Source organism: Triturus cristatus, chromosome 10 (genome assembly GCF_964204655.1).
Source record: "Triturus cristatus chromosome 10, aTriCri1.1, whole genome shotgun sequence".
Lineage (NCBI taxonomy): Eukaryota > Metazoa > Chordata > Amphibia > Caudata > Salamandridae > Triturus > Triturus cristatus.
Genome location: NC_140593.1, coordinates 849039505 through 849111593, shown reverse-complemented (window position 1 = coordinate 849111593; position 72089 = coordinate 849039505).

Here is a 72089-nt window from a genome sequence, read left to right as displayed (position 1 = left end):
GGGGGAGGCAGGCGCATACTGACCCAGAAGAGAACTGAGAACAACTGAGTGGGAGGCAGGCGCAAATTCACCCAGAAGCGAGCAGTGCCTAACCTATGGGAAGGCAGGCGCAGACTCACCCAGAAACGAGCAGACCCCAATCTAGAGGGAGGCAGGTACAGACAGACCCAGTAGCAAGAAGCGCCAAACCCAGGGGGAGGCAGGAGCCGACTCACCCAGTAGCGGGGAGAGCCCAACCCAGGGGGAGGCAGGCGCAGACTCACCCAGCAGCGAGCAAAGCTCAACCCAGGGAGAGGCAGGCGCTGACTCCAGTAGAGGGCACAGCCCAACCCATAGGGAGGCAGGCGTGGAATGACCCAGAAGCGAAAGGAGCCCAACCCACGGGAGAGGCAGGAGCGCACTGACCCAGAAGCAAACAGACCAACCGAGGGAGAGGGAGAGGGAGGCGCAAATTCACCCAGAAGCGAGCAGAGCCCAACCCAGGGGGAGGCAGGCACTGACTCACCCAGTAGCAAGCAGACCTGAACCCAGGGGGAGGCAGGCACTGACTCACCCAGTAGCAGGCAGAGCCCAACCCAGGGGGAGACAGGTGCAGACTCACCCAGCAGCGAGCAAAGCTCAACCAAGGGGGAGGCAGGCGCATACTGACCCAGAAGAGAACTGAGAACAACTGAGTGGGAGGCAGGCGCAAATTCACCCAGAAGCGAGCAGTGCCTAACCTATGGGAAGGCAGGCGCAGACTCACCCAGAAACGAGCAGACCCCAATCTAGAGGGAGGCAGGTACAGACAGACCCAGTAGCAAGAAGCGCCAAACCCAGGGGGAGGCAGGAGCCGACTCACCCAGTAGCGGGGAGAGCCCAACCCAGGGGGAGGCAGGCGCAGACTCACCCAGCAGCGAGCAAAGCTCAACCCAGGGAGAGGCAGGCGCTGACTCCAGTAGAGGGCACAGCCCAACCCATAGGGAGGCAGGCGTGGAATGACCCAGAAGCGAAAGGAGCCCAACCCACGGGAGAGGCAGGAGCGCACTGACCCAGAAGCAAACAGACCAACCGAGGGAGAGGGAGAGGGAGGCGCAAATTCACCCAGAAGCGAGCAGAGCCCAACCCAGGGGGAGTTTGGCAGGGACTCACCCAGTAGCAAGAACAGCCCAACCAAGGGGAAGGCAGGTGCACACTCACCCAACAGCTAGCAAAGCTCAATCCAGGAGGCAGGCGCGAACTGACCCAGAAGCAAAAAGAGCCGAACCCAGGGAGGAGGCCAGCACGTACTGACCCTCAAGGGAATAGAGCTCAACCCAGGGGGAGGAGGGCGCAGACTCACCCACAAGCGAGCAGCGCCAAACCTAGGGGGAGGCAGGCGCAAACTCACAAAGAAGCGAGCAGAGCTCAACCCAGGTGAAGGCAAGCACAGACTGACCCAGAAGCGAAAAGAGCCCAACGCAGGGGGGAGGCAGGCGCATGCTGACCCTGGAGCAGACAAATCCCATCCGAGGGGAAGGCAGGCACGGATTCCTCCAGAAGCAAACAAAGCCCAACCCAGGGGGAGGAAGGAGCGGACTCACCCAGAAGCAAGCATCGCCTAACCTAGTGGTAGGGAGGCGCAGGCTCACCTAGTAGCGAGTAAAGCTCAACCCAGGGGTAGGCATGCGCAGACTCACCCAGTAGCAGGCAGACCCGAACCCAGGGGGAGGCAGGCACTGACTCACCCAGTAGCAGGCAGAGCCCAACCCAGGGGAGAAAGGTGCATACTCATCCAGCAGCGAGCAAAGCTCAACCAAGGAGGAGGAGGCGCATACTGACCCAGAAGCGAACTGAGACCAACAGAGAGGGAGGCAGGCGCAAATTCACCCAGAAGCGAGCAGTGACTAACCTGGGGGGGGCAGGCGCAGACTCAACCAGAAGCAGAGAGTCCAACCCAGAGGGAGGCAAGCACAGGCTCACCCATCAGCGAGCAAAGCTCAACCCAGGGAGAGGCAGGCGCAGACTCACCCAGCAGCGAGCAAAGCTCAACCCAGGGAGAGGCAGGCGCTGACTCCAGTAGAGGGCACAGTCCAACCCCCAAGGGAGGCAGGTACGGACTAACCCAAAAGGAAACAGACCCCAACCCAGGGGAGGGAAGCTCAGGGTAACCTAGAAGCAAACAGAACCCAACACAGAGGAAGGCAGGAGCGAATTCCCCAGGAAGTGAACCGAGCCCAACCCAGAGGGAGAAAGTCGCAGACTCACCCCTACAATGAGCAAAGCTTAACCCAGGGGGAGGCATGCGCAGACTCACCCAGTAGATGGCAGAGCCCAACCCAGGGGGAAACGGGCGCAGACAGACCCAGAAGCGAAAAGAGACCAAACAAGGGGGGAGGCAGGCACATGCTGACCCTGAAGCAGACAGATCCCATCCGAGGGGAAGGCAGGCACGGATTCCCCTAGAAGCAAACAGAGCCCAACCCAGGGGGAGGAAGGAGCAGACTCACCCAGAAGCAAGCAGCGCCTAACCTAGGGGGAGGCAGGCACGGACTCACCCAGTAGCAGGCAGAGCCGAACCCAGGGGGAGGCAGGCACGGACTCACCCAGTAGCAGGCAGAGCCCAACCCAGGGGGAGGCAGGCACTGACTCACCCAGTAGCAGGCAGAGCCCAACCCAGGGGGAGGCAGGCACTGACTCACCCAGTAGCAGGCAGAGCCCAACCCAGGGGGAGGCAGGCGCAGACTCACCCAGAAACGAGCAGACCCCAATCTAGAGGGAGGCAGGTACAGACTGACCCAGTAGCAAGAAGCGCCAAACCCAGGGGGAGGCAGGAGCCGACTCACCCAGTAGCGGGGAGAGCCCAACCCAGGGGGAGGCAGGCGCAGACTCACCCAGCAGCGAGCAAAGCTCAACCCAGGGAGAGGCAGGCGCTGACTCCAGTAGAGGGCACAGCCCAACCCATAGGGAGGCAGGCGTGGAATGACCCAGAAGCGAAAGGAGCCCAACCCACGGGAGAGGCAGGAGCGCACTGACCCAGAAGCAAACTGAGACCAACCGAGGGAGAGGGAGAGGGAGGCGCAAATTCACCCAGAATCGAGCAGACCCCAACCCAGGGGGAGTTTGGCAGGGACTCACCCAGTAGCAAGAACAGCCCAACCAAGGGGAAGGCAGGTGCACACTCACCCAGCAGCCAGCAAAGCTCAATCCAGGAGGCAGGCGCGAACTGACCCAGAAGCAAAAAGAGCCGAACCCAGGGAGGAGGCAAGCACATGCTGACCCTGAAGCAGACAGATCCCATCCGAGGGGAAGGCAGGCATGGATTCCCCTAGAAGCAAACAGAGCCCAACCCAGGGGGAGGAAGGAGCAGACTCACCCAGAAGCAAGCAGCGCCTAACCTAGGGGGAGGGAGGCGCAGACTCACCCAGTAGCGAGTAAAGCTCAACCCAGGGGTAGGCATGCGCAGACTCACCCAGTAGCCAGCAGAGCCAAACCCAGGGGGAGGTTGGCGGGGACACACCCAGAAGCGAACAGCGCCTAACTTAGGGGGAGGCAGGCGCAGACTCAACCAGAAGCAGAGAGCCCAACCCAGAGGGAGGAAAGCACAGACTCACCCAGCAGCGAAAAGAGCCCAACCCAGGGGAGAGGCAGAAGCGTACTGACCCAGAAGCAAACAGACCAACCGAGGGAGAGGGAGGCGCAAATTCACCCAGAAGCGAGCAGAGCCTAACCTAGAGGGAGGCAGGCACAGACTTACCCATTAGCAATAACAGCCCAACCAACGGGGAGGCAGGAGCAGACTCACCCAGCAGCGAGCAAAGCTCAACCCAAGGGGAGGCAGGCACAGACTGACCCAGAAGCAAAAAGAGCCAAACTCAGGGATGAGGGAAGCACGTACTGTCCCTGAAGGGAATAGAGCCCAACCCAGTTGGAGACAGGCGCAGAATCACCCAGCAGCGATCAAAGCTCAACCAAGCGGGAGGCATGCGCAGACTGACCCAGAAGCAAAAAGAGCCGAACCCAGGGAGAAGGCAAGCACGTACTGACCCTGAAGGGAATAGAGCGCAACCCAGGGGGAAACAGGTGCAGACTCACCCAGCAGCGAGCAAAGCTCAACCAAGGGGGAGGCAGGCGCATACTGACCCAGAAGAGAACTGAGACCAACTGAGAAGGAGGCAGGTGCAAATTCACCCAGAAGAGAGTAGTGCCTAACCTATGGGAAGGCAGGCGCAGACTCACCCAGTAGCAAGAACAGCCCAACCAAGGGGAAGGCAGGTGCACACTCACCCAGCAGCTAGCAAAGCTCAATCTAGGAGGCAGGCGCAGACTGACCCAGAAGCAAAAAGAGCCCAATGCAGGGGGGAGGCAGGCGCATGCTGACCCTGAAGCAGACGGATCCCATCCGAGGGGAAGGCAGGCACGGATTCCCCCAGAAGCAAACAGAGCCCAACCCAGGGGGAGGAAGGAGCGGACTCACCCAGAAGCAAGCAGCGCCTAACCTAGGGATAGGGAGGTGCAGGCTCACCCAGTAGCGAGTAAAGCTCAACCCAGGGGTAGGCATGCGCAGACTCACCCAGTAGCCAGCAGAGCCAAACCCAGGGGGAGACAGGCACGGACTCACCCAGTAGCAAGCAGAGCCGAACCCAGGGGTAGACAGGCACAGACTCACCCAGTAGCAAGCAAAGCCGAACCCAGGGGGGAGGCAGGCACTGACTCACCCAGTAGCAGGCAGACCTGAACCCAGGGGGAGGCAGGCACTGACTCATCCAGCAGCGAGCAAAGCTCAACCAAGCGGGAGGCAGGCGCAGACTGACCCAGAAGCGAAAAGAGCCCAACCCACGGGAGAGGCAGGAGCGTACTGACCCAGAAGCAAAAAAAACAACCGAGGGAGAGGGAGGCGCAAATTCACCCAGAAGCGAGCAGAGCCTAACCCAGGGGGAGGTTGGCGGGGACACACCCAGAAGTGAGCAGCACCTAACCCAGGGGTAGGCATACGCAGACTCACCCAGTAGCCGGTAGAGCCCAACCCAGGGGGAGGAAGTGAGGTGTTCAAGTTGATATGGTATGATTAGCGCAGTATATCTAATGATAGTATGATTAGTTATAGTGTATTCAAGGGTCCGAAATTCCCGTTATGCTTAATACGACAGAAAGGGCCGAGAACAGAACAGCCTCCATTTTGGATTGTGACTCTCTCGTTTAGGAATCACATGGTCTCTTCCGCCCACCATCTGCTCCCCCTTTCATGCATTTGTTAGGAGACAGGCTGAATTGCTGAGAAGCAAGGTCACATCTGCTAAAAGGGAGTATCAAGCAAATTCCTCCAGACCTGGGACGAGAAGGGAGTCACCCCGTCGACCTTCTCTGTAAAGATAGTAACCCCTTTGTATGTGTAACCGAAACTGGATATAGGCATGAGCTCATTAGGAGCGCCAGGACTAACTGGTACTTTTCCACGTATAAGGTTTTGTATGCTGAACTGATAATGTATAAAAGTGTGTTACTGTCAAGGAGCCAGCAGTCTTCCTCGGCGCACCTGATGGGTGAGGATCGACGAGGCTCCTCTATATAGAGTTCTGTGGTGGCCAATAAACGCTTGAACCTTCCACGTTGCCAACTGCTCCTTATTTGACTTAAGATTGCGGGCCAGTGGTAAGTGTGGCCCTTGGAATAATTATTTGGATACATCAGAAGGCACAGACTCACCCAGTAGCAGGCAGAGCCCAACCCAGGGTGAGGCAGGCGCTGACTCACCCAGTAGCAGGCAGAGCCCAACCCTGGGGAGACAGGCGCAGACTCACCCAGTAGCAGGCAGAGCCCAACCAAGGGGGAGGCAGGCGCATACTGATCCAGAAGCGAACTGAGACCAACACAGGGGGAGGCGCAAATTCACCCAGAAGTGAGCTGCACCTATCCTGGGGGGGGGCAGGCGCAGGCTCACCCAAAAGCGAGCAGCACCCAACCCAAGGGGAGGTTCTGCAGACTCACCCAGAAGCGGGCAGAGCCCAACCCAGGGGGAGACAGGCGCAGATTCACCCAGCAGCGATCAAAGCTCAACCAAGCGGGAGGCATGCGCAGACTGACCCAGAAGCAAAAAGAGCCGAACCCAGGGAGAAGGCAAGCACGTACTGACCCTGAAGGGAATAGAGCCCAACCCTGGGAGAGACAGGTGCAGACTCACCCAGCAGTGAGCAAAGCTCAACCAAGGGGGAGACAGGGGCATACTGACCCAGAAGAGAACTGAGACCAACTGAGGGGGAGGCAGGCGCAAATTCAGCCAGAAGCCAGCAGTGCCTAACCTATGGGAAGGCAGGCGCAGAATCACCCAGAAACGAGCAGACCCCAATCTAGAGGGAGGCAGGTACAGACTGACCCAGTAGCAAGAAGCACCAAACCCCGGGGGAGGCAGGTGCAGACTCACCGAGAAGCGGGCAGAGCTCAACCCAGGGGGAGACAGGCGCAGACTCACCCAGCAGCGAGCAAAGCTCAACCCAGGGAGAGGCAGGCGCTGACTCCAGTAGAGGGCACAGCCCAACCCATAGGGAGGCAGGCGTGGAATGACCCAGAAGCGAAAAGAGCCCAACCCACTGGAGAGGCAGGCACTGACTCACCCAGTAGCAGGCAGACCTGAACCCAGGGGGAGGCAGGCGCATACTCATCCAGCAGCGAGCCAAGCTCCACCAAGCGGGGACAGGAGCAGACTGACCCAGAAGCGAAAAGAGACCAACCCAGGGGAGAGGCAGGCACGAACTGACCCTGAAGCGAACTGAGACCAACACAGGGAAGTGCTCGATAAATCTTAAAAATCTTACTTGACCTGCAGATCTAGTGACTAGAAATTTCTACTCGACCGAACATCAATGCATTTGACCCACAAGTTGGTTGCATACAAATTTTCTTTAAAACATTTGCAGCGCCGTTGATCTATGACCATTAAGACATGATCGAATTTTTTAGCCTCATTACTATTCTCACTGAAATGTTTTTAAAGTTACGAGCACGGCCTTGGATAAACACTCTCAGCAGTACTCGGGTACACCGCTGTACCTTAAACATATTAGAGTACGGCCCCAGATAAACACATGCTCAATGGTCCTGTGACCTCAGTGACAGTCACTGTCACTCTATGGTGTGCTGCTTCATAGGCCTGCCTTCAAGACTGGAGGTGAACTTCAGAATTCATTGTGGTGGACAGGCCTTCAAGGTTAACCTACACTTGCCACTGCCAGGGTCCACCTGCTTGTGCTAAGACACCAGGGCTTTTAAGATCTTGTGGGGCCTTCTAAGGTTTAGCATGGGAATGTGCTCCCTCAGGGAGAGTGGTCTGGTGGACTGGTCATGAATGGTGAACCTGGATCCCCAGTTCCAAATAAAGCAGCTCTGACCATACTGCCACATCCTCTCCTCCACTGAACACCATACAGCCCCATTGAGAGAAACTTGCACTGCACTGACCCGCTATGAACACCTGGATGCGACTCAATTCAAATTACACACTAATTAGGAGCAATATGTTGCCTAAAAAAAATATTAACAGCCTAGAAAAAGCAAACACTCAGAGAATGCAATATTAAGTAAAGCATGTGAAATGTAACAAGGAACAACATGGTTACCTTTTTCTTTTTACACTCATTATTCAGAAATTAGTGAGTGCTTTTGCCTGAAAAGTTAAGTCAATGACTACAGGGTCCAGAAGGGGCCCGTTTCAATGCCCATTGCTTATATCCTTACAAAACGTAATCAGTGTGGTTTAAAAAGACCACGTTTGTGAATACAGAGCCACAGTATGCATTTGGTTTTCCAATTCACCCATCAAGCAAGTATTTCAGTACCTCCAGGAATAGTGCACTTTCCCACCCAGGAAAAACAATGTTGTTTAAAGAGCTAGGAGAAAACAAAAGTAGCGCTTCACTGGCAAACATCGTAAAGTGGCGCTAATGTGTTTAGGGGTGAATAACTCAATCTGGATTATCTGGCCACCTTGCAACCACTCTGTCTTGCGTTAGTTTTTGTTTCATATTTTGAATGTTTTATTTCTCTCCACTCCGAGGCTGCACTTGAAATTGAAAAATGACGGAAAGAGAATACGTATCCAGTAAGTGTTTCTTTTTTGGATCCATTTCACAAGGGAGCAAATAAACGAAAGGAGGAAAGAGAAGGTAATACGAGTTTCTTGAAGTCTCGGTTTTACTAAATGAGCGCGACAGTAAGAGAGGGAAGAGAGAGAGGGAACAAAAAGGGGGTGGGGGTGGGGGGCACCTGGCAGCGGCAGGGGAACTAGACAATGTATTTGTCTTCTTTGGGCACGAAGGAAAAGACAGAGTCCTTTTCCTTCTCTGCCCGTTTCGTCCGTATTGATATCGCTTAGCAGGTTAATTAGTGTAGGTATTCGGCCGGCTGGCTGGGAATGAAGAGCTCACTCGCCAGGCCGGTCAAGTAGGCCTGAAAACTGTCTCGCCCTGAAAGAAATTGACTCGCATTTGCGAGTGGGCGAGTACATTTTTCGAGCCCTGCAGGGGGAGGCGGAAATTCACCCAGAAGTGAGCTGCACCTATCCTGTGGGGGGCAGGCGCAGGCTCACCCAGAAGCGAGCAGCACTCAACCCAAGGGGAGGTTGGCGGGACTCACTGAGAAGCAAACAGAGCCCAACCCAGGGAGAGCCAGGCACGGACTCACCCAGTAACGAGCAGCACCTAACCTAGGGGGAGGCAGGTGCAGACTCATCCAGCAGCGAGCAAAGCTCAACCAAGCGGGAGGCAGGCGCAGACTGACACAGAAGCGAAAAGAGCCCAACCAACAGGAGAGGCAGGAGCATACTGACCCAGAAGCAAACAGACCAACCAAGGGAGAGGGAGGCGCAAATTCACCCAGAAGCGAGCAGAGCCCAACCCAGGGGGAGGTTGGCGGGGACACACCCAGAAGTGAGCAGAGCCTACCCTAGATGGAGGCAGGCACAGACTTACCCCGAAGCAAGAACAGCCCAACCCACGGGGAGGCAGGAGCAGACTCACCCAGCAGCGAGCAAAGCTCAACCCAAGGGGAGGCAGGCACAGACTGTCCCAGAAGCAAAAAGAGCACGTACTGACCCTGAAGGGAATAGAGCCCAACCCAGTTGGAGACACTCGCAGACTAAGCCGGCATCGAGCAAAGCTCAACCCAGTGGGAGGCATGCGCAGACTCACCCAGTAGCGGGCAGAGCCCAACCCAGGGGGAGGCAGGCATAGACAGACCCAGAAGCAAGCAGCGCCTAACCTAGGGGGAGGGAGGCGCAGGCTCACCCAACAGCGAGTAAAGCTCAACCCAGGGGTAGGCATGCGCAGACTCACCCAGTAGCCAGCAAAGCTGAACCCAGGTGAAGGCAAGCACAGACTGACCCAGAAGCGAAAACAGTCCAACGCAGGGGGGAGGCAGGCACATGCTGACCCTGAAGCAGACAGATCCCATCCGAGGGGAAGGCAGGCACGGATTCCCCTAGAAGCAAACAGAGCCCAAACCAGGGGGAGGAAGGAACGGACTCACCCAGAAGCAAGCAGCGCCTAACCTAGGGGGAGGGAGGCACAGGCTCACTTAGCAGCGAGTAAAGCTCAACCCAGGGGTAGGCATGTGCAGACTCACCCAGTAGCCAGCAGAGCCGAACCCAGGGGGAGGCAGACACGGACTCACCCAGTAGCAGGCAGAGCCGAACCCAGGGGGAGCAGGCACTGACTCACACAATAGCAGGCAGAGCCCAATCCAAGGGAGAAAGGTGCTGACTAAGCCTGGACGAAGCACTACGCTACGCTCGCGTAGTTTGCGAAGTTCGCGTTACTTCGCACTACGCGAACTGCACGTAGCACAGTGCGGACATGCGTAGCGTAGTGTTGCGTAGTGCTGCGGTCATTTTTTGCTTGCTCGCGGTCCTCAACGTCAAGTTGGCGACCGCGAGCAAGCAAAATGACATCCCGGCGCGACTTTTTCCTTGTTCGCGATCAGCAACATCAAGTTGGCGATCGCGAGCATGGAAAATAAACCTCCCGGCGAGATTCCCAACGCGAGGAGGTCAGGTTTCTCATTGCGAGGGGTCGCGTATGCTCGCGACCGCTCGCGATGAGAAACTACCAGTTTGCACTGTGCAAGATGCCATTTTCAATGATTGCACAGTGCCGGTTGCTTGTCCGCACTGTGCAATCATTGAAAACAACATCTTGCACAGTGCGAACATGTTACTACGCAGTTCGCGAAGTGCTACGCGTAGCGCGAACTTCACTTTGCGTAGCTTCGCGAAGTGCTACTTCGCGAACTACGCCCACCCTTAGTGCTGACTCACCCAGCAGCGAGCAAAGCTCAACCAAGGGGGAGGCAGGCACATACAGACCCTGAAGCTAACTGAACCCAACAGAGAGGGAGGCAGGTGCAAATTCACCCAGAAGCGAGCAAGAAGCGCCAAACCCAAGGGGAGGCAGGTACAGACTCACCTAGAAGCGGGCAGAGCCCAACCCAGGGGGAGGCAGGCGCAGACTCACCCAGAAGCAAAAAGAGCCTAACCCAAGGGGGAGGAAGGAGCGGACTCACCCAGAAGCAAGCAGCGCCTAACCTAGGGGGAGGGAGGCGCAGACTCACCCAGTAGCCAGCAGAGCCGAACCCAGGGGGAGGCAGGCACAGACTCACCCAGAAACTAGCAGCACCTAACCTAGGGGGAGGCAGTCACAGACTGACCCAGAAGCGTAAAGAGCCCATCCCAGGCGGGGAGGTAGGCACGTACTGACCCTGAAGCGAACAGAGCCCAACCGAGGGGAAGGCAGGCACGGATTCCCCCTGAAGCGAACAGAGCCCAACCTAGTGGGAGGCAGGAGCAGACTCACCCAGAAGCAAGCTGAGCCCAACTCAGGGGGAGGCTGGAGGGGACTCACCCAACATTGAGCAGAGCTTAACCTAGAGGGAGGCAGGCACAGACACACCCAGTAGCAAGAACTGCCTAACCAAGGGGGAGGCAGGCGCAGACTCACCCAGCAACGAGCAAAGCTCAACCCAGGGGGAGGCATGCGCAGACTCACCCAGTAGCGGGCAGAGCCCAACCCAGGGGGAGACAGGCGAGGACAGACCCAGAAGCGAAAAGAGCCCATCCCAGGAGGGAGGCAGGCACGTACTGATCATGAAGCGAACAGAGCCCATCCGAGGTGGAGGCAGTCACTGATTCCCCCATAAGTGAACAGAGCCCAACCGAGGGGGAGGAAGCCGCGGACTCAACCAGCAGCTAGCAAAGCTCAAACCAGGGGGAGGCAGGTGCAGACTGACCCAGAAGCAAAAAGAGCCGAATCCAGGAGGGAGGCAGGCACGGACTCACCCAGTAGCAGGCAGAGCCGAACCCAGGGGGAGGCAGGCACTGACTCACCAAGTAGCAGGCAGAGCCCAACCCAGGGGGAGGCAGGCACTGACTCACCCAGTAGCAGGCAGAGCCGAACCCAGGGGGAGGCAGGCACGGATTCACCCAGTAGCAGGCAGAGCTGAACCCAGGGGGATGCAGGCACGGACTCACCCAGTAGCAGGCAGAGCCGAACCCAGGGGGAGGCAGGCATTGACTCACCCAGTAGCAGGCAGAGCCCAACCCAGGGGGAGGCAGGCACTGACTCACCCAGTAGCAGGCAGAGCCCAACCCAGGGGGTGACAGGCGCAGACTCTCCCAGCAACGAGCAAAGCTCAACCAAGGGGGAGGCAGGCACGTACTGACCCTGAAGGGAATAGAGCCCATCCGAGGGTGAGGCAGGTGCTCATTCCCCCATAAGTGAACAGAGCCCAGCCGAGGGGGAGGAAGGCGCGGACTCACCCAGAAGCGAGCAGCGCCTAACCTAGGGGGAGGCAGGAGCAGGCTCACTCAGCAGCGAACAAAGCTCAAGCCAGGGGGGAGTCATTCGCAGACTCCCCCAGTAGCTGGCAGAGCCCAACCCAGGGGAGGTGGGCATGGACTTACCCAGTAGCAGGTAGAGCCCAACCCAGTGGGAGGCAGGTGCGTACTGACCCTGAAGCCAACAGACCAACCGAGGGGAAGGCAGGAGCAAATGCCCCCAGATGCGAGCATCGCCTAACCTTTGGAGAGGCAGGCGAGCAGAGCCGAACTCTGGGGGAGGTTGGCGGGGACACACCCAGAAGTGAGCAGAGCCTAACCCATGGGGAGGCAGGAGCAGACTCACCCAGCAGCAAGCAAACCTCAACCCAGGGGGAGACAGGCGCAGACTGACCCAGAAGCAAAAAGAGCCAAACCCAGGGATGAGGGAAGCACGTACTGTCCCTGAAGGGAATAGAGCCCAACCCAGTTGGAGACAGGCGCAGACTAAGCCGGCATCGAGCAAATTTCAACCCAGTGGGAGGCATGCGCAGACTCACCCAGTAGCGGGCAGAGCCCAACCCAGGGGGAGACAGGCGCAGATTCACCCAGCAGCGAGCAAAGACTGTTTAGTTGAACATTGTCTTTGTCATACATCAATGCATTAAACCCCCTACTACTATGTGGTGATTGCTTGATTTCAGAATGTATTATGATTTTACTTTTCACCGGAGATAGAGCTGGAATTGGCTGGAGTTAGCTGCACTTAAGGTTTAATGTAAAGTGTGATAGAAGACATTAGCCTTTTATACCAACAAAGCCACTGTTAGCATTTTAGAGGCTCAGTGGGCAGGACTGAAGCTATATTTTCCTAGGCTAGCAGATTGATTTCTCTATACTCTGCCATCAACTGACACCTAAGTAATGGGCAGTGAAAAGCGTCACCATATTAGTAGGAAGAAGAAATTCTGTATTTTTAGATTCACTTACAGAGAATGCAGTGGCTTTCATTTCTCCATATATAAAATAGGCTCTATTTGAGGTTTATGATGTTATCTACTAATAAAATTTAGCAGCACCTGGGTAACCTCAGCACATTAGTGTGTATGAATGTGCAGAAACCAGGAGACCCAGTGGTTGGTGTACAAAGAAAAGGCCATTGAGGATACTCAACATACAATTAACAACTGCAGCTTTCTACAGGGCATAAAGAGGAACATGAGCAGGGTAACAGTCTGCACTGCTGTCTATGTGAGAGGTGCTGGGGTGGACTGGCCTACAGCGAAATCTGGCAGTGCCTGAAGGGCTGGTCTCACTGATCTTTGAATGGGCTGTTTTTGTATCGGTGTATGGGCCAGTTTTATGGTTTGGTGGGCAGTTTTTACACAAACACTGCTTGCAGCAAGCACAAATGGATGCATGCTTGCATACCTTGCAAAACACTTATATGGCATGTCTGTACACATTCCTAACTGCCCTAATGTGCTAATGTGGGTCATTTTTAATTTGGTGCCTACCAGGGCCTATTTTATATTCCATCCCAGCTCTGAGGAGGTGGCAGTGGAGCAGCAGGAGTTAGGAGAGCTAGCAATAGATTCAACCACCAAAATATATTCAGGTACAAATGCATTCTGGGGTAGAACTTGAAGGACTTTTCAATAGCCCTCAGAAGCTAATGAATAGTGAAGCGTATTTGAGAGTATTTATTGCACTAATTCTCTTTCTCATCTGGCACTTGACCAAAAATTACCTTATATGGAAATCGCAACATCTCCTGAGAGGTCAGTACTCTGAGAGGTGACAATGCAGTAGATGCGACAGGCTCATGAACATGTCGAGCTGAGCCTGACTTTGTGGGCCTCTTTTCTGTGCTGCGGTATGTGCCTTTTTAAGGCATAATTCTGTCAGGTAACTTCCTGATTTTCTTGTCGGCTAGTCAATTTCCCCATGTCTGTAAGTGAACAATCATTTTAAGGTAAACCATTCCGAGTTGAGATATTTTTCCTTGCCTGCTTCCACCGAAATACACACACACCTTCACCCTTTGGGAGGTCCAGGCACAAATCTCCTCTTTTGACAAACTAGACTTTTTATAGGATTTTTGGCCTGGCTTGACAGTGCTGTTATTTGCAAACATATTCTTCTAGTTCTTTAAAATATGCATTCAATGGGGTTTTGTTACGCCCAGATGAGAATTTCTCTCATACCTCTTTCATTTGCCTGCTTGGCGTATGATTCCACTTCCTATAGAGTGCTTGGATTGCCAAGCGTGAGGGATTATTTTTCATCTGAAAACACACTGTCATCACCCACTCAGTTATTTAGCTCACACATGCAGTCTATAGAAAAAGGGATTATTTTCAGTATTTCTTTTATTTTAATAGGCTTTTTAAATGATTGCGTCACAATTTCAGTAAGCCAGTCACTACCACCATCGCCATGATCACCATGCCTCCTCCATTACCACCATCACCACCAACCTCCCTACCACCCTTATCACTACTATTACTATTGTCATCATTACCACCACTAGCATTTGGACATGCCTGTGTTCGCTCTACTCTATGAAAGCCAGATTATTGGCTTTGACTTTATTTTAAGAAGAGCCAAAAACACAATGTCAAGCTCTGTGATGCCAATTGTTTCTTGAAATATTTTGCACCCTCATGCCAAAGCCACCCATCATTGCCGGTCTACTAATAAATGTTCCTGGGTTCAAGACAAGCCTAACAAATAAATCAGACAACAATTTGGCAATTGGGATCTTCCTTTGAGGATTTGCAGAGGACTCAATCTTGTGGCCAATATTGCATGTGTCAGTCTGAATTGGCATGTGGCATGTAGAAAGTTGGACTTGGTTTTTTTTGTTTGTTTTTCTTGTCAGCAGGGAGGTGAGATCCATGCAGTACCAGGTGTATCCAGTTTAATGTTGTTACCACACTTATTTCTTGTTGTGATATCTGTACAATGACATTCTGTGGATGCCTCCGTTTGTGCTTCCATAATCTTTGCCAGACGTGGTTGACAGACTTCAACCCCTTGATTGCAGTACACTCTAGAGGCACAGACCAGTTTGACTATATTGAATGGCCATTATGTGTTAATGTTGCACTCACTTCTGTTTGTTCCCTGGCAACAGAGACTACCTGAATAACCAGTCATCTTTAACAGATTCTTACATGTGCACAATGATCTTAAAGAATTTCAGATATTGCTCAGATATTTCATAGTCCCAGTTTTGGGGCTAGAATCTCATTACCCTGAACACGTTATTTCTGTGCCACTGATCTAATAGCAGAAATACCTTGAGTTGCAAAGGCATGATGCTTGGGTAGGTCTGGCAGTCTGGTTCTTGTGCAAACTCACAGATGGTGAACATGTGCTGTGTAGAATTGACTGAGTGGCCAGCATTTGTTTTTAGGGAACACTAGGAGTCATGATGGGTAAAGCTTTCACCCTGATCTGTGACATTGGATGGATTCAGGCACTGGTGTGGAATTTTCCAGTTCAGTCTAGCAAAGGTAGTGACAAATGGAATTCCATGTAACTTGATAATAGCTGCAGATGTTCAGGTATTGTTGGATATCGATGATTGGGTCTGGTGTGGGGATGGTGTGTTTAACATCACAGGGTACAATATGAGTGGGGGATGAAAGCCACTTGCTACAGCGGGAACAATTTCCTACTGCAGCAGAGTGCTTCTGAAGATTCCTTTCTGACATATTAGCAAGCATGTAAAAGTTGTATCTTTAAGCTCATGACACACAATTAGAATCTGCTAAAAATGACAAAACAAAGCACTTTTGCACATACCCCAGTATTATCCGTTCCCTAAATCGGCACAGAGCACTGGAATATTTCACGTGTCTCTTTTCAATTCGTTAGTCATTTTAGCTAATTCATTCTAAAATTGCGATTTATATGCACTTTTGATTTCATCTTTTTCAAAATGTTTGCAGTGCACGGGAACCTCCTATCAAAACCTTATTTGAGGAAGGCTCACTTGCTGAAATTCAGAACGTATATTACATCTGGCTTTCAGCCTGCTAGTTGAGGATGTGGATGGAGCCAATACAGGACGTGGGTGGAGCCAGTGGAGAAAGTGGGTGGAGCCAGGGAAAGTGGGTATGGCCTCCGACAAACGTTTGAGCACCTGGACTTCATATTTTACAAATTAAGCACTGCAGGCGTGGAATGACCCAGAAGAGAACACAGTCCAACCCAAGAGGGAGGCAGGCACGGACTGACCCAAAGGCAAACAGACCCCAACCCTGGGGAGAGGCACATGCGTACTGACCCTGAAGCGAGCAGAGCCAAACCCAGAGGGAGGTTGGCGGAGGCTCACCCAGTAGCAAGTACAGTCCAACCAAGGGCGAGGCAGGAGTGGACACACCCAGTAGCGGGCAGAACCCAACCCAGGGGGAGGCAGGCGCAGACTGACCCAGAAGCAATAATCAACCAACCCAGAGGGAAACAGGCGTGGAATGACCCAGAAGAGAACACAGTCCAACCCAAGAGGGAGGCAGGCACGGACTGACCCAAAGGCAAACAGACCCCAACCCTGGGGAGGGAGGCTCGGAGTAACCCAGAAGCAAACAAAGCCCAACACAGAGGGTGGCAGGAACAAATTCCCCCATTAGCGGGCAGAGCCCAACCGAGGGGGAGACAGGCGCAGACTCACCCAGAAGTGAGCAGCGCCCAACCCAGGGGGAGATTGGAAGGGACTTACCCAGAAGCGAACAGCACGCAACCCCTGGGGAGGCAGGAATGGACTCACCCAGAAACGAGCAGCACCTAACCTAGGGGGAGGCAGGCGCAGACTCACCCAGAAGCGAAAAGAGGGCATCGGGGGGGGGGGTGGGGAGGAGGGAGGTAGGCACGTACTGACCCTGAAGCGAACAGAACCCATCAGAGGGGAAGGCAGGGACTGGTTCCCCCTGAAGCGAACAGAGCCGAACCTAGTGCGAGGCGGGAGTGGACTCACCCAGAAGCGAGCACCGTCTAACCTAGGGGAGGTAGGCAAAGACTCACCCAGAAGCGAGCAGAGCCCAACTTAGGGGGAGGCAGGTACAGACTGACCCAGTAGCAAGAAGCGCCAAACCCAGGGGGAGGCAGGTGCAGACACACCTAGAAGCGGGCAGAGCCCAACACAGGGGGAGGCAGGCAGACTCACCCAGTAGCAAGAACAGCCCAGGGGGAGGCTGGCAGGGACTCACCCCGAAGTGAGCAAAGCCTAACCTAGAGGGGGGTAGGCACAGACTCACCCAGTAGCAAGAACATCCCAACCAAGGGGAAGGCAGGTGCACACTCACCCAGCAGCTAGCAAAGCTCAATCCAGGAGGCAGGCGCAGACTGACTCAGAAGCAAAAAGAGCCAAACTCAGGAAGGAGGCAAGCACGTACTGACCCTGAAGGGAATAGAGCCCAACCCAGGGGGAGGAGGGCGCAGACTCACACACAAGCGAGCAGCGCCTAACCTAGGGGGAGGCAGGCGCGGACTCACCCGCAAGCGAGCAGCTCCTAACCTAGGGAGAGGCAAGCACAAATTCACCCAGAAGCGAGCAGAGCTCAACCCAGGTGAAGGCAAGCGCAGACTCACTTAGAAGCGAAAAGAGCCCAACCCAGGGGGGCGGCAGGCACATGCTGACCCTGAAGCAGACAGATCCCATCCGAGGGGAAGGCAGGCGCGGATTCCCCCAGAAGCAAACAGAGCCCAACCGAGTGGGAGGCAGGAGCAGACTCACCCAGAAGCAAGCAGCGCCTAACCTGGGGGCGGCAGGCACAGACTCACCCAGAAGTGAGCAGAGCCCAACTCAGGGGGAGGGTGGAGGGGACTCACCCAGAAGCGAGCAGCACCTCACCTAGGGGGAGGCAGGCGCAGGCTCACCCAGTAGCGAGTAAAGCTCAACCCAGGAGAAGGCATGCTCAGACTCACCCAGTAGCCGGTAGAGCCCAAACCAGGGGGAGGCAGACACGGACTCACCCAGTAGCAGGCAGAGCCGACCCCAGGGGGAGGCAGGCACTGACTCACCCAGTAGCAGGCAGAGCCCAACCCAAGGGAGAAAGGCGCATACTCACCCAGCAGCGAGCAAAGCTCAAACAAGGGGGAGGCAGGCGCATACAGACCCAGAAGCGAACTGAGACCAACAGAGAGGGAGGCTGGCGCAAATTCACTCAGAAGCGAGCAGAACCCAACTCAGGGGAAGGCAGGTCCTGACACACCCAGAGGGGAACAGAGCCCAACCCAGTAGAAGCAGGCACGGACCCACCCAGAAGTGAGCAGATCTCAACCCAGGAGGAAGCAGGCTTTGGTTTACCCAGAAGAGAGTGGCGCCCAACCCAGGGGGAGGCAGGCGCAGGTTCAACCAGAAGTGAGCAGAATCCAACCCAGTGGAAGACAGGCACGGACTGACCCAGAAATGAGAGAAGCCAAACCCAGAGGGAGGCAAGCGTGGGTTCCCCTAGAAGCAAACATAGCCCAACCCAGAGGGAGACAGGCAAAGGTTCCCCCAGAAATTAAAAGAGCCCAACCCGTAGTGAGGCAGGTGCAGTTTCGTCCAGAGGCGAACACAGCCTAACCCAGAGGAAGGCAGGCGCAGGTTCACCTGGAAGCAGGCACAGTTTCACCCAAAAGCAAGCAGAGTCCAACCCAGGGGGAGGCAGGCGCGGATTCACCAAGTAGCGACCAGAGCTCAACCCAGGCAGAGGCAGGCGGAGACCCACACAGAAGCTAAACCTCCACAGTTAAATATTAATGTCTAATCTGATAGACATTTGTAACAGTACAGCCCAGGCATCGTTATGTATAATTTTGTTAGTTCTAGTCAAATTTGCATCAAGATGGTGATTATGTAGATGGGCTGCCATGGCACATAATGTTTAATTTCTTGATTTTTACTAATCGGCGACACCAATCTTCTTGCAGATGTACAGTAATGCAACTTATTAATGGCATCAGAAGCCCGTTGACAATGACCTACTTATGCATGAGCTCCGCTGTGCTGCGATTGGCTGATGCATATCTGGCACTACTTAGAGGCCCCCCACACACACCATTGGGATGCTCTTTCAGAAATGGCTATTTACATCGCCCCCATAGCAGTGGGGTAGCGTGATGCGTCTTTAATTACCGTTGAACGGCTTACATAAAAGCAACATCAGATGAAAAATAAACAACAATGACCTTAGAAATAACAAGGCACTTGTTTTCAGCAAGCATGGCAGCGCAATGTTATGCATGCTCCCACAACCCATGTGTTAATTAGTAGCTGTCTGAAAATGCTCATTAGCGTGGAGTCCTTCAGTTCCTTTTATAGTCATAGGCAGGACTGTGAGATTCCCTCATACGCCAGTTTCCTCAGGGCTTTAAGTGGAATGAAAAAACTGGGGGGGGGGATAGTCTCTCAAAGGGGCATGGCTAATGTAATTAAGGGTGTGGCTTGAAACATGTAAGCTAAAAATCTATGCTCCGCATAGTGTGCCGCCCGACTTTTATTTTTGTTGTTTCTGTCATTGCATCCAGATATATAAGACAAGTAGCATTACACCTATAAGAAGCCAGGACTATTGGCTTGGTCAATGGTTGTTAGTTGCATAAGATAAATAAGCAGCAACTATGGCTTGTATAGAATATTGAAAAAACTTCCACTTAAAGCCCTAGTGACACTACGACAGTGTTGCTACTCCTGAGTTCCAAAAAGAGAAGGGAAATCCAGAAAGAAAATGGCTCTCTTTAAAGATTTCCCTTCCCCCCACAACGCTCACCTGGCATGACGTCATGCTGTAGCTTCTCCACTAGTGTGTGCAGTGTGAGCATGTGCACATTAATGTGCCTGCTGTCACTGCAGTCCAGAAAAAAATGGACCGCCTGTGCTAGGGCACAAAACAGAGCCCGATAGATACCCGTTTAGAGACCACCTTTAAAAAACTGTGGGTGCTCAGCACTGGTGAGACCAGGCCCACTTAAAGCCCTGCGCTTCCTACAGTCGTGAAGGTACAGAGACTTACTGGGACACATACATGATCCACCATTGATATCACGAGTATTCGGAGCTTTAAGTGGGATGAAAACACTAAGGGGGGGGGGTCCCTCAAAGGGGTGTGGCCTGTGTAATTAAGGGAGTGGCTTAGGAACACCTAAGCTGAAAATCTGTGTTGAGCATAGTTGCCACCCCTCTGGTATTTTCCAGCTTCCGTCATTGCATCCAGCTATATATTACAGCAAGTAATATTACACCTACAACAAGTCAGGACTATTGGCTTTGCCAATGGTTGTTAGTTGCGGAAGATAAATAAGCGACAGCTACGGCTTGGTTATATAGAATACAAAAAGCTTCAGTTCTGAAACGATGAGACTGTGAAAGGACTAGAACGAGTCTCTTTGAAGTTGCAAAGGCAGTGAAGGGTGGTGCTGCTGCAGAGTTAGATTTTTTTCACCCTGAGGCTGAGAGCAAAAATGGGGAGCCGGATAGAGACCCGTCTCAGCACCTGCTTTTTAGAACTGCCGGTACTGAGCACCGGCAGGACCCAGCCCATTTAAGCCCTGGGAGTATTGTTCCATGTTGGTCACAGCACACAAACATCTATGGAAACACAGGGAAGTCCTTCCAATTTAGCTTGGCTGCTCCACATTGGCTGAGGGGTCAGTCATAAAAGATAGTGCGGTTTGGAATGGTTCGAGAGTGAATGCAGAGGTAAGAAAATGCGTTCTCTTCTTTAATACATCTCTCCAGAAGGTATAAGCTTCATACTCAATAAAATTAAACTGTCAAAAGCGGGAGTACACATGGCCATGGAGGAAACCAGCAGGAATCGTAAATCCGTGGAATTTGAACAACCTTTTTGCTACAGGTGCTTTGGCTCTGTAGCCAGGACCTCGACCTTCCCAAGAAGGTTTAGACAAGGTTTCTATGGAATCTTTATAAAAACTCACCGAACGTGGGGCTGAAAGGAGCAAAATACACTCCGATGCTTGCAATTACAACCTCTCTAAAGAAAATTCATACACCAGGTCCTTGCTGGGTCTCAAACTCCGTAATTTCCATGTTAGTGGCCGATATCTTAAAAAAATAGTAGACCTGTCAGATCATGCAACCCACAGGGGGTTTTGGGACAGTGAAGCAAATATATATATATTTTTTTTTAATTTCAATAGGATTTTTATTGATATTTTTGTATAAAAAAAAGACACAAAACAAACACACAAAACTAAACATTTAGTCATACAGAAACATAGAACATGCACAAAGTCTGTGGTTTCTACGATCGACGGTACCTTCCGCTTCTCTCTGTTTCCTTTATACACTGTCTAGTGGAAGGGTTGACTTTTAAGCTAAAATGAGAGCATTGGGCTATTTGGTTGCATTCCAGTATACAACAAAGACTCCCACAAGCATTACCAATGGTCAGCTGTCTACTTCCGTTCCACATTTGAGACACTGGAGCAAGTTGAGTGTGACTGAGGCCTCTTTAATCTTTTGAAAAGAGTGCATGAACTTTGCTTCCACATGGACACATATGAGGGTTAGGGATACATGCACACTGATAAATACAATGCTGATTAGACTTAAAGCGGGGTTGCGCCCCATTCCTTATCCTTTTTATTTTATCTTTACATGGATCATCACAGAGGTTCCTTGGTGTCCTGTGCCTTCTCACAATGGTGCAAGAAAAACGTGTAAATCTTTAGCTTAGATATCCTTCTGATTGGCCTATGAAGGCCATTAGATTCATTATCACTTTTTTTTAGCTAGAATAAAAACAAAATAACAAAACTAAGCCCCAAGAGATATTCTTTGGGAATAAGTGCATGAAATGTGTGTAGGCATTTGATTAAAAAATAAAAAGCATCAGTGGTTGACAAACATTTGTATCTCGGAAGACTCCCTTGGATCACCTGGATTTGGGGTGAGGCAGCATGGTAGTAAAATTAAAATATGGAAATGGGACCCGCCTCTTCCAGCAGAGACTGCGAAGTATGCGATTCACTGGAGCGTTCATCTTTTTGTCGACAGCATGATTCAGTAACTTATAATACTTGGGCTTTAAACTATTGTTGAGTGGAAATTGAAGCAAATGTCTTACTTTATCTCTAAGCAATAAACTTTTTTAAAACAAAATATTTTATGAACGTTTTTGACTGAATGAACTATTTACAATACCAAAACAACAGTCTTGTCTTGGGTTCTGGTAGTAACTAAGACATTGTTCCAAGTCCTGAACTTTTCACTACAAATCATTGCAATCATGTGTAGATCATTACTGTTAGGTGTATCAGGGTAATTAATCCAATGGACACAAACCAAGACTTCAACACCCAGAATGCACTTAGCTGGAAAACAAAAGATCAAGAATAGAAACTGTGTCCTTAATGACAGTGAGTGATGTTTGGCTTTTGGCTGAGATCATGGCTTTGTTAACTGAACATTTCCATTATAAAACCGTTTGGACATTTGAGCCAATAGCAGTGTGATCTGGCAGCAGTACTGTTAACTAGGGAGTGAAAGTCTCCTGTCTAATCCCATGTGGCACTTAATCAATTAACTGACATCTGGGCAATCATACAGAATATTGAAGACCTCCATTCTAAACCCAGCTCTGGCTCTTTACAAAATAATCATCAGGTATAAGGGTGCAACACAGAGTACTGTGCTACGTGGTACTGTCCCAACTAGGAGTTCCCAAGACCTATTCCTGCCTCGTCTTGGTGTCTGGTCCGGTCTCAAATGAACAACTGCAAATGGAGCTGTCCATTCTGCAATTAACAATACATTAAAAAGTGAAACTTTCTAACACTTAGTAAGAACGGGGGTGTAAACAGCCTACAAAATGTTCTATGTCTATCTACTAAGAGTCACAAAATACACAACAGGTTTGAGGTTCAGAAAGGGCACAGACAGAAATATAGTGCCAATGTATACCCATATAGATGTTGTCAAGTGCCTAAATAGCTGGCTTTGCAGCCTAGAGACTTGGGGGCTAACTCAATTTTTGGTAATAAATTGAGTTTTGTTACTCCCTTAAAAGCAAACCCAATGACTGGATTGGGGGCCTAGAGATCATATTCCCATACCTAGCAGGGTTTAGGCAAAAAGTTGGTATTAACGACCACGTTTTAAGGCTGCTGATTATCGTTTGGAAGTATACTAGACTCAGAGAGGGACACCTAGATATTACATTTGTTGACTGTTAGAAATGAGGGGGCTCTGGTTGACGCAGGTGTGAACCCACAACAAGCAGGGACCCTTTACTTCTTGTCAGGGCGAAGGATGACTCCCCAGAATAACCCCTGCTCACCCTCTAGGTGCGTGGCGCGAGCAGTCTAGGCTAAGTCTCAGGCGTACACGGTTAAGCAAATGCAATTACACATACAGTAAACCCCTTGCATGCACCACAAACGGACACCAATCCGGGAGTATATAAAAATAAGCTTTTATGTAGTTTCAGCAGAGTTAAATACAAGGCCCAGTAACGTTGAACTGATGGGGCCACAATTCTTGGAAATACGGTCAAGTTCTCTTGGTTTTACGGAAAGTTCTTTAGGCGGGCACAAGGTAACTGTAGGCCTCAGCGCACTTCGTGCTGAAGCAGCGCCCGGGGAGCACACAGCAGATGACAGGGAAATAAGAACGTTGCGGACCCTGGATCCGATGCGAGCTCGCGGTCGAGTTCGTAAGTACAGTACCTTGTTTCTTGACGCAAAGGCGGGTGCGGGATTTCAGCGGCTCTTCGACAGAAGAGCGAGGCGGCGTCCGGGGCTCCCACACTTCACGATGGGGGTCTGATCTTCAGGCTCACGACAGGAGCGGGGTGTTGCAGGTGGCGGGTGAACAAAGCGGGGCAGCCGGGCACGCCGATGCGTCCGGGCCGTCCGAGGCTTGGAGATGCTCACAAACGCCGATTCCGGCGGGAGGGTGAAGGGGCACAGCGAGCCTCCACGAGCGAGGTGACGGGGCAGCCCAGCACAGCGTAGGGGGAGCGGCTCCGATCGAGCGAGGCTCTTCCCAAGGCGGGGGCGGCTAAGCAGTCCTGGTCACGGCTCAGGGAGGGACCGGGCACGAGGGTCACAGCTCTGGCGAGGGAAAGGACACCACAGTCCAGCAGCAGGCGAGTGAAGATCAGGTAGAGCCCAATGTTCCTGGGGCTCAGTTCAGGGGGCAAGCTCAGTTCCAAGCCCTTGGAGATCGTTTTGGAAAAGCACAAGTTTTGAAAGTAAAAGTAAAGTAAAAGTATTCAGCAACAGTTTCTCTTCTCTCCTTTGGCAGCAAGGTCACCACTGCAGGCCAATCCCCCAGGATAGGGACAGTCTTCCTCCTACAGCTTTCCCGGTGCCTCCTCCTCAGGCAGAGATTCTTCTTGGTCAAAAGCGGATCTAGTTTCTTAGGAGCAGGGCTCCTCCATTTATACCACAAATCTTTTGTTCTCCCAGGCCAGGGGGGCCCTTGCCTAGTTCAGTCCGGTTTCTGAGCACTTTGTTTACGTGATGCAGGCTTCTTCTTTCAGAGTGCAGGGCAGAGTCATCAGACGCTCCACAGGGGGTGGAGCCGGCATCGAGGTAGCGGAGCACTGTCCTATTCAGAGCCTAGGAGCACTCCTCCCACCCATCTACCTGTCGATCGTCCTATTCATACCAGGCTACCTAGCCCTGCCCATCTGGGTTCCCCCAGCCCTGTCACTCACACCAGCCAGACATCAGATACACATCACGCAGAGGCGGCTGAAATAGTTAGGCAAGCAAAGGCCAACTTTCTAAAAGTGACATTTGCAAACCCGGAATATTAAAATAAACCTTGCGAAAAGATGTACCTTATCATTCCGAGTTCAGGCATACTAAACTCGATCTCCTACCATGTTCCCTGGGTCGGTTAGGATCATAGGGTGTAATAATCCAGGCCGCCCATACTGGCCTATGAGAACAGGGTAGCCTTACAGTAGTGAACAACAAAATGGCGGTCATTCACTACCAGGACATGCCACGCATCTAGGCTTGTCCTACCTCAGGCTCACAATGCACCCTGCCCGTGGGCCTACCAGAGGGGTGACTAACATGCAGCTAAGGGAAGGTTTCGGGGACCGGCAAGTGTGGGCACTTGTCGGTCGGCGCGTCAGTACCAGACTGCACGCAGGCTCTGCGACGGCAGACCTTAGACGTATTTTACCGGCCGCTTCCGTGGGTGGCACAACCCGTGCTGCAAGCCCACCAGCGGCGTTTGCCTTTACATGCCCTGGCGCTCCTGGCGCACTTTACTGGGGTCTGATAGTAAATCAAACAATCCAATCATGGAATCCAACCAACACATACAATTTATAAAGGGAGCACTCGCACCGTGACACTGGTTGGCAGTGGCACAGCGCGCTGAGCGGCCAACACCATAAAATCACCTGAGGCACAGCGACAAAAAGAGGAAGGGAGACTCACGCCAAGGTGCCAGGTCTAACACGTGTCCCCTCCAGCTGAAAGGTGGGGAGAACTACCCTACCCCAGGGAGTTCCTCACCACTAAGGCGGAAAAATCTGGACAGACCGTCAGCATTGGCGTGATCTGTACCAGGGCGATGTTCCACCGTGAAATCCATCCCCTGTAGGGAAATGGACCACCTCAACAGCTTTGGATTCTCACCCCTCATATGCATCAACCATCTGAGGGGCCTGTGGTCCGTCTGAACCCGGAAGTGAGACCCAAACAAGTAGGGTCTTAGCTTCTTCAGCGCCCAGACCACAGCAAATGCCTCACGCTCAATAGCACTCCATCTCTGTTCCCGTGGAAGTAACCTCCTGCTAATAAAGGCTACGGGTTGATCTAGGCCCTCCTCATTAATCTGTGAAAGAACAGCCCCCACACCATGCTCTGAAGCGTCTGTCTGAACGATAAACTCTTTGGAGAAGTTGGGAGCCAAGAGCACGGGCGCCGTGCACATAGCAGTTTTCAAGGCCTCAAAAGCTCTCTGACAGGTGTCAGTCCAGATCACCTTCCTGGGCTGCTTCTTCGAAGTCAGCGCTGTCAAGGGGGCAACCAGGTTGCCATACCCCTTGACAAACCTCCTGTAGTACCCGGTGAGACCTAGGAAGGCTCTCACCTCCGTCTGGGTTTTGGGCGCCTCCCAATTCAGGATGGTTTCTATCTTGGGCTGAAGGGGTGCCACCTGGCCACTCCCAACTTGGTGTCCCAAGTACACCACGGAACCCTGCCCGATCTGGCACTTACTCGCCTTGATCGTGAGGCCTGCCTTCCGCAGCGCCATCAACACTTCCCAGAGGTGTCGCAAGTGTTCCTCCCACGTGGAGCTGAACACGGCGATGTCATCCAGGTAGGCTGCACTGAACGAATCCAGCCCAGCCAACACCTGGTTGACCAATCTCTGGAAGGTGGCAGGGGCATTCTTCATCCCAAATGGCATAACCCGGAACTGGTAGTGCCCATCTGGGGTGGAAAATGCTGACCTCTCTTTGGCCCCCTCGGTCAAGGCGATCTGCCAATACCCAGACGTTAGATCAAACGTGCTGAGGTAGTTGGCAGCCCCTAGCCGATCGATGAGCTCATCAGCTCTGGGGATGGGGTGTGCGTCAGTCCTAGTGACTGAATTGAGTCCTCTGTAGTCCACACAGAACCGGAGTTCGGGTGTGGCTCCCGGCGCTGCAGCCTTTGGGACCAAGACCACGGGGCTGGCCCAAGGACTGCTAGAAGACTCAATGACCCCGAGTGCAAACATCTTGGAGACCTCCTCCTTGATGCATGTCCTCACCCTGTCAGTCACCCTGTAGGCCTTGTGCCGTACAGGAGGGCTATCCCCAGTGTCCACATCATGGACGCACCAATCAGTGACACCAGGGACCAGGGAAAACAGATCAGAAAATTGTCCCAGCAACTGGCGACAATCATCCTGTTGCTCAGGGGTCAGGGTGGAAGAGAGGATGACACCATCCACTGACCCATCTTGCTCCTTGGCTGACAGGAGGTCCGGAAGAGGTTCGGTCTCCTCTTCCATCCCCGCATCTGTTGCCAAGAGCATGCCCACTTGGGACCTCTCCAAGTGGGGCTTGAGGCGGTTGACATGTAGGACCCGTAAGGGGTTCCTGGGAGTCTTCAGGTCCACCACGTAGGTAACAGGACTCTTTCGCTCCACCACCTCAAAGGGACCGGTCCACTTATCCTGGAGCGCACACGGCTCCACGGGGGCCAAGACCCATACTTTCTGCCCAGGCTGAAGCTCTACCAGAGTGGCATTCTGGTCGTACCACCGCTTCATCTCCTCCTGGCTGGCTTCCAGATTTGCCTCAGCAAGTTGCCTGAAACGCCTAGTCTGATTCCTGAAGGCCAGCATGTAGCTATATACATTCTGGGGAGGTTTCCTGGGAGATTGCTCCCAGCCTTCCTTGACCAGACTTAGAGGTCCTCTGACGGGGTGACCATACAGAAGCTCAAAGGGACTGAACCCCAGAGACTTCTGTGGCACCTCACGGTAAGCGAAGAGAAGGCATGGTAAGAGGACGTCCCACTTGCGCCTCATGGGTCCTTCTAGGCCCATTATCATGCCTTTGAGGGTTCGGTTGAATCTCTCAACCAACCCGTTTCCTTGGGGGTGGTAAGGTGTGGTGAACTTGTAGGTTACACCACACTCTTGCCAAAGAGATTTCATGTACTTGGACATGAAATTGGTACCTCGGTCAGACACCACCTCTAGAGGGAATCCCACTCGGGAGAAAATTCCCATCAGTGCACGTCCCACCACGGGGGCCGTCACTGTCCTCAGAGGAATGGCTTCCGGGTACCGGGTGGCATGGTCCACCAGGACCAGGATGAACCTATTGCCCATCGCTGTCTTGGGGTCCAGTGGCCCTACAATGTCGATCCCCACTCGCTGGAATGGAGTACCGACCACAGGGAATGGCTGGAGTGGAGCCTTCTGCTTCCTTCCACTCTTTCCACTTGCCTGGCAAGTCTGGCATGTCCTGCAGTGAGTATCCGAACTCCTGCGCATTTGGGGCCAATAAAAGTGGGTGACAAGCCTTTCAAAGGTCTTGTCCTGCCCCAAATGCCCTGCCAATGGCACATCGTGAGCCAGCCCCAGTAGGAAGGCTCTGAAGTCCTGGGGTACCACCAGCGCACGGGCTGACCCAGGCTCAGCAACCTTAGGCTCTGTATATAGGAGGTCGTTCTCCCAGTAAATGAAATGTGATCCTGACTGATCACCTGCGGCCTGGTCTGCAGCCTGCTGCCGCATACCCACGAGAGAAGGGCACTCCTTCTGTGCCTTGCAAAAGTCCTCCCTGGTGGGACCCCCTTCCTGCTGCCAGTGGGTCAGCTCCGGCAGGTCTCCCAGTTCAGCTATCTGCTCCCCTGTAGGCTCCAGGGCATCCCCCTCAAGGTCTGCTTCCTCCTGGACCGTGGGAACTTCAGGGGCCGGCTTCCCACGCCCCTTGCCCCTTCTCTCTGAGGCCGGTTCCTGGGCCTCCCTCTCAGGCTCCAGGACCTCTCGAGTACCTTTACTGGCTGCCATGGACCGTGTGGTCACACACGCCCAATCCGGCATACCCAACATCTCCAGGTGAGCACTCCGCTCCACCTGAGCCCAAGGTGAGCTCTCCAAATCGTTCCCTAGCAAACAGTCTACAGGCATGGCGGGCCTCACAGCTACCTGAAGAGTACCAGAGACCCCCCCCCACTCGAAGGGAACCTGAGCCACCTTGCAGTGCCTCTCTGTGTTGTCAGCGGCAACAACGGGATAGAATGCATTGGGGACCACCTGCTCCTGAGACACCAGGTGACACCTGACAGCGGTCACACTGGCTCCTGTATCTCTAAGAGCTTCCACCCTATGGCCATTTATGGTCACCCACTGCCTGTACTTCTTAGTGTTCTCAGGCAGCTGGGTTGGAGGGACCACTTCACGGTCTCCTAGCGAGACCAGGGACATCTCTGCGGGACCCCACCCACCTTGGACATCCCTCTCCTCCCCCAAGGCTACACTAGTCATCTGCCGGGGTGGGGCACCAGTGGGTGCTGGTTTACCAAACATCGGACACTTCACATCAGAGGCAAAATGCCCCAAATTGTTACACCTGTAACATCTTACGGGCCCCTTCTGAACAGGAGGACCTGTCGGGGCCCCGGTCGGTTTCTGGGGTGGGGGAGGCTGAGAACCCTTCCCTTGGTTCCCGTGGGGATTATTTTGTGGCCCTTTTTGGAACTGCTTCTGTTTACCCCTGTCCCCCCCACTCTTCTGCTGGGGACCCTGCCCACCTTTGGCGGAATCTCCCACGGTACCCTTGTGGACCCTGGTACTGACCCAGCGGTCCGCCTCCTCAGCAAGCTTCCTCGGGTTAGTCAGCTTACTATCGACCAGGTGCTGGCGCAGCTCAGGAAAACAATTACTGGACAAGTGCTCCCATGCCATTAGATCAAGAAGCCCTTGATAATCAGTCACCTTACTACCCTTCACCCAACCATCCAGCGCTCTGCAAAAGAAAGTCACATACTCCACATACGTACTATTGGGAATCTTAGTGCAACCCCTGAACCTCTGTCTATATAACTCAGGGGTCAACCCATACCTAGTCATCAATGCTTCCTTCATATGGGGGTAAGAATTACGAACATCAACAGGTAAATCTAACAGTGTGTCCCGCCCTTCACTCAGGAACCTTCCCCACAACCCCGCTCCCCAATCTTTCTCAGGGACCCGGTGGGAAGACATGGCTACCTCGTAGGCTCTGAACCACTGCCCGATGTCGTCATTCCTGAAGAACTCCTTCACTACATCCTTAGGAATATAAACTCTTGGTTCCGCCGATCCTGGCGGTGTGCTGCCACCAGAGGGATTAAGCTCCAAACTTTTGGCTTTCAGCTCCAGCTCCCTCAGCTTCATGTCATGCTCTAATTGTAGTTTCTTTTCTTCCATGGCTAATCTTTGTTTTTCCATATCCATCTGCCCATGAAGTTTCGCCATTTCCACCTCGTGTGCCCGGGTTGCTGCCCTGTCCGCCAACTCCTCTGGCGACAGGCATCTGCCGAACTCATGGACACTTTCTGGTGGAACCACTTCCACCTGATTCTCTGGTGCCTTTGACTCATACCAGGCCCTCAGCGCCTTTACGAGTTGCTCCTTCTTTTTCAATCCAGTTTGGGCAATCCTGAACTTGGAGCAAAGACCTTTCAAGTCTTCATTGGTACGATCATGAAGTGCGCCTTCCTCCCAATCTATGTCTTCAAATCCAGAGATTACGGAAGCCGCCCTTCCGGCGGAAAGTGAACCAGGCATGGCTCTAACAACGGAGATTCTTGGCAAAACAAAAACAATGCTAGCCTTGTGGCTGTGTTACTGGTCTGCTCTCCCTACGTGGTGATCAGTGATTCACTACACGCAAACCACAAATGCAAATCCGTAAATCCTCACCGCTGCCACCAATGTTAGAAATGAGGGGGCTCTGGTTGACGCAGGTGTGAACCCACAACAAGCAGGGACCCTTTACTTCTTGTCAGGGCGAAGGATGACTCCCCAGAATAACCCCTGCTCACCCTCTAGGTGCGTGGCGCGAGCAGTCTAGGCTAAGTCTCAGGCGTACACGGTTAAGCAAATGCAATTACACATACAGTAAACCCCTTGCATGCACCACAAACGGACACCAATCCGGGAGTATATAAAAATAAGCTTTTATGTAGTTTCAGCAGAGTTAAATACAAGGCCCAGTAACGTTGAACTGATGGGGCCACAATTCTTGGAAATACGGTCAAGTTCTCTTGGTTTTACGGAAAGTTCTTTAGGCGGGCACAAGGTAACTGTAGGCCTCAGCGCACTTCGTGCTGAAGCAGCGCCCGGGGAGCACACAGCAGATGACAGGGAAATAAGAACGTTGCGGACCCTGGATCCGATGCGAGCTCGCGGTCGAGTTCGTAAGTACAGTACCTTGTTTCTTGACGCAAAGGCGGGTGCGGGATTTCAGCGGCTCTTCGACAGAAGAGCGAGGCGGCGTCCGGGGCTCCCACACTTCACGATGGGGGTCTGATCTTCAGGCTCACGACAGGAGCGGGGTGTTGCAGGTGGCGGGTGAACAAAGCGGGGCAGCCGGGCACGCCGATGCGTCCGGGCCGTCCGAGGCTTGGAGATGCTCACAAACGCCGATTCCGGCGGGAGGGTGAAGGGGCACAGCGAGCCTCCACGAGCGAGGTGACGGGGCAGCCCAGCACAGCGTAGGGGGAGCGGCTCCGATCGAGCGAGGCTCTTCCCAAGGCGGGGGCGGCTAAGCAGTCCTGGTCACGGCTCAGGGAGGGACCGGGCACGAGGGTCACAGCTCCGGCGAGGGAAAGGACACCACAGTCCAGCAGCAGGCGAGTGAAGATCAGGTAGAGCCCAATGTTCCTGGGGCTCAGTTCAGGGGGCAAGCTCAGTTCCAAGCCCTTGGAGATCGTTTTGGAAAAGCACAAGTTTTGAAAGTAAAAGTAAAGTAAAAGTATTCAGCAACAGTTTCTCTTCTCTCCTTTGGCAGCAAGGTCACCACTGCAGGCCAATCCCCCAGGATAGGGACAGTCTTCCTCCTACAGCTTTCCCGGTGCCTCCTCCTCAGGCAGAGATTCTTCTTGGTCAAAAGCGGATCTAGTTTCTTAGGAGCAGGGCTCCTCCATTTATACCACAAATCTTTTGTTCTCCCAGGCCAGGGGGGGCCCTTGCCTAGTTCAGTCCGGTTTCTGAGCACTTTGTTTACGTGATGCAGGCTTCTTCTTTCAGAGTGCAGGGCAGAGTCATCAGACGCTCCACAGGGGGTGGAGCCGGCATCGAGGTAGCGGAGCACTGTCCTATTCAGAGCCTAGGAGCACTCCTCCCACCCATCTACCTGTCGATCGTCCTATTCATACCAGGCTACCTAGCCCTGCCCATCTGGGTTCCCCCAGCCCTGTCACTCACACCAGCCAGACATCAGATACACATCACGCAGAGGCGGCTGAAATAGTTAGGCAAGCAAAGGCCAACTTTCTAAAAGTGACATTTGCAAACCCGGAATATTAAAATAAACCTTGCGAAAAGATGTACCTTATCATTCCGAGTTCAGGCATACTAAACTCGATCTCCTACCATGTTCCCTGGGTCGGTTAGGATCATAGGGTGTAATAATCCAGGCCGCCCATACTGGCCTATGAGAACAGGGTAGCCTTACAGTAGTGAACAACAAAATGGCGGTCATTCACTACCAGGACATGCCACGCATCTAGGCTTGTCCTACCTCAGGCTCACAATGCACCCTGCCCGTGGGCCTACCAGAGGGGTGACTAACATGCAGCTAAGGGAAGGTTTCGGGGACCGGCAAGTGTGGGCACTTGTCGGTCGGCGCGTCAGTACCAGACTGCACGCAGGCTCTGCGACGGCAGACCTTAGACGTATTTTACCGGCCGCTTCCGTGGGTGGCACAACCCGTGCTGCAAGCCCACCAGCGGCGTTTGCCTTTACATGCCCTGGCGCTCCTGGCGCACTTTACTGGGGTCTGATAGTAAATCAAACAATCCAATCATGGAATCCAACCAACACATACAATTTATAAAGGGAGCACTCGCACCGTGACACTGGTTGGCAGTGGCACAGCGCGCTGAGCGGCCAACACCATAAAATCACCTGAGGCACAGCGACAAAAAGAGGAAGGGAGACTCACGCCAAGGTGCCAGGTCTAACATTGACCTTAGAGCAGCCTTTGGCTTTGGCCATCCTTAAAAGGAACTCGGGGGTTCCAGATGTCCTCTTTAGCCAGATAACTAGACTCCACCAAAGCAATTATGCCCACGTCTGCCTGGGAACTGGAAGGCAAATAATCAATGGAATTCCAATTGGTAGGGGAATGAGACAAGGATGCGTCCTGGCCCCTACCCTCTTCTCCATAAACATTAACGATGTAGCGGAAGCTCTTTTACAGGGGAATATAGATGCACCCAAATTAGACGGGGCCAGGGTTCCCGCACTTTTATTTGTGATGTGACCCTTTCAATTTCCGAGACCCCGATGGGCCTTCATCAGCTCTTGATTAATTTTAACGATGTTTCTCTATTTAAGAGCCTTGATATTAATATCTTGAAAACTAAATTTATGACTGTCAGGCCACATAAAACATTTAAGCAAGCCATCTCTTTGGCAAATAAAAAACTTAGTTGAGTCTCTAGACTCAAGTACGTAGACAATCGTTGATAGCACACTGTCATGGTCTCCACATATAGGGAAGAGAAGGGTTGAGACCCAACATAAAGGCTCGGCAATTTACAGGTGGTTCCAGTTACAGCTTTGAGAGCCTTACTCCCAGCACTTGAACTCTATAAACTAAAGGCCCAATTGGCCTCCTTGTATGTGGCAGAAATTTGGGAATACAGTAATCCAGATGCCCTCACCATAAACAAAAACAGGTTTCTGCACTCACTACTCCATCTTCCATCGAGCACTCCCCTAATACCAATGTTTTATGATACCAATTTAAAGAGTGGAAGAAGTGGCTAGACTAAGGCTCCTCCTTTATAGGGTGAGGCTTTGGACCACGGAAGAGTTGAGGCTCTACCAGATGGCAGTCGAGGAACTGCTAGCCCTCGACAAAGCCCTCACCTTCCTGTGGTTCACACACGCCCACCAATGGTTTGAAAAATTGGAACTTGGATCCTTCTGGTCAGAACCTGCCTCGTTGGTGGCTACTTCCAAGCTGCAGCTAAATAATCGTTACTGGGAGTACATCTACACCAGCCTTTTTCATAGTTCCTCCCTTGGTAGGCTGAGAGATCAATTCCTGTCTACTAAAGATCGCCCCTGTTATGAATCGTATCTTGACCTCCTGCTCCAGCAATAAGCAAAAATTGTATTTTTATCCTTTCACTATGACACATTGGAACTGGGGTCATTCATGGCACTATGGAAGTCTTACAGGAGTGCTGCTTATTCACCTGAATGCATTTTTATTCGATTTGCTAGCTTCAAATGAAACTACACACCATGTGCTATTTTTTGGTCCAGCATATGAAAAGCCTAGAGGCAAATGGATATGCCCACTGTGCAAGTATTATGGCTTTCAGACTTACCAGGAGGCAATGAGAATATTGAAGGGAAACACATCCATTTACAATGTTTTTGCACTATGTACGTTTTTATTCATGGCTGAGTTAATAAGTATAGCTAAAGGTCTTTTAAATTCTAAACCAGGACAAATCGGCTATCTGCACTTTCTGCTTCTTTAGTACATGAACATGTTTGTTACTCCAGGCTGTGTTACGAAAATTCTTTTACATTCTTTTGTAGTAATGATGACACGCTGTAACTTGTAATCCAAGTAGGTTTATTCACAGGTAGATCCTTATCAACAGGTAGATCATCATTAACAGGTATATAAGTCCTGTAATGTAGTTTGTAAGCTGATATCAACAGCCCCACCAGGAGCAGCATGCTAGCTGCTCAGCCCCTCTCACCAACTGATGCTCCTCATCCAGTCACCCAGGCATTCTACTCAAGGTCCACTCACCAACATTCCATGCAGAAGACACACACAGGCTGAGCAGCTAGAGTAGAGAAACATAGGGAATAAAAACATGTGAGATCACTATATCTTTTTAAAGAGTTTTTATGACAGGATTTAAGTGATTTTATATGGTCTTAACAATTTCCAAAAATTGCATTTAAATGATTGTTTTATTGTCTGCAAGTTTCAAGGAATCAATTTTCCGAAATAAACTTTATAAGGTTTCTACTCCCTTAAAATAACAAAATCTCCCTGTGTCAGAAATTCAAAAATGTGTAAAGGAAAGCTTCTCCTAGGTGAAAGTTCATAATGGATAGGAACCGGTAGAAAAGTAGACAGAAGCAATGACTGGATTCTGGATGCTGGATGCTTTTTAACGACAGTCCTTTGATAATGACTTCGATCCTAATTTATTTCTACTGCTTTCGATGAATTGCTAAATTCACTAAATACCTTTAACTGACACCTATCCATTGATTAGTAAGAAACAGAAAAATCATGCTTCAAATTACACAGATCACCAGCAGTTTTTGAGTAACCACAATGAAATACCATTCAAATAAAGATTTCTAAAACTGTATATAAATTAAGGTGGCAGGGTCAAAGGCTGCGGGATCCTTGTTGGGGTAAGATGGGAGGAGAAGCTGGCGTCCATCAGACAAGAGAACAGAAAATGGTTCTCCTGCTGACCAAATACCTCATGACATCACACACATGCCTTTCACAGCTGCGGCACAGAAGATCCTTATGAAATGCTGAAACTAACTCTGCAGTCGTATTTTAGCCGTCGCAACAGCAAATGAGGACAACCATAAAAGGATGAAGGACACAAAACATACACCTATTCCAAGGCATCATACTAAGTGGCAAGAGGAGGGCAGGTGACCTATGGTCAGGAGGGGGTTCCAACTGAATACGGACACACTGCCTTTTAGAAATACATATTGCGGCAGTGTGCATGGCCCTCCTATCAACTACTAAGGCCGATTCATTTAGACTGAGGCAAAACCACTCAAGTGGAAAAACACTTTATCAGGAACTAAATCGCTAATCATTCCACTCTAATGGAAAATGTGCTCTGTTGAGCTTCTGAGCCATTACCGGATGTGACTCAGAGAGGACGCGATGATGGTGGCGCGGAAGACGTGGCGCACAAGGGAGGGGGGGAGAGGCAGCGATGGGGAGTCGAGACTGTACCTTAAAAAGCAGACTGTCGTCCTTCTGCTCGGCATACATGGAGGTGAGGCGGTTCTGGTTCTCGGTGGTGATATCGATCTGGTACCCAGTCAGCATGTAGCACACCGTCCGGATCTTCTTCTGAAAAACCTCCTTGAGCCTCTGGTTCTTGAGTTCCGCGCTTTTGACTTGTTTCTTCAGATCTAAGTTTTCAGATAGAAATGAAATTAATCCCTTTTGAGTATGGATTATAGTGGGGAATAACTAGGCATGCAGTTCATTCAGGTTGCTTGTCTTATACAAATCACAAACATGATCAAAGTTGATTCAGCGGGTGGGACATCAGGAACCCACACGCATCACAACAATAATGCATCACTGCAGTAAGTCCAAGAGGCCATCCTGAAAACACTGGCACATCTTCCTACTGACTGGACTGCAGCACTGCAGGCTCAGGAAGGAAACCTGTCAAAGTCACCCTTTCCCATGCAGCCAAATGTCCTCATGGGATATAATAATGCCACCCAATCAGCCAGCCTAATATTTTTCAAATACATGACTTGAGATTTTGGGACTTGTAATATCACTAACCCTATAATAAGCCTGGGCCCTAGAAGGCCCTGCGTGCAAAGTAATGTTGACTAAAAGCAAGCAGAGGGTAAAAGTGCCCCTCTGGACTGGAGTCCAGGTAGCAGGTTTGTCTTCTTCAGAGAATTATTTTTAGGATTCCCACAATAATTTCTACCCCTGCTGACTATATTACAGTGCTTAATTTGTAAAATTGTAAGTGCCAGGGCCCTCGTCAGGAGGGCACAGCAGCTAGTACCACCCATTGGCCCTTCTAGCGCTATCAATGACAGTACCAAACCAGCTATTTATTAACCATCACACCGTGTGACAGTTCAGACTATTCCAGGCTCCCAAAGCTATAAGATTAGCATGGGCGGCAGATATTAGTCATTTGTAACGTATATTGAATTAGTAAACAACTGTTATACTCACTCTAAATCAGACAAACCGCACCACCATGTGGCAGACTGTCATAAGTGCCGGTGCCGAGCACCGGGAACCACCAGATCAAATTAAGCACTGCTATTTTAGAAAATCGGTTCAAGCACTCTACAGCATATTACGAAGCAGTGAGTAATCTTCCTATTGGATTCTACTACATTTATTATTGCAGATGATCCATGTCCAAACACACATGTAATCAGAATATAATATATGGGAGCCTGCTATCCCTGTATAAAAGTCCATCTCTAATTACCTCATCAAAGGTCTCCAGTCACCTGTAATAACAAAATGACGCAGCTGCACAACTGTAATACATAATTCCAGCCGAGTTGTGGCGCCATAATGCCTGGTGCCAGAGCCAGCAATCAAGGTGAAAGGCAGGTCACAGAGCATCATTGCAGCAGAAGCTTAAACAAAGCTGCTAATACCCAAATTGGCTCTGCATTCTTCTGATCTTTTTCCTCAATGGAACAGTGATGAGTAGTACGGAGATATTAATAGGAACACGTTTCTTTTTTCCGCACTAAAGTTCATTGCACGAATATCACAATAGCTCTCTCTACCCATTGTTAGCCCCATCATTTTTTTTTTATCTGACTTACATTAAACAATATCTTTTTGAAACAAATTACCTACACTGCTTTTTGACTAGATTAATTTCACACTAGATTCTGCTTTCACTCTTCATTTTTTTAACCCATCTTTTATCAGAATTTTTGTGATAGACAGTCACAATATTACAGGAGTAAACATTGCTTACAACTTTTGCATACAAATGGGCAAATATTTGGTTCATGCGCAAATAAAGCAATAATATATCACAAACCGTAGCAGCAAAAAAAAAAAAAAAAAAAAAACAACCGCGAGTCTGATTCTATGCGGTGTGGTAAATGTAATAAGGTGGTGTCCGCAGGTGGCGTGTCAAGACATAGGACCTCCTGCTCATGACAACCATGTGGGTGGAGGGGGCTGAAATTGTGTCGAGGATCACGGTGTTGGGGGGTGCGGAAGGGAAGAGTGTGTTGTTGAATGTATGTTGGGCTACAGTGCACAGTGGTCTGGTGTTGTCGTTAGGGTCGCTTTGAAACGTGAGTAACCAATCCTCCTAGGTGGCTGCTATTGAGCGCTTTCACAGACCCCGTATTTCCTCTCGCTGTAGAGTCATGGCCCACTGGCCCAGTGTGACGCTCCTGGAAGGGACGAGGCTTTCCAATGCATTGTGATAGTGCACCGGCTAATGATAAAGCCAGGTCAATGAAGCGGCTGGTCGCTCCTCCCCCTTCTGACGTTTATAAAAGCCTAGTAGGCAGCCTTCAAGGAGGGAGAGGTCCTCCAGCCTGGGTGAAGCCCGTACATCTCATCCCAAAAGGAGCAGGCAATAGGGCGATCCTAGAACATATAGAGGACATACACCTTGGGGTGTGACAGGAAGGGAAGTTGGCCGACTCAGCGGGATATATGTTGTGAAGTCTGGCAGTGAGTTCTGTGTAATATGTTATGCTGTACGTATTGAAATTGTACATTACGTGAGACCTTGCGTGTAGTGCTCTGGACCATTTCTGTAGCGGTTGGGGGGAGGCCTAATTCTTGTTCCCACTTCTGCCAGATAGGGGTAGTATGCCTTGGGTCTCGTCTGGTATGAAGCTTTCATTCTTTATGTCTCGAGCTATACCATCTGATTTATATAAAATGAAAGAACACCAAGGATATAGGCAAGTTGAAGGAAAGGTGGTCGTGTGACCATGTATTATAGGGAATAAACCTGCGCTGTACATTTTAGGGAGGTTACTTCGCAGTTCTGTGACCTTATAAAGGAACTCTGCCTGCAGCCTCGTTCATCCACATTGTCCCATAAATCTTCGGTGATTTGCAATATTCCTATAATGTACTGCAGTGGTACTTTAGCCGATATGTGATGTCTCTAATAGCTTATAATAATGTATTAAACTTCTTTAGTGACACAACATTGAACACAAAGCAGTCGGCAACCTACTTTTTCCACTAGAAAGAAGGATTTTGTGTGGCCGCTGAAAGTGGTGTGGAAAACTAAAGTATACAAAAACCTGATGGATGGAATGCGTGAATTAATCTCAGCCACTGGTAATTACTAAGGCTCCATCCTAATCTTGGTTTTTTGCACACCAGGTCACCTCAGTTTGGACCCAGCTATGTGCAAATAAGTCTTGACCCTGCTCCAGTCAGAACACTCCAGGCCAAACTGCCAGGCCGTCCCTGAACTGGAACACACGCAGCCAGGACCGGTTTCGCCATAGTTATGGGCTCATCAGCCGGGTACAGCTTGGTTCCAGTAATACAGTGTGCAATAGACCCAGACCTAGGTATACCCGTCCCACTTAAGGCAACAGACTAAAGTATACAAAAAAGTGATTGATGGAACGCGTGAATTAATTTCAGCCTTTGGTAATTACTCCGGGCACGTGGTGTGAGCACAACAGTTCTGAGGCACAGGAAATGCTCAGGTATGTTTACACCACCTCACCTTGCTACGCCTGACACACAGTCTTAGGCATAGCAAAGAATAAAATTAAAAAAAGACAGCACTTGCTAAAGTTCATTTAGAAAGAGTAGCTGTAAGCTGGTGGGGTGCAGGAGGGACAGGTCTGACAAAGAACAAATGTAATCTATGAGAACAGCAACAAAATTTACAAACTAACAGAAAAAACATAGCAACAGAAGGAAAAATAAGGAAGATGGGGGTCGCGGTCTCAAGAGTGTGTAAAAGAAAAAAAGAGGTTAATTTGAGAAATAAAAAAAAAACATTTGCACAGAAAACAGGGCTAGAATGAGGCATGCCTATGACCAACACATACAAGAACAAGTCATGTAAGACACTTCAACAGTATTACAATGTCCTGTGTGGCCCTGAAAGTTCAGGCATGTGGATAAACAGACAAAATCACAGCTGTGAGGAGGGAAAGCACTCTTTTCTGTGGAAGCGCACACTCTTTTCCCAATCAAAACATGTACTCTAGGCTACCAACATGTGGCCGAACGCTCTGTAGTACTCATTCAAGCTGTTTTTAAGGTTGATCACATAACGTCTGGCGACAGCTGGGCTATCAGGCCTGAGCTAAAAAGCTATGCTCAATGTTAGTTGGATTAAAATGGCCTCATCTAGAACAGACTGGGGATTCTTCATCAGACTGATGAAACTTCCCACCACTAAATATTCCATCCAACATCATGGAGAAGTACCCATCCGCTGGCATGACGGTCACACCTCGAACAGGACTCGTGCGGGTTCCCACAACATTGGGTTAAACTCCAGGCTCCTGGCTGGGATTGCAATGAACATTGACAAAGATCTGGACAAAGGGCAAGTGAACAGAGTTACTGGGAGGAGCACCGAAAAGACACTGGCCTCTTGCTTGTCCAGCTCAAAAGCCTTGCCAAACGACCCCTCGCCATCGATAGGACTTTCATCGGAGGCGGGTTTATTCTGCTTTCTAAATGGTGACATTTTAGTGGGGAAAGCGGTGTCAAATGAAATGGCCCAATGCTCCGTGAAACATAATGCATGTTTGACCCTCCCCCAAGATTAGGTTTGGTGTTTATATACGCACCCTGTTTGCATTTTTATTGAGTTTGGCTGTGTTGTGCTTATGCAGGGCAGATCAAGAAATGCAATTTCGTGTAGTGCACAACTGTTGAGAAGGGTGGACGAATGTCTTCTGTTATTCTCAATGTTTATTGCCGCTGTAATTTACTGAATTCTCGGAAGCAAACACAGCCTTCGTAATGAAATGTTTTCAAGAAGCCCCCAGAGCACAGAAACTGAGATGTATTACCCCAATTAATTGCGGGGTCTTGCAAGCCATAAAAAGACGGCGGACAACCTAAAAGCTCCTCACGGGAGCACTCACCACAACACCTAAATTCATTCTGAGCCAGCACACGAAACAGTCATTCCAGCCGAGATATTTTTTCCAGAAAAGAGAAAATGGGTGTTTCTTCTGTTATGAAACTACAGGCATTGCATCTCTTCTTTCTCACATTACATTTAAAACCTTTTCCATCTCGTCTGGCTGATTTTTGGGACTCAACGTGTCAGGCCTCATGTAGTGTGTTAAAATAGTCCCCTGTGGACACCAAACAGGTGAAGTCTAGCTCTCTCAACAAATAAATACTATGCTTTCAGGTCTCTCTTACCAAACAGCACAAGCTGTCTAAGAAAGACCTATTGTGGTCTAAACAAAAACGTTAACGCCAACAGCCAGCTCACTGCTTAGACGTAATGCTTCTCCCATTTGCTTGCATCTTATTCAATGAATTGCCTTCCTCAAATTGTTTTTGCCCTTCCCCTGGAGAATAGCTGACATTTATCCACCCACAGCTCACTTTTAGGGCACTTGTTTTTCAGGTCGAGCATGGCCAGCGCATGCACTGCTGTGCGAGCCATGCTGTATTGGAGTATGGAATATAAGCCCCGCCCACATTTGTCATTGGCTTGTGTCATTGCCCTTCGTAAATGCTGGCTTCTGATTCGTTAATAGGCTTGTTAGTCCCTCCTTATTACCATCTTGTCTTTATTTGTAACCTCCCATGAGGACTGGCCATTTTACTTCGGTTGTTACACGGTATGTCTTTTTTAGTCTGTAAGCACTATTTTCTTTAATGACTTTCGCTTACTGCATGCGCGACATGCAGCGCGCCATTCTTGCTTTCACTTTCGAAGCAGCCTGGGACAATGGTGGCTTTTTCTTTTAATAGGTCTCGCATTTACAAGACTTTGAGCTATTGCCATTGTAAATGACAACGCCTTTTCTTTGTGTGTTAATTCGCAAAACCGATACATAAAAGGCATTGTCCTTTACAATGCCAATAGCTTAAACTCTTGCAATTGCGGGAGCTATTGCTTTGCAAATGCTAGTTTCTTTTTGGCTATGCACACCATGAAAGTGCATGTGTTTTCTAGCAGTCACCCTCTCGTGCCCCTGAATCTGTGCTCGGTATTGCTCTCTCCCTTGTATGTTGCTTGCTCTCTCTTGTTAGCTTCTCCTCCGCTGATCCATGCTGCTCTACCCTCAGTCCAGCTTATCCCCTCCTTCTAACATCCGGCTTTATTTTTATTTTATTTCCCGCCACTTTAAGCTCCTCCCCACCCCACCTGCTCATCCAATGACTCGCAACCCCAGCCACCTTTTTCCCCCTTTTTAAATATTTTTATTTCATTTTTGTAGGACCGGGCAGCAAAATGCTGCTGGCATGCTGACATGATAAAGGCACTTTTGCATTAGTTAGAATTCATTTTTGTATTTACAGATCCATTTCAGATAGGTCAATTTAAAATGATGCACCCATGTCATATGGTAGGTGCGAGCATGCTTGCATGTACATGTGGGCACACATCACAGATTCGCATGCCTACAAAATATTGACTACCAGCTGCATCATCACACTATTTTTTTCTATTTTGTCCGATGCTGGAAAACATTGGCAAACACCACTGGCAAAGCCGATGGATCAAAAAGGTGATTGTCTCTGCCAGTGCTTGTAACAGAAGGTGCACACATATAACCCATGTAGGACATGAGAGCACACTGCTTCTGCACTGTGTTGCTTTTGAAACAATGCTGCAGGTTTCGGAAGTTGAGCTGGCTTTTGTTAGCCTCTTTCATACACTGTGGGCTACACATCAGCTACTCTATTGTAGCTTATTTTAATTAACTCAGTAAATTCACAATTCTCTGATGGTGACTTTTTTACATCCATGGCGATATTTAACGTGTCATGAATGATGTAATATATGAAGACATAAGCAACAGATAGTGGGGCACAAGTTAAAGTTTGCTTAGTAAACTATAGCTTGTGAATTTAATGGGGTTTTGTTTGTTTTTAAACATTAGTTCTCATTTCTACACCTAACTACATAGTCACTGAATCCAATTTTCAGCAAGTTGCTAGTATTATTATTATTTTTAAATCGTATTCAACCTTCAGTATTAGCCCAACCCCCTCGGGCAACCTGCAGCCAAAGTCCCATCTGCACAGAGCTGGCAGTCCCGGGCAGCAGGGGCTTGGCACAGGGCCTGGCCTCTTGCAGACCCTTCGTCCAACCCCATTGTTGTCACCCAAACCCACTGCTGCGCACAACATTTGGCTGTGTGAAGTGAGGTGTAGGCCGCAGGGCCGGGCCTCCAGCCAGGCTCTGATCAGAGCCCTGCCATAGGAGGCTATCTCCACTCCCCCCACCCCCACACTCGCAGCAGACAAACCTTGATGCGCATGGCTGCAAGTTGTGTGTAAAGCCAGAGGTGGGATTGGGTGCAGGGCCTGAAAGGGCCACACCACGTGGATGACCCTGTGAGGCGGAGGGCCGATTGCAATGCCCAGCTGGGGCTTTGGCTGCAGGTTGCCCGAGAGGGTTGGGCAAATGCTTAAAGTCTGAATATGATTAAAAAGAAACAAGAAACTCACTGAAAAAGGTTAAAGTGACTTAACTTAATTTGGAATGAGATGGCGTTGGCCAAGCACAGTGGTGTGTTGAACACAGGATCTAGCCTTCGGACACGTCATGCACCCAACACCCCTATGCAGCCAAAACCCACTGCCTTTGGTACAACCCACATTTCATTTTGCATTTCTTTGGGTACCAGAGTACCCGCAACAAAACTACTTGCCCATGGTACCGCAATAATGTCCTTTTTTCCCTGAGGGGGAAGCTGGTACAGCAGCTCCCACAGGAGTACTGTAGTACCTTCGTAACCCTTTAAGGAACAGCTAGAATCCTGAGCAACTGTGAAGACCGGGCTTGGTTTCGCTCGATTTGTCAGGATCATGGTGCAAAAGGAAAGAACAGGGTGGCAACTCACTTTAAGGAGTTTGGCCCTTACACAGTACAGAGTCAGCACTTGTTGCAGCCACCGAGGAGGTCCGCATCCAATTAGGCAGAGGAGGGAAGGCAATAGTGATTTTGCTAGACCTCCCAGCCGCATTCAATATGGTTAATCATCAAATATTCATCCAGCGTCTATCCGAAACAGGGATCACAAGCGAAGCCTCAAATGTAAGAGAACAAACTGTAGTGATGGGAGAACACAAATCACATCACTACGCCCTGCCATGCGGAGTGCCCCAGGGATCCACACTATCCCCATTTTTGTTCAATGTCTATGTGACCCCATTGGCCAAACCTTTCCGCTCTCACGGTTTTACTGCCATCTGTTATGCAGGCGACACGCAAACAGTGGTGTCTCTATCATCAAAGCTGGATGACCTGACAGTAAGATTTAGCAACTGTATGGTTCAATACTGATAAAACTGAGGTGGTACTGTTCGGTAAGGATACATCTTTCTGGAACACATCTTGGATGACCGAAGTAGCCGGGCCCTGCCCATCTCCAGTAAAAAAGGTAAAAAATCTAGGTGTTACTCTAGATGACCAGTTGTCCTTATCGGACAAGGTCAATTGCATTACATAGTCCTGCTTTTATACGCTGAAGATACCAAGAAAAATCTTAGCGGTCATTCCGATGGACCTAAAGAAAACAGTAATTGTTGCTTTAGTGTTATCAAAAATCGATTATTGTAACGCACTATTTGGGTACAAACAAGATGACCCTGCGCAAGCTTCAATCACTGCAAAATGCGGCAGCACGATTGCTGCTTAAGATCCCCAAATTCAGTCCGGTATCCCAGAGTATTCAAGATATGCACTAGCTTCCGGTCCTAGCAAGGGTCCATTTCAAGTCCTTGTGCATTGTTCACAAGCCACTCTATGGGGTCGGACCTGCCAATTTTAGCAATCATATCAGACGGCACATCCCGCAACGCAATCTTAGGTCATCAACTGCCTCCCTATTGGTCATTCTTAGGGTGAAGACCGTAAAATAGGGTGGCAGAAGTTTTTTTTACTTGGCCTCTAAACTCTGGAATACGCTTTGTTTTACTCTGAGAAGTCAAGCCAACAGACAGTTTTTTAGGAAATAACTAAAAACATGTCTGTTTTCATCAAAGCCATAGCCTCTGCCTATTCCCCCTGCTCAAGATTTGCCAACAGTTTTAGCGTTGAGACGCCTCTGCATACACGCACTTTAGAAAACCTTCATTTCAAGTGAATGGCCTGCATAGAATCTTAGTGCACTGGTGTTAATGCCACCAACAGCACAGCTCCAACTTTCTCAGGAAGGATGTCATCTGCTCAATGGACTTACCACTGGATCAACAGTAAGCTAACCCAAACTATGTAATCAATCAACTTGCAACATAATGTTATCCACAAAGAGTGGTAGGTGTCATTTTTTGTGTTGCAGGTGTTATATTATTATAAGTTCTCACATACATTAAGGGCTATGGAAAGAAATGCTGTGTGCCATCTCTGAACAATCATGGGGGGTACACAATGTTATAGGACAAGCAAAACATCCTCTGGTTTAAAGAGGAAATATCAACACTAAATATAACCCAAAGAGTAAAAAGGAAACTAATCTTCCCAGTTCTCAACACTAGTAGCTTGGGACTCTGCACACCATTCACTACTAAAGAACACCACAAGCTAACACTCAGATTTTCGATCATTACGCAGTATTTACTTTGAGTGTTTGACAAACAAAGATAGAGCTCTCTCAAAGACAGTTACAAATCACATGGTCGTCAGTGTATTGTACTTCTCAATTTGAGAGCAAGGATATCAAACAAGTGACTAACAACATCCCCATGTATCTACCAAGTGAGTAAAACCCTACAGCCACTGTAAAGCACAGTGACAAAAACTCCTCTGTGAACATCTACACATCCATCTGGTAGCCTGGGTCGGTCTGAGAAAGGTGGGTCACTGTCTTTATATTATTCCGAGAGTTGCTTGAAATCAGTAAAAGGTTAAACGAGTGACTGCTCCACACCCAGTGCTTCGGCTTTTCTAAAGATTCTTGAATGATGTAGTCTTCAGGCCCTTGCTGAACGCTCAATAGATCTGATTGGATCTCTATGGTGGGGAAAGCAAATCAGTTTTGTGATCATTAAACCAAAAAACTGAGAAGGGCTTTTGCAGTAAGATCCACTGCTGTTCTGTGCAAGACCAACTGATTAGTAATAACTATTACTGTGAAGGGAAGGAGTAAAATTCGGAGATCCCAAGAGTACCGTATGGAATAGCGACCCCCGCAAAAATGAGGGTCCTGGTGGTACTTCATCACAACCGACGACCCCTTATCTTCCGAACAGTTCTTCTTATTAAGACCACCAATCACAGTAATACAACAATCCAAACTCCTAACCTCACACATAAGCATAATGCCATACAACTGAATTGATATCCAATATTTACACCAATGAATGATTGACGCTTTAAAGTAGCAAAGTGGCAGCATGTTGGTTTGATGTGAAACCAGGGCTGGACAGGCTTTTAATTTCACTGGGCATTTCCCATATGGGTTGGAGCCGTTGAAAGCCAAGGGCTGATCCTGGTGTATCTGTCACTTTCACCACCTCCAGGTATTAATTGCGGAAGGCACGCGAAGGTTTCAAGAGAGGAAAGGTAGAGGAAGATCGAGAGAAGGCAATTCGAGAGGGAGGACAGAGAAAAAGAATGGATGGATGAAGACAGCATGAGGAAACCAAGGGAGAGAGCTGGTTTGAGCATTTTTTCCAAGGCTGGTTTTGGCTTCACAGTCTGCCCTGTATAAAATGCTGCAAATTAGCTTCTAGTTTATGCAAGCTGCATCAGGTTTTCGATTTACCCATATTTACATCATTACAAAGTATAGAGTTTGAAATCTCTGAGCTGTTTTTCAAAGTCTCTGGGACTTTGCCCTCTAATGCACATGCTCAGATTTTGCAAAGTGTACTCCTGTCCTCAATAACGCAGGAAGTGCAGCAAAAGGTGTTACTGGATCGCAAAACGTTTGTGACAGGAGTTATTTTATGTCCGTGGTGGTAAATGAAGGCAGGGCTTGCTCCAAATACATTTTACCACAGTATTATCAAAACAAGATTCTGGAGATGCTAATGTTTGACAAAAACGTTTGTGCATCTCTGTTGTGTGGCATTTTGTTATGGTGGCGATGTGTTCTGTTTTTTGCACTGCTGTGATTTAATGCTACATTATTGTAATGTGCTTAGGTGTTTACTTTTGCTACGTCAACAAATGATCCTATATTTTCAGCCAAAAGCAGGACATGGCTTGAAAGTTCCCATCACAAGCAATCTTCCACCACTGTCCAAGGTGGTAAGATCCCACGTATTCAACCTCAACTACTTAAGACAGTCAGCCCCAAACTGTGGCAGAGACCAGTTTTATCTCCACGATCCCCAGTGCGTACTTTGAGATATGGTCCAACTGAACATGCCCTCCTGATTGAAAGAGAAAAGAAAAAGGTGGGGCCGGCATCGGCCCTGCTGCAAGTATGGCGGGGCACCGACCCCCTCCCCCCTCGCCTGCTCTCCATGGTGCGGTGCGCTCCGCCGCGTCATCATGACGCGGTGGACACGCCGCAGTGGGGATTGGTTTGAGGGGGCTCCACCTTGACCCGGAAGCGGTTGAGACGCTTCCGGGTTAAGGGGGAGCAGGGGGCAGGCCGGTTAGAACCGGCCTGCCCAGAAATTCAGGTTAAAAGGCCGGGGAGCGCGGGAGTCTGTCTCTTTGTCCCGCGCTCCCAGGTCTGCCGCACCCAGCCTCTAGGAGGCTGTAAACTTTTTGCCCACCCACCATCCCCTGTAGCAAAAGCGGTTATTATGCTATAAAGTTGACAGTATGGTTTTTGTTCCTTAGACATTTTCCAGTTTACAGGTCATCGATCATCTTATTTATTGCTATTCCTTGGTCAGGCGGTAAGGTCATGACTGGTGAGCAGTAAATTTAAGGTCCTTAGGGGGCGGCGCCATTCTTGGATGGGGTCGCCCAGGGGGAGGGGCAAGGGGTCTCTCCTATAACTTAAGGGGCGGTACATCCGGTTGGCTGGATGGGTGTGGGGAAGGGGGGAGTCCCACTTTCTTTAGGCTGGTTGGCCACCCCGCACTGGCATGATGACATCACTAAATGGCGCAGAGTGCAAGAGCCCCCATTTTTAATGGAGTTCAGGGAGCGTATGGGGTAACCGGGGTGGGGAAGTACCCTCTCGGTAAACGGGCCCTCTGCGCATGTGCACTCCTATGGGAGGGCGTGGCTAATTGATAAGGATCTGACACCGGTTAGCGACCTTGCCGTAGGCCCAAATAGGATACGCAGAAAGTAATTAATGTATGATTACGATCCAGATGTTGGATTCAGATAGGAAATACTCTGCATTAGAAATATGTTAAGGTTAGCCATCTGATATCTGCACATATGAATTGTAATCAAATGTCATGCTGCATTTTATGCGTAAAATTGTGTAAATATTGTTTAATTCAATTTTTATTTGTTTTCATGTTTTAATAAATACGGCCGGGGGTTGTACGACCTCCGCCTCCAAAGAAACCCCACTCTCATGCCCATCATTAATAGATGTGGTTTATACACAAGGAGGGGGAAGTTCGGTAGTCCCAGGCCATAGCAACTCGAGGCGCTAGGGTCCAGCATCCTCTCCCTTTTCTTGTCTGCAAACGGGTTGCTCTAATTTTTGAGTACATACAAAGAAAACAAACCACATGAACGAAATGTGATTTTCTCAACTGCTATTGTTGGGTTCACGACATAAAAAGTAAAAAAAAAAACTGAAAAAAGAGAAGCAAGCAGTGAAAAATTACTTTAATTTGTAAATAATCAATATCTCCGGACTACAGAAGCTTGCCTCAAAAAGCAATTCCGCCCCTCACTTTGCTAACTTCCCATGTTTTGAAAACCCCACATTAACGTGTATTAATAATTCACGCTTTATTTTGGATACATAAATAAAAGATGGCTTTTGTATGAATAATGCCACCGTGTTTCGTTCTGCTGCCGTTTAAATCCCGGACTTTAAAGTGGGGAAATAAATTTACCTCGGAGGGATGGCGACCGCCTTTGTGATGGGGTTGGAGGAACTCAATCACGGCGGCTCGCTGGAAGCGGCTTGGTGCTGTGGAGAATACTGATTAAGCTCTGCTGTAATTAAACAAGCACTGGCAAAGCCAGTGGGCCAGGCTTTGCCTGCTGACATTTCGCCCTGCAGGTGCATATTTAGTTAGTGAATGTTTCTTGTCTGACAGCGAGACACAATCGGCCTGGTAGCAGCATTGGGAAGAGGGTCCTCGCAAAAGTAAAACCAGCAAACTATGTTTTTTTCGAAATGTAAAAGCACGTTGTGCGCAAGTAGGACTAGGCACTGAATGGGAACACTTATCGTGCGAATGTCCACATTCTACCAGAGCAGCATTCTGTCACACAGCCAGTGGCTGAAGGGGCTGATCTCTGTGCCCCATGCTGTGGTGAAAGTGAAATGTGACTGACAACAACAGACCAATGAATGAAGAGGAGAGATTGAACGTGAACGCCCGTGTGTGTGTGTGTGTGTGTGTATATATATATATATATATATATATATATATATATATTCAGTGAAAAAACCATAGGTTTCACACACGTTATAGTTAGCTGGACATTTCACTCGTAAAAAACCGATGAAATTTTCCCGTTATAGTTAGTTAAGCTAACTATAACTCGCGCGCCCGCAATGCACTGCTGATGACGTCACATTTGAGATGTCATCAGTGATGTCATGAGTGATGTCACTGACCATGTCATGAGTGATGTAATATGTGACGTCATCAGCAGTGCATTGCGGGCGCGCGAGTTATAGTTAGCTTAACTAACTATAACGGGAAAATTTCATTGGTTTTTTACGAGTGAAATGTCCAGCTAACTATAACGTGTGTGAAACCTATGGTTTTTTCACTGAATTTGCAAGGTTTTTTAAAAGCTAATTCCTAACTATAACATGTGTGAAACCTATGGTTTATTCAGTGAATTTGCAAGGTTTTTTAAATGCTAATTTCTAACTATAACGTGTGTGAAACCCATGGTTTTTTCAGTGAATTTGTATAGTTTTTTAAATGCTAATTCTTACCTAAAACATATGTGATTCCCATATTTTTTTTTTGATTTTGTATGATTTTTTTATTATAAATTATTATCTTAAATGTGTTTTTTTTAAAACTTTTTATTCTCTTAAAACACTATGTTTTTTTAATAAAAAATATGCAATATATCAAGTTTTCTCTTTTTTTTTTACCAAACGGGTAACATATATTAGTATAACATAGAAAATATATATTTTTTTTTTTTAGTGCGCGCACGGTAAGCGTACGGTAAGCTTACAGTTTACGCAATGTCCGTAATTTATCTACTCTGCGTATAGTTACGCAATTTGCGTAGCCGCACGTACTGTGCGTGGGGCGCGTAGGCGTGTACGCTACACGCGCACGTTACGTGGAAGTGTTGTAGAGTGACTCTTTTGCGCATGCGCGCGAGCGCGTGTCTTTTTTACGCGCATGCGCACTTTTACCGTAAGCGCACCGTAAGCGTAACGTAAGCGTAACGTACGCGCACGGTGGGTCATGTGATCATGAAACACAACTTTTGATTGGTTGAAACTACTTTCAGTTCTAGAACTCTCCTACACCACACCCATTCCCCTCATTTCTGCTTGTGATCCCTTAGGAGAAGGAGCTGAGTTGTCTTTGGGATACGATGGCAGACCAGCACTCTTCTGCTGAGAGTGAGGCTAGCAGCACCACCATCAGGCAGAGAAGGAGGAAACAGAAGAGCTCTTTCATATGGGAGTATTTCAGTTTTCCAGAGGGTGAGAAAAAAGTCAATGCTGCACTGGTGACTTGCAAGCTGTGCCAGCGTGTACTTTCGCGAGGTAATCCCAACAAGAAGTATTCCTTTGGGAATCACACTATGTTGAGACACCTTAAGGATGTGCATCCTAGGACACATGCACGACATACTAGGGGCAACCCTTCAGTAAGTCGAGCGAGCACATCCACAGCAGCTCAGCCGAGTCCTTCTTCGGAAGCTCAGCAGAGCCCTTCATCTGTGGGGGCACAATCACCTTTTTCTGAACCTCTGGAAATGAACCCTCGGTTTGGTAGGGTTACTATGCGGTGTTCATTTTGCCATGATCCAATTGTTCACAGGGAGACCAGTGTTTCCCTCATTAACAACAGAATAGATCAGCACAAATGTCCAACCAGCTAATGTTCCCATACTTCCTTTCCTCTGTCCCTGCATGAACACAACGGCTCTTTTAAGAGCCAACCTTACCTCTCAACTTTTTTTTATTTTTTCTTTAAAACTTTTTTTTTTTTTTTTTTACCGTACGCGTACGGTAAGCGTATTTTTTTTTTTTTAAAAAACACTAAAAATCAATTACCACATCTCAAGATCCTTGAGGAATCAATAACTAAATACTAAAAATCTTTTTGAGATAAAGTGGAAGAAAGAGACCTTCTAATTTCTCAGTTACCTGTCCCACCCAACATTTTAATTTTTAATTAAAATGTAATAGAAATTACTTGAAAAAATGGTTGTTTTTTTTTTAAAATGTTCTTTCACAATCTGAAAAAAAAGAAAAAGGTATTAATATTTAATAAATCAATATATTACACAGTACACGAATTTACATGTTTTTCCCCAAAAATGTTTTGCCTTTTTTTTGCTGTTTTCAGAATATATTGCATTTCACTATAAATTGTGAAAGCAATTGCATTCATCATTTAACAGCGGGCAAAAAAAAAATAACAATCTCAAAGATTGTATAAAAAAAGCCCAGAATCTCTTTTAACTTAAACATAACATTATAGAAATGCATAATATTCAAAAAAAATATCAACTAATATCAATACTTATTTCTTTAAAATATCGTCTGACATTTTTGTTTCAGAAGTAGAATCACAAAAATATATCTCAAATAGCTCCACAATACATCTGGTTCCATTTCCTTTAGGCCAAATAGTAATTTTAAAATTCTTTTTTGATTAAATTTCCAATGGTAATCCAATAAAATTCTAAAGTTTAAATTGTACAGATCTTACCGATTCTCTGTAACATTTTGGTTTCCGAACGATTAATTAATAATTAAATAAGTCCACAATACAATTGGTTACCTTTCCTCATGGCCAAATAGTAATTTTAAAAATCTTTTTTGAATAAATTTCCAATGGCAATCCAATAACATTCCAAAATTTAAATTGTGCAGATGTCACCGATTTTTTCTAAATTTTTGGTTTTCCAAAGCTTCATTAAAAATTTAAAAAGTCCACATTACAATTGGTTACCTTTCCATTAGGCCAAATGATAATTTGAAAAATCATTTTTTTTGAAAATTCCAATGGTAATCCAATAAAATGGTAAAATTGTTTTGTACACATCTTGCCAAGTCTCTCTAAAATTTAGGTTTCAGGAAGATTAGATAGGAATTTGCTAAATCAAAAGGCAAACGTTGCTTGAAAATCAATTGGGAATCATTACACAGTATCCAGCCTTTTTCACATTTAAGATAAACTGTGTAATGACCAGAAGTAACAGTAGGTCCTTCATGGAAAATTATTGCAACTGTTACAAAAGTTTTTCCTGAAATTGATAATTGCTGTCCTGTAAACTTCTTTATTAAAGTATCCAATTTTGAACCATCAGCTTTACATCGTTGCATCATTAAAATTACATATTGTCCGTATTCCTTTAAAAGTAACGTTGAAAACATTTCAGATTGACACTCACTGCATTCCATGTTATGATTAGCATCTTTAACTAATTTAGCAAAAGTGATTGTTTTACTTTCTGGCAATGTTAAATAAATAAACCTTTCAGAATCAACATTAGAGCCACATGTATTGAAACAGTTTTCACAACTATGTTCCCATTTATAAGAGAGACCAAACAAATTTTTAATGGGAACCCCTTCTTCCAGTACCTGAAGAAAAAACATCAAGAATTCCTGTGCGTCTTGCTGTACATTTTGAGAAAACTGTGTTCGTCCTGAACATACATCTAAAAGTTTTCTAATTTCAGTAGCACTTTCTATTTGAGTTTTATCATTACTCAGCTTTTGAAAAAGGAGACTCAACTCAGAACAGAATCTTTTTCCCCGATTTACTATTATCTGCTCTTGCACACTTTCCAGATAAAATGCAACATTCAGCACTACATTAGCGTAGCAGTTGACACCAGAGCTATTTTCAAAATGACATCCTACAACCTCTTCTTCATTTTCCTTTTTCTTTTTGCTTGCAATTACATCACTCCTCTTTTTTTTCCTCCTCTCTACATCTTCATTACAGATATTCTCATTTCTCCTTTTACGAGAAACTACACGTTTCTCCAACACAGGATACTGACCTAAATGAGGAGCATAGGTTCTTCTTAATCTATTATACTCCTTTACACAATTTGTATCAGCACTAACTTTTGAGTCATCAAAGTCTATCATGAATAAACCAGATAATGTTTTCACTCGTGACAAAGCTACATAAGCCATACCTTCTTTGAACACAGTTGAACCAATGTTCACAAAAGCACAATCTACAGTCAATCCTTGAGACTTGTGAATAGTTACAGCATATGCTAGCGAAAATGGAAACTGCTTCCTACGTACATATAAGTCTTTCACAAGCATGAAACGAACTGAACAACGACAAATGTCTTTAACTTCTTCTATCTGATCAAATTTTATTTTTAAACATCCAATTCCATCTTTTTTCTGGTAATTAATAAAACCCACAACTCGTCCCATAGCTCCATTAACTAAACCTTTTTCAACATCCAAATTTCTCCTTAAAAATACTCTACAGTTCATGCAAACATATAGATTTTTTTCTAATCCAGCTGTTTTGGAAATGTTCTTCTCTAGTGAATCCAATTTATTTTTCAGTGTGCCTGTTAATGTGATAGTAATTCTTCCATCCTCAATTTTGTCCACTGCTTCCAATTTCCTGATATCTTCCTTTTCCAATTTCAAAAGCTCCTCATTGAATATTGAGCATTCACGTAGAGTTGGCATTAAGCAGACAACACTTTTCTTTTCTGCAATGTTCTTGTATATCTTCTCTGCAACTATTTCTTCCTTTGGAAATAAATTATGTAGCAACCGACTCTGTAATGCTTTTGTGCCTGCTTCAGTGAGTAGTCCAATCCTGATATCTTTCAGAATACTTCCATATTCTTCATCGTTTGCTTGCCTCATATTAGTAGTAAGTTCCTTGTACTCAAAGAAGGACCAAATATTTGCATTACCAATGCTTCCCAATGACTTCTTTGTGTCTTCATGTGTCACAGTATTAAACACTGGTTGTCCTTTAACTGGAGTAAGCTGTAGAAGATCCCCAAAAACTATGACATGTTTTCCACCAAATAACACGTCATAGTCTGTCCTTAGAATTTGCTGCATTCTTAAATGCACAAAGGCAAGCATTAAGTTTCATACCATGCTCACCTCATCAATAATGAGAACTTGCATCTTCTTCAATACTCTTGAAACTTCCAAGCATGCTTCTCCAGTTAGCTTGTTGTATTGTATTTTGTTCTCATGCTCCACTGGTAACATTAGCAAACGATGTAAGGTGATTCCTTTTATGTTCTAGGCTGCTAACCCAGTTGGAGCAGTAACCACACAAGACAAAGTAGAATCCGTTTTTTGCTGTAGGTAGCTTCTGATGACTTTTATTAAGAAACTTTTTCCAGTTCCAGCTTGTCCACTTACATACATCCTGATTGGTTGAAATGATATGCATGAGCACTCTTTTTTTTCATGTAGAAATCCGTGATCAATTTTGTTTCTGATCTCTTCATAAATTTGTTGCTGCTCTTCGTTCAGTTGTCTTTCCAAATTTTCTAAGTCTATAAATTCTTCTTGAGCTTGATTCATAGCAGTTTCCACTTCATTCATGGCTATTGATGCTTCATTTTCAACGATTGGTTGTCCTAGGGGATCTTGACTGAGTGTTCCTGAACTTTGGCTGTCCTGAGAACTGTCTCTAGCTACTTCTGCTGCAATTGTAGTTTCCTGTTCAATTTCTTCATTTAACATTTGCAGATAAGTTGTGAATGTACTGCATTGTATGCTGTCTTTGCAAGCATTAAATGAATCTTCATAGCTTTGAAATTCTCCCAGTAGTTCATCCTCTGAACGCCATGGTTTAAACAGCTGTAAAAGAGCCAAGTAGTAAAATTCCTTTTTGTCAGTAGTGTCGCAACTCAGCTTCCGGTGATTTATCAAACTTCCTTTTGTTTGCTTCACCAAACATCCTTCCTCACCAATGACTTTATATTTTCCATTTTTGATGTCTTCTGCGGCTTTCCGTGAATAAATGTAGTTCTGCAGCACTTCATAGAGACACATGTTCTCCAGATGTTGACTTCTCTTGGGATAATATGTGTCCAACATGTTTGATTTCAAAATATCTGTACTTTCTGGGTCATTCTCGGCCAAATATTCAATTTCTCCAACAGATTTCAGTACCCGATTTCTCATTGCTGCAAGGCCTAAACTTGCCCAAATTATTCTTCTTGATTTCGAGTAGAGACTTGCAGAAGATAACCTATCTGAACATTCGTAGGATCCAATTTCTCGATGCGATAACATCTTTAAACTGAAACTGTACAGCTTCTTACTGACAGTCTTCTCGTGAGAAATCTCTTCCCACATTTCTTTCAATTCAGTTTTTTCTGATTTAGTAATGTAAGACGTTACATATCGAGCAACAGCAATGGAATTGTCAGCTACATACTGTATATCCATGTTAGCATTCCACATGGATAAAATGACTGGGTTGTAGTCATTTATATTTTTTGATTCTTCTTTTCTTTTTAGGTTGTAGGTATTCTTAGGTGATTTTCTTGTGATAGTATGTCTCACAGATGACATAAAACTGTTTACTCTTCCATTTGAAAGAACAGGTCTAGGAAATCCAAATCGACATTTAGTGTAGTATTTATCTTTGCTCTTGTATTTCCGTCGACAGTATTTTCCACACCGATGACTTTGGAAACGTAAAACTTGCTCCTTTAACTTTTTCTCTTCTGTGGTTTTTGGTATAGCACATGTTGCATATTCTTCAATGTAAGATAACACTGCTTCATCAGTATCTGTTCCAAACTTTGGGGCATCCTTGATCCACAACAGCATATGAATATGAGGAGCACCTCTTGCCTGGTACTCTTTTCTCCCAAAGAAATCCACTACTTCTCCTAGAGATGGATTTTTTTTATTGCAGATGAAGGACATCATAGCCTCAAATCTATGATTGAAATATCTGCAAACATTAACCGGATCCAATGAGCACAGTTCTCCTGCTGTCTTGTATTCGATGTTTTTAATGTTTGAATTTGCCTCTCGTAGAAAATCCAGTAAATCATCCCAAGCGTACTCAGCACAGCTTAGGGTAAGGAACCATGTTGGTGTTCCTAAATTTCGTAACATGCATTTTAATTCACCATGGCGTCGGTACCAATATTCATTTGTTCCACGCTGACAAGCCATCAGATTGATCAGTTGTGTTTCCAAATGATCATCTCGGTGCTGCACTTTCTCCATAAAATCCTTAGCAGACACATTTTGTAAATGTACTCCACTTTTTAAAATGTGATTTACTGCATATGATAATGCAGACAAGTCGCTTTCAAATAAAAGATGGAACAAATAAGGAATACTTTGTCGAAATCTGGGATCTTCAGCATATAGTCTTGTAGTCCGATACTCAGAAGCTGGAATCTGTTCTGGACGTTCATCGTATCGTCCTCCTTTTCCTTTAGGAAACAGCTGGGGAAAACATAGAGCTTCCAAGCTCTCCTCCCATACACTCACGGGAGTTCCTTTTGCTTTCTTCATCTGAAACAGATCAATATTGTCTCCCATAACTTCTTTTGAATGAAGAGGATGTATGCTAAAATGTTCATAAATTTCTTCTTCCTTTGACTTGTCCACTTTTTCAATTTGTCCAGTTGGTGTTTCTGTGTCTTCTTGTAAATCTTCTTCTTCTTCTTCTTCTATATAAATTGATTCATACCATTTGTTATTCCTTTTCAAATACAAATTTGCTCTTTGTACTTTCCGTACATCTACCAGCTCCTGCCAAATCTTCTTATTCTTTGTAGGTACACCATTAACCAGAATAATTAATGGTTCAGTTTCCAAAGTATCCGCATCAATAGTTTCCATATTTTTTTTCAAATCCAAGGGCAAATACACCACTCTACCTTTTAAACCTCTCAGTAAATCTGAAGGAGGTAATTTACCAGTTTTGGGCTCCATACGTACTATGGTCTGGAACGGATGAACACATTGAATGAGTATAGACTCATATGTATTTAATTCAGAAAGTTCAGCAGGAATAGCATCCAATTCTAAATTATTATGTACAGCTCTGGTCGGCATTCTATTTTCCTCTAACTTGTTGTAACAGTATTTACAAATACGCTGATCTTCACCCAATTCAAAACAATTTTCAAGAAATATATATGTGGCAAAATCCTTCCACTTATAATTATCTTCATTTTCACTCTTTCTGTAGAGATCAACATTCCTAGTTTGTTTTCTATAATGAGTTCTGCGGCAACAAATACAAGTAATATTTGGTCTTTCATTAGAGATTATTGCAAATTTTGTTATGTGATCATTAAATGTCTTACTTACAGAGGGTTCTACATTCTCTTCCACTTCTTCCTCATTTACTGTGTCCTTTTCTGCACTGTTTTGTTCAGGACCAAAGTAACAAAACTGAATTTCATCAACAACCTTCTCTACATCTGATACCGATCCATGGAACAGAGCCCTATTCAATTCATCTAACTTTATTGCTGGACTTTTAGCAAAATACAACCGTCTCACAAACTTTCTCATTTCAGTATGATGAACAGCCAGCATCCTAAAATGATGGAAAACACTATTACACTTTTCTAGATAGACCAGCCAGAGAATGACCCTGCAAACCAGTATTCTCTTTCACTCTGCATGGATCTAGACTTTGAAGCACCTTAATCTTCTGTTTTACACTTTTTTTACTATATTCTCTTAGAAACTCACGAAATTTATCAATAGATTCCTGACGCACAGTGCAAATACTACTACAATTCCAAGTGTACACTGGGGCTTTAGGACGTCTCCCCATAGCCTCATCCGCCATCACTTGTACCTCTTTTCTTGGAACCATTATCTCCTTCTCCATTATGCAACCATTTTTCACTTCATAAGCACGACCTCTGGTGTCAACTGCATGCAGCAAACTATTACTTTGAAAATAGCTCTCTTCATTAAAAAAAGGTTCACTACTTGAACTATGCATCCATTTTCCTAAAAACACTTTACAAAAGTTTGTTCTGTTCACTACTCTTTTCCTTTTGCTTTGTGATTTCAGTACATTAACCATTTTATCTAATGTACGCATCCTATTCAAAATTAAAATGAATAGTTTCCTTTTTAATTCTAATGCCTTCGCTGCAATGGCTTCAATTTCTTTTTTTCTCTTGTAAAATTTTGCCTTTTGCTTATATTTCTTCACATCCTTTATAAAATTGGACATAACTCTTCTCTGAAACATTTTTCTACGTATCTCTTTAAACGCTGTTTTTCTGTTTAAGTTAATCTTTATAGTTGCAGAAGGTATATTTGCATTAACTAAATTCTCAATTTTTTCCTGTCCTTTTCTATTGAAAACATTCTTTCCAGTACAGACATTTTGTACATTTTTCCTTTTTTTGAATATGTTCTTTAAAAAATCTTTTGTCTGCTTACCAGAAGATTTTTTCTTTTTCCCAACATGAGCATCTCCAACTAACTTAGGTCCTCCAGTTGTCTTCAAATATAGGTTTTTTTTGTGGTCTTTCTTTAGTCTGGATTTTGTAGGCATCTTAAATTTTGTTCACTGCTCTTCAGCAATACCTGAAAAAAACTAAAAAAAAATTCCTTTATTTTATTTAAATATATTACTACATTTTTTATGTTCTTTAGAAATATTAAAATACTATAAACCCCTTTCCTATAAATGAAAATCACAATAACACCTTCACAAATTAAATATCTAAAATTAATTCCTGTGTGCACACAAAGTCATGCTTTGAAATTAGGCAGAAAACGAAATTTCTTTACCAATTTGAAAGCACACTTACTACTCTTTTTTTTGGTAAGTGATAAACACTTTTACAGACTGACACATTTTGAATCCATTTTTCAGATTCTTAAAAAAGCACATGTCCAAACTGCTTTTTCAGACCAGCACCATGTGTAACCTGGGTGACTGACTACACTCCAGCAAGGGCAACCAGCCTTAGTGATGCTGAATGTATTTGCATTACTGACTGAAACCTCAAACCCCACTCGGTTGTGAATACTGTGCATGATTCCACAGGATAAGCAGCTGGGTGTGTGCTAAGAGTCTTCTTCTGCACAAAAAAAATGGCTCCCCCTTTCCATCTATTGCAAATGTGAAATCTCCAGAGCAATACGCAATAAATCTCTGCCTGTAATTCCTATTTGCACACAGAGTCATGTTTTCACATTAGTCACAAAACGAAATTTCTTCGCCAATTTGAAAGCACACTTACTTTTCTTTTTTTTGGCAAGTGATAAACACTTTTACAGACTGACACATCTTGAATCCACTTTTCAGATTCTGAAAACAGCACATGTCCAAACTGCTTTTTCAAACCAGCACCATTTGTAACCTGGGTGACTGCCGACACTCCAGCATAGGCAACCAGCCTTACTGATGCTGAATGTATTTGCATTACTGAGTGCAACCTCAAACCCTTAAAGTATTCCTTATTTTTACCAGTACACCTTAATTTATCGTGAAAACATAGTCCATATTATTTTACATGTTCCTCACATTTAAATTTCTCCCAAAACAGAAAATAATAAACACAACTTCAACAAAAGGAATTCCATTTCTATTATTCATTTCTTAATTTACCATATACATCCCCTCTCAAACTCTAAACTCACCTTTAAAATTAGTTAGTTGTGAAAGAAATGTGGCACTCAAACAGCAGATTATCAGAGCCAGGATCTCTGTTCTTTACACCTCTCTCCTCTCAGCAGAACCAGATAATGGCAAACTTTCCCTCTCTTTTTCCACACATATACATGTTAATTTCAAATCTCAGTGCTTCCCCCTTTTTTTCAAATGTAATCACACATTTCTATTGGTTGAAAACCAACCCTTTTCCAAAAGTACCCTTCCCCCAACTTGACTTCTGCCTAGTACCCTTCCCCCAACTTGACTTCTGCCTGCTACCATAGCAACAGCTCATGGAACACTGCTGTGTGGAGTTAGGTCAGAAGTTCACCAAACAATGTTTCAATTCCACAGAGCAAGAGTGCTTGACTTTTCAAACCTAACAGCAAATCCACAGTACTGTTCTTTGGTAACACATTTTTCTGTACCAATACAAAACATGCTTCTATTAATTTACACATACAGCCTAGTTTTTATTCTAGAATGGTATGAAACAGCCAATCAGTTCTTTTTTTTATAAAAAAAATATGTATGCCTCCATTTCCAAACTGTCTTTCATTTCTTTTTACCATTCTACTGAATTACACCTCCTGAGTGCATCCAGTTCTCCTTTGAAGATGTTCACAGTGTGGATTGTAGGGCACAGCTATGTCTTCTGGAGTGAAAAGTATGCAGAGAAAACAGATATGGTGAGAGACCTTGCTTTGCCAAATGTAGACATTAAATGGATTGGTCAGAGAGGGTTAAAGTGGCACCAATTGATACCATTGGTGAAATCCTTCATGCAAATCCAACACCCTGACCTCATAATAGTGCACTGTGGTGGCAATGACCTAGGCACTTTGACTGGGGTAGGTCTGGAAATGCTTATGAAGGACACCTTTGCACAACTGTTTTCACTTTTCCCTAAAACTGCCTTTGTGTTTTCTAACATATGCCAAAGGCAAAAATGGAACTGGTCCAATCATTTCTGTCCGCAGATTGACAAAGCAAGAAAGCACGTCAACAAATCTGTTTCTGCTTTCCTCCGTGACTATGGTATGGGTTCCATTTACCACAACAACTTGCGTTACGACATGCAAGACATTTATAGAGGAGATGGTGTACACTTCACTGATGAAGGGAACAGAGTCTTCCTCTTGAACCTTAGACTCTGCATCGGTACTTACTTGTAGGTACCACTAAAAAATCACTTCATAAACACAACGGCTCTTTTTAGAGCCCCCTAATATCTAAACTCTTAAATCTGCATTTCATTTCTTTTTTAAAATTTTTTTTCTACCGTACGCGTACGTTGAGCTTACCGTACGCGTACCCCGCGATTTTTTTTAAAATCAATAAATGTTTTCTTTGTACTTTTCTGTCCTTCTTTGACCCCCTTACAAATGTTAGGGGGTCTGTAACTCTCTCCCTTGCCCCCTTTTCAAGATATCACCCTTTTTTTTCCTGAGTGAAACACACGAAATGGCGGCCGCCGCTTCCTGGTTTCGACCGATTCGAATGTTTACTAAGATCTAAGAGCCAGTCAGAATCGCGCTCGCGCACGCCACCGTACGCGTACGGTAAGCGCACCGTAAGCGCACGGTAAGCTGGCTCAGATATATATATTGATTTAAAGGCTATTTTCTCAGAATCTACTGCACAGATTTACACCAAACCTACAAAAGGCACTTCCTTGACCTGAGGACTACCTCTCTGCCAAATTTCAAGTAATTCTGTTCAGCCGTTCGGGCTGTAGCTGTGTCTAAAGGTCGTATGGAAAAATGCATGGGAAAAACGCGTTTTGGGACCCCCCTTTTATCTCAGCCCCCGCTTGACTAATCCCCCCGAGACTTTCAGGGTAGGAGCGGAGCGTAGCGCCCCACCTATTTTGAAAAATTCGCGAGGATTCGTCGACCGGCGCCAAAGTTATTCAAAATAGAATGTTGCGGATTTCCTATGGAAACGTGGTCCTAACTATAACTACCTACTGGCGACCGCCAGTAGGTAATATATATATATATATATATATATATATATATATATATTCACTGAAAAAACCATAGGTTTCACACATGTTCTAGTTAGCTGGACATTTCACTCGTAAAAAACCAATGAAATTCCCCCGTTATAGTTAGTTCAGCTAACTATAACTCGCGCGCCCGCAATCCACTGCTGATGACGTCACATATTACATCACTCATGACATGGTCAGTGACATCACTCATGACATCACTGATGACATCATCCATTGAGTATGTGTTTCTGAACAATTTTAATATGTTTAATATATATAGGGAAAGGCCTGTTGAAGAATGAGTGGGTGTACAAGTGTGTAAATGGATGATTTTCTGTGGTGCGTAACTGACTCTATAAGTGAATCATTAAATCTATCTTACTGCAGACTAGTGACTAAACTGTGTAAATGTCTGTATGTGTCTGTATGTTGGTGTATAAGTGGCTGCATGATTTTGTGAATAGCTATATGAGTGTCTATATGAGTTATTGATTGCTTGTCTCAGTATCTGTATGGGTTCCTGAGTGTTTGTGTGGGTAGGGTGTGTGTGACTATGCATAGATGTGTGAGTGGGTGATTCTATGGGTGCATGGTTTTAAGAGTGCATCTGTGATGGACTGTATGGTTGAGTGAGTGTATGTATGGGTGTGTTAGGGATTGAATGTATATCTCAGTGGTACATTTGTGACTAACTACATATGTGAAAGGCAGTATATATGCGTGTAAGAGTACATAAGTGGGAAGATGTGAGAGTGTGTGATTGTGAGAGTGACTGTATGGATGAGTGTGTGCTTGTATCAATGATTCTATAAGAGCGTAAGAATGTGGTACTATTTTAATGAGTAAGTGAACTTGAGTGTGTATAACCGCATAGGTGAGTAAATGGGAGTGTGATTATTTGCATGTGTGAGAGTACCTCTATGGATGATTTGTGGTGTGTGACTGTCTATATAGGTGTATAAATGCATATGATAGTCTTGTATGGAGTGACTGTAAGTATGAGTGATTGTACAGGTGAATGAGTGGAGGTGTATGTAGACCTAAGAGTTAATATGTGGGTATGTAGTTAATGGTATTGCAGTATGTATGGTTTTGAGAATGTAACTCTGAAATTTTGGTTATATTAGGGTGTGAGAAGATGTGGTAATTTATCACATGAGTGATGTCACTGACCATGTCATGAGTGATGTAATATGCGACGTCATCAGCAGTGGATTACGGGCGCGCGAGTTATAGTTAGCTGAACTAACTATAACGGGGGAATTTCATTGTTTTTTTACGAGTGAAATGTCCAGCTAACTACAACGTGTGAAACCTATGGTTTTTTAAGTGAATTTGCAAGGTTTTTTAAATGCTAATTTATGAATGTATTATATTTTTTTCATATTTATTTTACAATAAGCTACCTATGTATATAGTTATAGATTGACTTTATCCTGTAATATGGAATGGCTCAGCTCTTTTTTTTTTTATTTGGATAAAGTTGAACAGCATAGTTAATATCTTCTATAAACTTATAAACACTTAAAAAAAAATTTTTTTAAGGGTTTTTGACCGTGCGCGCACGGTGCACGCATGCGTACGTGCTCCGTGTGCACATGCGTACGTACTCCACGTGCGCATGCGTGCGTCGTGCGTGCTCCGTACGCGCGTGCTCCGTGCGCGCACGGCAAGTCATGTGATTTATAAACAACACTTTTAATTGGTTTATAGTAGTTTCAGTTCCAGAAACTTCCAATACCACACCCACTCCCCTCATTATTTCTTCTGATTCCCTGGGACAAGGAGCTGAGCAGCTTTTCCAGTACTCCAGTACTTGAGAATGGCAGAGCAGCAGTCATCTTCTGGGAGTGAGCAGGAGACCCTTGTGAGACAGAGGAAACAGAAATAATCTTATCTGGCAATTTTTTGGATTTCCAGAGGGGCAGAAGAAGGTGAATGCTCCAAAAGTCACCTGCACTATTTGTGGTGTTGTCTTATCAAGAGGAGATCCTAAAAAGAAATACTCTTTTAGTATCTTCACTATGATCAGGCACGTTAAAGGAGTACATCCTGTGGCTTTTGCTCGAGCTGCTAGAGACAACCCTCCAGCAGCTCAGCCGATCACATCCGCAGCAGCTCAGCCGAGCACATCATCGGCAGCTCAGCCGAGCACATCATCTGCGGCGGCAGCTTCACCTGCTTCTGTTCCTCTGGATATACACCCTCTTTTCAAGAGGGTGCATATACGGTGCAATGCGTGCAATGCTCTTCTCTCTTATGGGGACACCAGCATGCCCCTAATAGAGAGCAAGATACAGCAGCACACATGCGGCACCCTATAATTTTTTTCATTTTTTTGTTCCTCTGTTCCTCAATTAACACAACGGCTCTTTTTAGATCCACCTAACATCTAAACACTTAAATTTGATTTTTCATTCTATTTTTTTAATGATTTTTTTCCCGCCGTGCGCGCACGGTGCGCGCACCCGCGATTTTTTAACAAAAAATAAAATGTTTTTTTCACCCTTCAGGGTCCTACAGGGACCCCCTGACAAAAGCTAGGGGGTCAGGAACTCTGTACCCTGCCCCCTTTTCATGTTCCCCACCTTTCTTTTTTACTGTCACACACAAAAAGGCGGACAACACTTCCTGATTTCAACCGCTTCGAATGTTGACTGACATGTAACCACCAATCACAATTACGCTCGCGCACGTTACGGTGCGTGCCCCGTGCGCGCACGGTGTCGCATATAGATATTTATGTACTGTTAACTGCAATTTTCTCAGGAACTACAGAACAGATTGACACCATATATGCAAAAGGCACATCCCTGACCTGAGGACTACCTCTTTCCCAAATTTCAAGTAATTCTGTTCAGCCGTTCGGGCTGTACCTTCGACTAAAGGTCCTATGGGAAAATGCATGGGGAAAATGCGTTTTGGGACCCCCTTTTTTCTCAGCCCCCGCTTGACGAATCACCCCGAGACTTCCAGGGTAGGTGCTGAGCGGAGCGCCCCATTAGTTTTGAAACTTTCGCAAGGATCCGTCAACCGGCGCCAAAGTTATTCAAAATAGAATTTTCAGATTTCCTATGGAAACACGGTCCTAACTACAATTATCTACTGGTGACCGCCAGTAGATAATATATGTATATATATATACACATATATATTCCAACAGTTGTTTTTCGCGAGAGACCAGAGCCGCTTTGCAATGGAGGGCTGTCGCGGGGCCGCAAACCCCTAAAATTCGACAAACGCGTCATGTGTGTGTGTGTGTGTATATATATATATATATATATATATATATATATATATATATATATATATATATATATATATATATATTCACTGAAAAAACCATAGGTTTCACACATGTTATAGTTAGCGGAAATTTTACTGATAAAAAACCAATGAAATTCCCCCGTTATAGTTAGTGCAGGCAACTATAACTCACGCAACCGCAATCCTCTGCTGATGCTAATACTGTATTTAGACACTTATTTGCCCATGTCTTCTTCCATACATTTTTAGCTATACATATATTACAAATATTTTTTTTTCATAAAGACACATATGTCATCAGCAGAAGATTGCGGTCGCGTGAGTTATAGTTGCCTGCACTAACTAACGGGGGAATTTCATTGGTTTTTTATCAGTAAAATTTCCGCTAACTATAAACATGTGTGAAACCTATCGTTTTTTCAGTGAATTTGCAAGGTTTTTTAAATGCTAATTCCTAACTATAACGTGTGTGAAACCTATGGTTTTTTCAGTGAATTTGTACGGTTTTTTAAATGCTAAGTTACTTTACGCCATTCGTGGCGTGCGCGCCCACTTAACGCAGTTCGTTCCGTGCGCGCACGGTGCGCTTCCCGCACCGCGCGCCCACTTTACGCAGTTAGTGCCGTGCACGCACGGTGGGCACGCGGTGCGATGACAAAGCAAGAAAGCACGTCAACAAATCTGTTTCTGCTTTCCTCCGTGACTATGGTATGGGTGCCATTTACCACAACAACTTGCGTTATGACATGCAAGACATTTATAGAGGAGATGGTGTGCACTTCAATGATGAAGGGAACAGAGTCTTCCTCTTGAACCTTAGACTCTGCATCGGTACTTACTTGTAGGTACCACTAAAAAATCATTTCATAAACACAACGGCTCTTTTTAGAGCCCCCTAATATCTAAACACTTAAATCTGAATTTCATTTATTTTTTTATTTTTTTTTCTACCGTACGCTTACCGTAAGCTTACCGTACGCGTACCCCGTGATTTTTTTTTAAATCAATAAATGTTTTCTTTGTACTTTACAGTCCTTCTTTGACCCCCTCACAAATGTAAGGGGGTCTGTAACTCTCCTCATTGCCCCCTTTTCTTGTTTTCACTCTTTTTTTTCTGAGTGAAACACACAAAATGGCGGCCGCCGCTTCCTGGTTTCGGCCGATTCGAATGTTTACTAAGATCTAACAGCCAATCAGAATCGCGCACGCCACCGTACGCGTACCGTAAGCTTACCGTAAGCGTACGGTAAGCGTACCGTAAGCGGGCTCAGATATATATATTGATTTAAAGGCTATTTTCTCAGAATCTACTGAACAGATTTACACCAAACCTACAAAAGGCACTTCCTTGACATAGGGACTACCTCTCTGCCAAATTTCTAGTAATTCTGTTCAGCTGTTCGGGCTGTAGCTCGTTCTAAAGGTCCTATGGAAAAATGCATGGGAAAAACGCGTTTTGGGACCCCCCTTTTATCTCAGCCCCCGCTTGACGTATCCCCCCGAGACTTTCAGGGTAGGAGCAGAGCGTAGCGCCCCACCTATTTTGAGAAATTCGCGAGGATTCATCGACCGGCGCCAAAGTTATTCAAAATAGAATGTTGCGGATTTCCTATGGAAAAGGGGTCCTAACTATAACTACCTACTGGCGACCGCCAGTAGGTAATATATATATATATATATATATATATATATATATATATATATATATATATTTCTTTTTATTTAAAACAAATGTTTTCACTAATCCCAGACCTAAAATGCCACATTAGTCATAGGCAGTACAATATTTTTTCTTACCCTTGATCAAGATCAACCAAACTATAACTAGGTGTTTTTCCTCAAACTTATACAAATGGGCACTGGAAGCCGTCCAAAATACAAAGGTTCAAGAAAGAAAAGTACACCTTTTATCAGATCCTTTTGTCAACAAGGATTTTAACTTGAAAAGGAACATACTTTTATTATCTTACTATTATCTATACTTTTATTATCCCCACTTCTTCTTACTCCAGAGTAAAATGGTTTGTGCAAAATACACTGTTGGAATGGAAATGTCTGTACAAGGATCAAGAGAGAATGTGCTCCCGGGCTCATCGATCGGTTAGGGGCTGCACGGTACCTCCGCACGTTTGATCTAACGTCTGGGTACTGGCAGATTGCCTTGACTGATGGGGCCAAGGAGAGGTCCGCATTCTCCACACCAGATGGCCATTTCCAGTTCCGGGTTATGCCATTTGGGATGAAGAATGCCCCTGCCACCTTCCAGAGGTTGGTCAACCAGGTGTTGGCTGGGCTGACCGAGTTCAGCGCCGCCTACCTGGATGACATCGCAGTGTTCAGTGGCACATGGAAAGAGCACCTGCAGCACCTCTGGGAAGTGTTGATGGCACTGCGCAAGGCAGGCCTTACGATCAAGGCAAGCAAGTGACAGATCAGGCAGGGCTCCGTGGTGTACTTGGGACACCAAGTGGGGAGCGGCCAGGTGGCGCCCCTACAACCCAAGATTGAAACCATCCTGGCTTGGGAGCCCCCAAAGACCCAGACAGAGGTGAGGGCCTTTTTAGGACTCACAGGGTACTACAGGAGGTTTGTCAAGGGGTATGGCAGCATTGTTGCCCCCTTGACAGAGCGGACTTCGAAGAAGCATCCCAGAAAAGTGATATGGACTGACACCTGTCAGAAGGCTTTTGACACCCTGAAGACTGCCATGTGCACGGCGCCCGTGCTCTTGGCTCCTGACTTCTCCAAAGAATTCCTAGTGCAGACAGACGCATCAGAGCATGGTGTAGGGGCTGTTCTCTCACAGATGACAGAGGAGGGCTGGGACCAAACTGTAGCCTTCATTAGTAGGAGGTTACTTCCACGGGAACAAAGGTGGAGTGCAATCGAGCGTGAAGCATTTGCTGTGGTCTGGGCGCTGAAGAAGCTATGACCCTACTTGTTTGGGTCTCACTTCCGGGTTCAGACCGACCACAAGCCCCTCAGATGGTTGATGCAAATGATGGGTGAAAACCCAAAACTGTTGAGGTGGTCCATCTCCCTACAGGGTATGGACTTTACGGTGGAGCATCGCCCTGGCACAGATCACGCCAATGCTGACGGTCTGTCCAGGTTTTTCCGCCTTAGTGAAGAGGCACTCCCTGGGGTAGGGTAGTTCCCCCCACATTTCAGCTGGAGGGGACACGTGTTAGACCTGGCACCTTGGCGTGAGTTTCCCTTCCACTTTTTGCTGATGTGCCTCATGTGTTTTGTTGGTGTTAGCTGCTCAGAGCACTGTGCCACTGCCAATCAGTGCCACAGAGCAAGTACTCCCTTATGAAATGTATACATTGATTGGTGTCCATGTTTGGCCTATTTGTTTTACTATCAGCCCCTAGTAAAGTGCACCAGGAGTGCCAGGGCTTGTAAATACAAATGCTGCTGGTGGGCTTGCAGCACTGGTTGTGCCACCCACAGAAGCGGCCTAGTAAAATGTGTCTAAGGTCTGCCACCGCAGAACCTGCGTGCAGTCTGGTACTGTTGCGCTGACTGCGCAAGTGCACCCACTTGCCAGTCCCTAAACCTTCCCTTAACTACATATTAGTCACCCCTCTGGTAGGCCCAAGGGCAGGGTGCATTGTAGGCATAAGGTAGGACATGCCCTGATGTGTGTGGCATGTCTTAATAGTGAATTACAGCCATTTTCGTTTTTCACTATTGAAGGCTACTTGCTCTCCATAGGCCAGAATGGGCTGCTGGAATTACTACACGCTGTCATCCCAGTGGACTCATAGAGCATGGTAGGAAGTCAAGTTTAGTATGCCTGAACTCAGAATAATAAAATACTTCTCTTAGTAAAGTTTATTTTAATATCCTGTGTTTGTAAATACCACTTTTAGAAAGTTAGTATTTACTGGCTTAGCCATTTCAGTCCGCCTCTGCTGTGTGTGTGTGTGTGTGTTGCCTAGTTTCAGTGAGGGGCAGGGCTGGGGAATTCCAGGAGACAGGCTGGCTGCCAGGTGGTGGGTAGAGAGATTACACCAGGATGGGTGGGAGGAGTACACCTTGACTCTGAATAGACCTGTGCTCTGCCACCACAATGCTGGCTCCGCCCCCTGTGGAGCGGCTGATGTCCCTGCCCTGCTGTTGAAAGGAAAGAGCAGAGTCACCACAACAAAGTGCTCCAAAACCGGACTGAGCCAGGCCCAGGCCCCCTGGCGACAAAGAACAAAAGAATTGCTGTATAAAAGAAGGAGCCTTGCTCCTAAGAAATCAGATCCTGTTTGCGCCAAGAAGAAACTCTGCCTGAAGAGAAGGACCTGGGAAAGCTGCATGGAGGAGTACTGTCTCTAAGCCTGAGAGACTGGCCTGTGGTGGGTGCCTTGCTGCTGGAAGGAGAGGAAAAGACTGAAGAAAAGACTTTTATTCAACTTGTGCTTTACAAACAATCTCCAAGGGCTTGCGTGTGAACTTGCTCCCTGAACTGCGCCCCAGGAACAGTGGGCACTACCTTTCCCCTGGAAGAAGAGGAAGCTGCTGTGGGTGACCCTGCAACGCTGACCCCAGAGAACCTGTGTGCCCCCCTCTCACTGGGCACCGCGACTTCTGGCTGCCCGGGCTGCTGTGAGCACCGTGAAAACCAGCCCGCCTGGTCTGACCAAAGCAAGCAACTGCCCCCTCGAGCCGTAGCTCGCAACGTGAGGAGAGACGACCGGTGTCCAAGCGCTGAGCCTCTGCGACCCTGCGCCGCCGAGACCACTGTAAGGACCCCAGGCACCCTGTTCGCTGTCTGGCCGAAGCCGACAAAGCTGCGCCGCTGAGGATTACCCCCGAGCTGCCCCTCCTGCTTCTGACCCCTTCGGTGTGTGCTGAGACGTCCCCGAGCGCCCCACGAAGCATCGCCGTCCGCTGAAGAACCAGGACTGCAATGCGACGTGGGATGCCCTTTACGGGACTGCGGAGGCCGCCACGAACATTGCCCCCAAAGAACCAGGTACTGTGTGCTGAAGTGCCCCTGTACGAAGCTTCCTTCGCTTTGTACGGGCTTTGTACGGTGCCAGCGTCGCGCTACGTTATTCACGCGTGAAGGGTGAGCGTTGGTACGGTTCGTACCAGCTGTGCGAAGCATCCCCACGAAGGTACGGTCCGTACCGGTGAAAATATATAGGCGTTGCTCACGCGGGAAGCGTGAGGTTCGGCAAGAGGCATACCGGACTTGTACACCCTGCCCCGTCTTCTCCACATCTTTGAAGAGTATGGCAGCTATGCTGCATACAAAATTAACTGGACTAAGTCCATCCTCTATCCAGTAAGCTGAGATCCCACATCTTATACTTACCCCAGCTGCTTACGACTGGCCGAGGAGGGCTCTCTTTACTTGGGCATGTTTATTACCGCGGATCCCGTCCTTCTTGTAGAGCGCAATATACGAAGGGTGTTGCTGACTTTTCAGGCAGATGGGAAACGATGGAGGAAACTACCTCTTACCATCATGGGCAGAGCCGCCATGTACAAAATGGTGACCCTCCCTCAGCTTCTTTATGTTCTCCAGAACACATATCACAAACTTCCGGACACGATCTTTACTTCCATTGATAGTGAGCTGCGCCTCCTCCTCTGGGATGGAGCTCATCCACGAATAGCTCTACGGACTCTGCAAAGGAATCCGTATAACGGGGGGCTGGCAGTCCCTGATATCAGAGCTTATGACCGGGCGGCTCATCTTATTGTTATTAATGAGTGGATTCATGCACCATCCGGCATATCGGCTGGAACGGCTTCAATTTCAGGAACGCTCCCACCTACGCTACCTATATGGGGGTGCGGGCACGGCGCGGCTCCTTCCCGCTACACAGCGGGTGATAGTGGCCTGGAAACTTGCTGGGAAATTGATGGGCTGGGAAGGGAGACCTACCCGAGAGACTCCACTGTGGGAGGGAGCGCGACTGCGTGAGATCAGAAAGCTGAAGGGTTTCAAACACTGGGACCTCATTGGTATTTCTAGAGTGGGAGACATCCTGGAGCGCGGCTCCCTAGCCTCCATTTCATACCGTCAATCCAAATATCTAATGCATAGGTCCCAAACTTATGCGTACCTTAGGCTTCGCCATGAGTGGCGAGCGGAGGGGCTAGACAACGAGACGCTTCCGGAATATGCTCCCCTTGAGGGCAGACTCCTTCAGGAGGAGATCCAGACGCAGGCAATTTCACTGACATACAAAACACAGCTCAATAATATGACTGACAATCTCGGCCCACTTCGTACGAGATGGGAACTCACCACAGGACCCCTTGAGGAAATAGACTGGGAGGCGGCTCTTATGCATCCACGCGAGGTGGCGATTAGGTTACGGTTGAGGCTCATCCAGTACAAGATCCTACATAGGGTCTATTATGACAGGGAACGATTGCATAGGATGGGGAGGGTGGAAGACCCTACATGCCTTAGATGCCACAAGGAACACGGTACATACATTCACACCCTTTGGGAATGCGCCCACATACGACCCTACTGGTATACGATTGTGGACGAACTGAATAAAATACTTGGGGCCACTCTTGGGATGGATGTGAAATTCCTGCTATTGGGCATCCCCACTGATATCGATCTACCACGCCACAGGCTGTTACTGGCTAATCTGGGGTTGGTGGTGGCGAAAAGGGACATAGCCAGGTACTGGGGGGTACAACACCTTCCTACACTTTCGGAATGGAAATCCAATATGGATTTATACATGGCTGCGGAAAGGTAGTCTATAAGGCGAGAGGCTGCCCACGTAAATTCAAGAAAATTTGGTCCTCATGGCTAAAGCACTACAAGATCGATTTAGATGTGGAGCAGGCAGACCCAGTATTATCTCATACGACAACTGGCCCGGACTCATAAGAACTGTCTTCTCACCCTGGGTTTGGAAATAGGCTCTTTAGCAAAAAGGTCCTATATATTAATCGGATTGCCACTGCTGCTACTCATGAATGTTTTCGCCTAAGTAACCCTGTTGCGAGATTTCCTAAACATTGCTATGTCTCCGTGCTACAGGTTTATTATGCACTATGTACTGATGACTTCTTGTCCCATATGTCAGCAATATTGTTATTAATTTGTGTAAAATCAAAAATAAAGTTATTTTTAAAAAAACAGTACAGTCAGTCTCCAAGAGTTGACTGGACATCACCTAAAACCCACAGAACATGCTGGAATGATGTGGGTCTGGCTAGAACCTAGCAAAATGTCTGCCTGCTCAGGTAGGAAAAGAGTGTGACTGGCCCTGCAGGAGGAGAGACTGTCCAGGAGGAGATGCCCAGGTGTGTTTCATGTGTGTTGAGCACCCAGAACAGCTGACTTGTACTGTGCATACAATCCATAGCTGGACCACGTCCCACAGACAGGTAACATGAAGAATATGATGAAAGCTTGAGAGGCTTTGTCTTTAACTCAAAAGATGGATCTGTACTTTAAAAGGATTCACAATTGCCAGTGTGAACTCATTCTCAATAATTGAGCTGACCAAGGATTACCAAACGTATTAACTGCTCACACGAGCCAATTAGTGAACTCTCA